The sequence below is a fragment of the Lithobates pipiens genome, unplaced genomic scaffold (genome assembly GCF_037356315.1).
Source record: "Lithobates pipiens isolate NorthernLeopardFrog02 unplaced genomic scaffold, aLitPip1_a1.2 Scaffold_1, whole genome shotgun sequence".
Classification (NCBI taxonomy): domain Eukaryota; kingdom Metazoa; phylum Chordata; class Amphibia; order Anura; family Ranidae; genus Lithobates; species Lithobates pipiens.
Window position 1 is genome coordinate 19,958,525 of NW_027507685.1, and position 59,194 is coordinate 20,017,718.

Here is a 59,194-nt window from a genome sequence, read left to right on the forward strand (position 1 = left end):
AGGAAAGTGCTCAGGTCTGACGAGACCAAAATTGAACTTTTTGGTCATCAAAGAAAACGCCATAGGGTGCAAACCCAATAAATCACCCAGAGAACACCATCCACAGTGAAACATGGTGGCAGCATTATACTGTGGGGATGTTTTTCCCAGCAGACAAGACTGGGAAACTGGTCAGAGTTGAGGGAAAGATGGATGGTGCTAAATACAGGGATATTCTTGAGCAAAACCTATACCACTCTGTGTGTGATTTGAGGCTAGGACAGAGGTTCACCTTCCAGCAGGACACCAAACACACTGCTAAAGAAACATTTGAGTGGTTTAAGGGAAAACATGTAAAGGTGTTGGAATGGCCTAGTCAAAGCCCAGACCTCAATCCAATAGAAAATCTGTGGTCAGACTTAAAGATTTTTGTTCACAAGCGCAAACCAGCCAACTTGAAAAAGGAGCTGGAGCAGTCTTGCAAGGAGGAATGGGCAAAAGCCCCAGTGGTAAGATGTGGCAAGCTCATAGAGACGTATCCAGAGCTGCGATAGCCACAAAAAAATTTGGCTCTACAAAAGTATTGGACTTTAGGGGGGGGTGAATAGTTATCCACATTGACTGTTATTTTGTCCCATTTGTTTGCTTCACAATATATATATATATATATATATATATATATATATATATATATATATATATATAAAAAAAATAACCCACACCCCCTTCAAAGTTGTGGGCATTTTCTGTAAATTAAACGATGCAAAGCCTCAAACAATCCATGTTAATTCCAGGTTGTGAGGCAACAAAACACAAAAAATGCCAAGGGGGGTGAATACTTTTGCAAGGCACTGTAACTGTTGAAGCAATTATTCGCAAATTGAAGAAATACAAGATCATCACCTTTGGTCTGGAGCTCCATGGAAAAGGTCACCTCATGGGGTAAGGATGATGAGAAAAGTGAGGGATCAGACCAGAAGTACACGGGAGGCACTTCTGAATGATCTCAAGGCAGTTGGGACCAGTCCCCAAACAAACCGTTGGCAACACAATACGCTGCCATTGATTGAAATCCAGCAATGACCGGAAGGCGTCTCTCTCTCCCCCCCAAGAAGGCACACATACAGGCCCATCTAAAGTTTTCCAATGAACATCTAAAATGATTCAGAGAAGGATTGTAAGAAAGTGCTGTGGTCAGATGGGACCATAATGGACCTCTTTGGCATTAACTCAACTCGCTGCAATTGAAGAAAAATGCTGACTATGATCCATAGAACCCTTTGTCGCATTAAGGGCCAATGGACGGGGGCCATGTAGTGTAAAACTTGCTGGGAGAAGAAGGTTCTCATCCAAGAACACTGAAGATGGGTCTTCCAGCATTACAATGACCCAAAACATACCAACGCAACAAAGGAGTGGCTCAAGAAGCACATGAAGGTCATGGAGTGGCCTAGCCAGTCTCCAGACCTTAAGTTGCCAAGCGACAGCCAAGAAACCTTAAGGATTTAGAGAAGATCTGTAAAGAGTGGACCAAAAGCCCTCCTGAGATGTGTGCAAACCTGGTAACCAAATACAAGAAACCACTTACCTCTGAACAAAATACGACTTGGTACCTGAAGGAAAAACCTTTGTAGGCAAGCACAGAGATCAAATACTTATTTTACTCACTGAACTGCAACTCAATTTCTGAAGCCTTGTACACACGGTCGGAGAATCCGTCGGAATGTGTCCTATCGGACCGTGTCGTCGGATAATCCGACTGTGTGTGGTATGCATCGGACCGATTCTGTACAAATCTCCGTCTGACCCAATTTTCCAACATGTTGGAAATATTTCCCGACCAACTGGGCCGGTCGGACCTAATCCGATCATGTGTAGAGCATTTTGATCGGACCAAGTGCCACGCATGCCCAGATCAAATTCCTACATCAAAGCTATTGGCTACTAGCCTGAATGTAGTCCCATCGTAACGAAATTACGTCATCGCGTTCTGAAAGATCGGATTTTTCGCCAACTTTGTCCGGCCGTGTGTATGCAACAGTTTCGGACAAAATCCAACGGGCAGAATCCGACGGATTTGGTTGTGGAAATCTCCGACCGTGTGTACAGGGGCTAACATTTGTATCATTGGCTTTTCAGGATTTCTGGTTGATGCTCTGTCTCATTTAAAATATACCTATAATTGGGAAAAAATAAATAAAAAATTTGGACCCTTCATTTCAAGTGGGCAAACTTAAACAATCTGCAGGGAATCAAATAATTTCCCCCCACTGTATAGGAAGAGCATTGTTGACCCACAATACATGCCCATGACATTTTACATGGGAAAAGCACTGGCCATTCCAACTGATGCATCAATTTACCGTAATAGGTGATCACAACCACACATCAATCAATGAAATTAAAAAACAGACAGACTTTTGTAAGATTTTTTTATAATTTGTATTTTATTTTAGCAGATATATATTTCTGGGGTGCCCATGTAGTTTTCCTGTAAACATTTACCATTTGGTGAGGACCTAACACAGATTCACAGACATAGCTACAGGGCAATATATACATCTAAGAGCAAAAACACAAAGCCTACAACATACTCTGTCCAGACAAGCTACCAGCTGGGCAATGGGAAATGAGCGTGCTTATTAACCGTTGTTATTACTCATCAATACGGTGCAGGAGCTGCTGAGTAGTTAACCTGACCAACACTGTAAATCCTTTAGAGAACTGCGAGTTTAAGCCGAAAGTAAAGTGCTTGTGGTTGTATCAGGTTCTGGATTCATTCCCCAGGATTGTGACCCAAAACATTCCCTCTCATGATCAATCGCTTTATCCAGTGAACGAAATTAGACGCTGCTCAGAGCATCAACACCAGGAAGGACTTTACCTGTAACGAGTTGAAAAAACATTGATAAAGAATATTGTGCGTTCCAACAAATGTGCATACCAACTGCACTATTTGATATACAAAAGGGATCCAAGAGAACTCAGACTGTTAGATCAACACAACAGGAGGTGATATTTTAGACATGGGCAAACACAACCATTTAGTCTGAACATAGTAGACCTGTACAAGTAGCTGAAAAGTTAAAACTGTTCCAAGTCTGAAGACGTTTTCAAACCAACTCCTGGTATTTATGTAAAAGTGATCTGGGTAATTTACAGTACTCATGGGTGCCTCTTCCCCTTAGACGGGGGGGGGGAGGAGGAATGCTGGGTACACCAGAATGAGAATAATTTTAGGTCATTCATTTAGACCCCCTTTCACACCACCCTTTGCGTCGGCGGTAAAAAATGCCGCTATTTTTTAGCGGCGTTTTACCGCCGGATTTGTGGCGCATTTCGGCCGCTAGCAGGGTGCTTTTACCCCCGCTAGCGGCCGCGAAAGGGTTAAAACCGCCGGCAATATGCCTCAATAGCGGCGTTTTGCCAGCGGCATTACAGCGCTGCCCCATTGATTTCAATAGGGAGCAGCGGTGGAGGAGCAGTAAACACACCGCTCCTTCACCGCTCCAAAGAAGCTGCAGGGAGGACTTTTTTCTGACGTCCTGCCAGCGCACCGCTGTAGTGTGAAAGCCCTCGGGGCTTTTACACTACACACAAAATAGTGCAGCTTCTTTAGGGCGGATTGCAGGCACTATTTCTAATGCTATAGCGCCTGCAAAATGCCCTGGTGTGAAAGGGTTGTTAAAGCCTCACCCTTTGAGATTTGAAAAAAAAAATAAAAACACAAACACAATGCAGTTTTAAGCCATTTTGCTGGCGCAAGCAGCTTTGCGGCCTAACACATCTGGTATCCATTTACAAAATTGTACAAAGCAATTGGAGATTAAATTGGTCTTTATATACAATTTTAGTGGTTTTTGTCTATAAAAAAAAAAAGAAAAAAAAAAAAATGTAGATTTGATAAAATATTGTGCGACAAAAAAACTGCCAGCTTTTTGTTCCACAGGGCCTTTCAGAGATTCTGTGGGTTTAAAAGTAAAGAAATGCCAATTTCAACATGTGAAACCATACGCCTTTAATGCTTAAAGAACTACTTAACCCAAGCATAAAAATGCAACATATTGCAGCTTACAGTCCTGGGATATGGTGGCTACATACGTTTTTCTCTCAAGTTGAAAGTCCCCCCCCCCATTAAAATAGTTTTATTACCTTGGTGACTAGCTGTCCTTTGTGCCCAAGAGTTTCTTCCACTTCTCTACTTATCTACCCAGCCCTTTAGCTTTTCCTTTCTCACTTGAATTAAAGCAGCAGCTTGTTTTATATACTATGTGCGGCTGATTGAAAGCTGTACCGTTATCCAGTGTTTGTTATGCATAACATATGATATGCATATCTGTTGTATCATGTACTTGTGCCATCTTCGGTCCACTATAAAAAAAGTAACCTTTTAGTAGAGAATACCAACTTAATGGCTTGTCATGCCAAAGCCAGAGACTCAAGTACAAACAACAACTCCAAAGTATTCAGTGTCGGAGCACCAACTTCATTCTTATTCGGTTCTGTTTATTCCAAATTATTAAAGCCATTGTCAGCCAGGGGAATCTAGATTTTTCAGATCAGCAATGGCAGCTCTGCATTAAAGTGTACGTTACTCCAACATTTCATATTCCTGATAGCCTTATGTATTAGTTGACCTGTACGAATAGCTTGGAGCACTGCTCCAAGTACTGGGTATATCCGCTCTGGTGATCCACTTGTTAAATGGGTGCTGGCGTCTAATATGCTTATTTGAAAAGCATGGTATCTGTACCATGTACAGACGCCGCACTCCCCAACAGCCCTGAATGTGTTAGTAGTAAGAAGCAGCCTCAGCCTTGGCGCCTAGTGCAAGGTGAAGGTAGGACTTTAAAAGCTTATCTGAACCCAAACACAAAAATTGAATAAATTGCAGTTTAATAGTCCTTGGTGGTGTGCAAGTGCTGTATTCGTTTCAGGCTTCCCACCCTTAAAGTGGTTGTATACTCGATTTTTTAACTTTTACCTACAGGAAAGCCTATAAAAAGGCTTACCTGTAGGTAAAAAAAAAAATCTCCTAAACCTTTACGGTTTAGGAGATATTCCCTCTGTATGCGCCGCTGACTGCAGCGGCACATGCGCACAAGGGGATTCTCGGCCTGAAAATCCGGCAGTGGCCGGCATGAAATCTCCCGCGCGCATGTGCGGAAGTGACTATATCGCGGCTCCGGCCACTCACAGCGCCGGGGGCCGTGATACCCAGAAGAAACGCCGAGGGAGCATGTCAGCTCCCTCGGCGTGGATCGGGCCAGATGTCGGGGCCTCGTTCTAAGGTAAGTATTTCATAATGAGCTAGTATGCGGTGCATACTAGCTCATTATGCCTTTTGCTTTGCAGGTTTATAAAAAAAAAAAAAAAAAAAAAAAAAAAAAAAAAAAAAATGTGCGGGTTTACTACCACTTTAATTTTCACCTGCTGATCCAGTATACATCATCTCCTGCCCTAGGGCGACAAGGCTCATTCACCTTACTGTATTCATGGATTAACAGTTGTCAGCCCAGGCTGAATTGGGCTACAACAATCAATATAATCTTCATTATATAGGGGGCAATAGTTTTATAGTTCTCAGAGGATTGCAAAGAAGAATGCTTGTTAGCAGTGTTTGAGATTTAAGTTCACTATACTAAAAGCTACAACAATGTAATATTTACTAATGAAAAAGAATATATTAATGCAGCCACCACATCCAAGCAGTGGTATGCTGAAATACATTACTTTTCTGAAATTAGATAAAATGTCAAGCAAATTATCATTCAGTAGCTTTTGGCCATTACCTTCAAGCAGTTCCAGGCTAGCGCCTCCTCCAGTACTGACATGGCTGACTTTGTCTTCAGTGTCCCATTTTGCACAGCAGGTTGCAGTATCTCCACCACCTGTGGACAGATTTGATCAGATAATGATGGATGATAACATTTGCAAAATGTCCCATGGTGAATTTCTAACCCAGGGTGCGGTGTACGTTCCTCTATGGGCTACATAGGATTTCCTTTGTTCTCTCATTTTAGTCTACCAAATATCACATTGATAACTTGCTTTGCTTCACCCCAAACTTTCAAGAGTTTGGTTATATGACCGTTTTCTCCATTAGGCTATGGATTACCTAATGTGCCTAACTTGCCTTCACTTTTCTGGAAAGCCACCCTACCCCCTTTGATCAGTTACAGAAGCCCCCATTGGCAACAACCATGAAGTTTTAGTTTTCCCCAAGCTAAATAGATGGTGAATCTCTCATTGGCAATCAATGCTTTTTTTACTCTAACCAAATCTAAAAAGGAAAAAAAAAAAACTAATACATGACAGTTTATGCAGCAAAACTTGTGCAATTTACAGTACAAGTAGAATCCTAGTCCTGGCTGGTTCGCATTTATGCACTGCAGTTTAGTGTGAAAGGGAAAGTATACTGCTGGTCCATTGACAACTATGCATGCACGTTAGTAAGCATGCTGCAATAGAAGTGAATCCAACCTGAAGGATCTCTACCTTCAGTTCACACTGCTGTGACTTGCGACACAGAAATGTTGCCCGACAAGTCAAACTACATTCATTTTAATGGGTACAGTCTTAAAATCGCTGTAAGTCTCATCAATGCAGCTTTGGCTGCAACATGATCTGACTTGAGGATTTTTCTACTTTTAACCCTACACTCCACTCCCAGGCCATTGTTGGCTGTGTACAATCCCTGCAGCTCAACAATCTCCTCCCATAGCACATTGACCCCCTAGCAAGCCGTGTCCACAGTGCAAGAAAAATAGCTTCCAGGAGACTGAGGGATGTCCTTGATAAAGAACTGATCTGGCCTGTACACAAGTGTCCAGCAATATATCATACGATACAATACAAGGGACCCTACTTTAAAGGCCAAGTCAAAGTTGCAAAACGTCAAGTCTCAATGCAAGCCTTAGTCTTTAATCCTGGGACATCCAACAGCAGTTAACCACTTAAGGGCCGAGCCTATTTCTGGCACTCATTACATGTTAAAATCTTTTTTGCTAGAAAATTACTTTGAACCCCCCAAACATTTTATATAAAATATCATACAATATACAGCAATGTCTTATATTAAAATTATAAGTAAGTCGGTTAGTGAGAGTGTCGCAATACAAGCAATTTTTTAAATACTGACCTAGTTTGCGAGCGTTGTCTCGCAAAATGACAGGATTCAAACCTCTGCAGTGTACAGTACTACATTTGGCTGGGGAGCCTTTGAAAATGTATTTGCAATAACTCCATCAGTATCACCAGCAAAAGCAGCTTCATTATTATCCCATTAAATAGGAGAATTGTGCTCTGCATTTTGAAATTTCATAATTTGCCACGTCACGAATGGTAATTATCCATTGTGAACCCTAGTTTACAAGATCAATCACTTCTGGCTCATCCTTGCTTCCGAGCATGTGTGCATTTGTACTTGTGTATATGTATATATTACACACACACACACACACACACACACACACACACACACACACGGCTGCAAAAGAATATTTAAAAAACAGTTGCCTGCACCACAGTAGATCTTCAGTCCTTCAGGGACCAGGCCAAGCTGGCACCACCACAGCCCTGGGGACCTGTTGCAGGACCTTGCAGGCAACCAACAATGCAACGCTATGTGAGGTGAGAACTCGAGGGATCAAATGCCTGCATTCAGTGTAAGCATTAAAAGAAGTAGGGGTTTATTTTTTTATTTCAGTTTCATACTTACCTAGGTGGATGCAGCATTGGTACGATGCTGCATCTGTCCCCCGGCGCCTCTGCACTGAAAAAGAGTGATTGAACACCGCCGATTGCTTGGTTTTCAGAGCTCCGTGAGCAGAGAGCTGTAGACTGTCAGTCACAGCTCTCTGCTGATATCCCTCCACGGTCATTGGCTGGACTTCTCGCCTTTAAGCATTACAGCATAGTCTTGTCTTTAGTCAGGGTCTAGGTATGGCCCCCAGTCATACCAATCCAGAAGGCTGCAGAGGCTAAACAGCAGCCTTCTTGATTGAAGGCTTGATAGAAAAAAACATCCATCACCTAAAAATGGAGGCTAACCATGACTGGAAGGAAGGGGGTAACAGGCATGTTTCTGCAGCTCACCCTTTTGCCAGTACCCAGGCACCTGAAGGTAGCTGCATATAATCCATGGTTAAAGGGCTCATTTACACATCAATGGACAGCTGCTGCACAGTAAAATGCAGTGGTTTAGCGTTCCACAGCTGTCCGTTCTGGCTGCCGTGAGGTGTGGTGCACACTTCAGCCCATCACACAGCTCACTTTTTGGTCCAAACTTTTTTTGAAGTAGATAAAAGTAACACTTGATTCATATAACTGTACAGCAGTCCGTTGTGCTGCTGTACAGCGCCATGCGATCCTGGCTAGTGCGTTGCAATAATATGTAGCGCTGCATTTTATCACAGCTAGTCTCTGCGGTGCATTGCAGTGTGAATAGGACACATAAAATAATGTTTTTCTGTAGGTCCTAGCAGTAACCAATGTTCTTCCAGTGTGGTAAAATGCCGATCACAGCAAAAAAAACCAACACACACACACACACACACACTTGTGTCCTGTACAATAAATTATTTTTTTTGTTTCCGCTACATTTATTTTAACACCTTAAAAGCGGTCCTCCACCCTGAAGTGGAAGTTCCGCTCATCTGATCCCTCCCCCCCTCCGGTGCCACAATCGGCACCTTTCAGGGGGGAGGGGGGTGCAGTTACCTGGATAATCCAGGTATCTGCACCCACTTCCGGGACAAGACCCCCGCAGATGCCCCCCGTTGTGTTCTGGGAAACACACAGTTCCCAGGACACAGCGGGGACCAGCAGAGACGAGCAGTGCTACTCGCGCATGCGCAGTAGGGAACCGTGCAGTGAAGCCGCAATGCTTCACTTCCCGATTCCCTGACAGAGGATGGCGGCGGGGGCAGCAGCGAGACGAGCGATCGCTCATCTGCCGCCGACATCACTGGACCCTGGGACAGGCAAGTGTCAATTTATTTTAAAAAAAGTCAGCAGCTGCAATATTTGTAGCTGCTGGCTTTAAACAAATGATGTAAAGATAAAATATAGAAACAGTCAGCTCTTACCGATGATGGTGATGGTTCCTTTGCCTGTGACTTCCACCACTTTGTCCATTACTGCTTTAGTTCCTTTAGCAAACTTGTCCCACTCAAACACCCCAACTGGACCATTCCAAACGATCTGCTTGGCTCTTCCCACAGCTTCCACAAACAGCTTCATGCTTTCTGGCCCACAGTCAAGACCCTACATAAGGAAATAGTATAAAGTTTAAATATGAGAGAGTCTATTCTGCCATTGATCACTTTTCTGTATCATTCAGAGATCATCCCATCTAGTCTGGAGGAAGTAAAGGGTATATAGCTCAAGATAACCACATTTTTTATAGGAGAAAGGAAAGAAGGAATCAGTCTAAAAATTCCTACCCTTAACTGCTCGTATTTATGCAACTTGTGTTTTCTGTAAAACAATTCCGAGCTATGTAGAACCAGGCAACTGAAACTCAGGAAATTTACAGCAAAAACAAACAAAAAAACAAACAAAAAAACAAACAAAAAAAAAAAACCCCACACAGCTATTATGGAGGTCAATTACAAAACAAATCCACTTTGCACTGCAAATGTACTTGGAAGTGCAGTCGCTCTAAATCTAAGGGGTAGATCTGAAATGAGTGGAAGCTCTTTTAATTTTATCATCCAATCATGTGCAAGCTAAAATGCAGTTTATTTTCCTTGCATGTCCTCCTCGGATCTACAGAGACTTTACTTCCAAGTGCACTTTCAGTGCAAAGTGGATTTTCCTTTAGTAAATAACCCCCTTATATCTCTGACATAAAGCCACACTTTGAATATTTTATAAAATATTTATTTTTAAAATGAAAGCTGCTGAAATTGCTAAATACTTGGGGGTGTCCTAAAGACTTGGGGAGGAATTCTAAATTACTACAACTATTATGCAGCCGCAGTCATTTTCCTCACCGTTCTTGGTGGGTTTTTTTTTTTTTTTTTTAATTAAAGAATATGAACTGGGGCTGGATTGAGATGCAGTGGCCACAAACAACCCCCCCCCCCCTTTACAGATTTTGAGGGAGGACGTTCGTCCTCAGAGCCAAAGCGATGAATCATATCGCTTTGGCTCTGAGGATGAGGGTTCACCCTCAAAAAGGCACAAGCCACCCCGCAATACTGCCTAGTCCTCCGGTTCCAGTTGCAGACTTTAGAGATGCTGCTTGTCATTGCGTCAAGCCTGTATACCACATTTTGATGTCAGTATAATCATTGCTGTATATCTTTATTAAAATAATTTTTGGTAATGCACAAGGTCGGTGCACCCACTTTACTTTCTTATACTTTTTAATGCACCTCCGGATCAGACAGGCTAGATCTGGTCCTGATGTTAACCCTATGAACCCCAAAAGATTATACAGGACTTATACAATTAAAGTTGAGGAAAAAGGTGCTCTAATACTGTACCATTTTCTAACTAGCATATTGAGGTTCTCTAAGTCACGACTTCTCTCGTTTTTTTGGATAGGTTCTATAGTGATTTGATGCATCTAAAATGGGCCGAAGGACTGCATTACAAATACCACAGTGCAAGTGTCATAAATACCGTAAATAGTCCAATAGTGAAAGCAAAAGTAGCCATGCTTGTACAGAAACCACCACCAAGGTACAGATGCACATATTAAATAGAGACAAACCTTAGAGTTGGCAAATAGGGTAACTTTGCTTCCACTATTGATGGCAATCATTGTGTTCCCCTTTCAGTGGCAGCTAGTGTTTTTTTTTTGGGGCTTTTGGAGGGGGGCAAACAATACACCCATAGCCGCCCTCCCCCCCTTTATACTGGTACTCACCATCCATCCAGCTGGGATTCCACCAGCAACTGTGGCCTGCCCAGTACTGGCATTCTCATCAAACTTGTCAGCGGTTGTGAAGTCAACAGGCAGAGTAATCTTTACATTGTTTTTCTCAGCCTTAGCCATCAGGTCCTTTACGATCTTGGCTCCTTCATCATCATACAAGGAAGTACCAATCTATCAAAAAAATATTATTAATAATAGATAGATATCCATCTAGCCACAGCCAAAAGTAACAGGTACAGTTTTTGCTAGATGTTCTCAGCATGATGCCCAACATTCAACCCATTTAGCCCAGACCATTCTGGGCCTGGCCCTAGCTGGCACACCAGTTGGGGAATTTGAGTGGCGATTCTAAAATCCCTGCAAATGTATAGGACCGACCACACACACTTAAACAGAACGTCAGCACATACCTCCATGTTGTTCAGCACTTTCAAAAAGGTGAATGCCATTCCTCCACCAATGATCATTTCATTCACTTGGTCCAACATGTTATTGATCAGCTGGATCTTGTCCTTGACCTTGGCCCTGGAAATAACAGATCAGCTTAGTATGCCCACAGAGGACGCAGCTTCTTTGTCACTACAGATTTACATAAACAATGCATCTACTGTCTCATCACTGACCGCTGTAGGGAGCATTACTCAAGACACATGCCTGTCATTCATGTCCATGGGATAATGCCCATCATTCAAATTCAGTCACAGGCATTTCAAAAATGGAGGCAGAGGTTTGAAAAATTAAACAGGTCAGTAATGAATCCAAGTTCTAGAATAAGCAAGAGGATATTGTATCTTTTTTTTTTTGCACGTTTTTATACCAAAGTAAGGTCATCCATCATTTAAAGCAGTCTAGATGCACCCCTAACATTACAAGAGATGGCCAAGGCAGTATTGGTATCTCCCAATGGGAAGGCAACAGGTATTGACAATTTACCATCAGAAATATATAGCAATGTACTACCCGAGTGCATGACGATGCTCAACCAGGTGTTTACATAGTTTGAGCCTCTAGTAATACCCAACCTAGATAAAGACCACACATTACCCATTACTGGCCGATATCATTGCTGAACTCTGACGTCAAGATCCTGGCTGGGGTCTTGGCTGCCAGACTAGGCAGCGTTACACAAAAGATAATTCACCTGGACCAGTCACACTTTATCCCTGGAAGATCTACAGCAAAGAATTTGAGAAGGCTTTTTTTAATCTGTAAATACCATCAGATAAAGTGGGGGAATTGGGGGTACTGTCCAACAAGGCTGTCAAGGCATTTGACAGCGTCGAATGGATATTTGTGGGAGATTCTGGATATCTATGGATTTGTGCGATGGCTTCTGTATTCTGCCCGATGGGCAGGTTTACAAATGAATGGCTTTATCGCAGAATTTTTTTTTTTTTTTACTTTGTCTAGAGGTACTAGACAGGGGTGCCCACTTTCTCCATTCTCCAAACCACTAGCAATAGCCATCAGATAGTCAAATACTATTAAGAGGGGCTTAGACAAGGAGAAAAGGAGGACAGGCTTTGCCTATACGCAGATGTTGAGTTATTGTTTTTGGGAGATATGGATCAATCTTTGACCTCCATTATGACATTGATAGAAATCTTTGGCTCGGTCTCAGGCTTTGCCATAAACTGGGATAAGTCCATGCTACTCCCAATAGATGAACCCTCCCTAATCTTACCGCAGCATGCCTATCAGATAAAAGGTAGTGACCACTTTTAAAAACTTTTGGGCGAATCCCAAAATAGAGGAACAAGTAAATTGTGTCCCAACAAGTCAATTTAATAAAATGGGAGGGATGATTGTGGACTGCCTGTCAGTTTTCATCCGATCCAGACGGATGGAAAATAGGACATCCTTGCTTCTGGATTTTGCAGAGAGGATCGGATGTCAGTGGACATATCCCCACCGACCTGTCGCTCCATAACGATGCATGAAGCGACCGTTCATATCCACCTGAAAAAAACAAAAAAAAAAAAAATAAATTTGACAGGCAGATCTGAATGGTCCGCATGTGGGAAAGGGTCCCAACGCCAAATTGTACTTAGCTCAAATGCAACAAGTTGCAGGATGGAGATTGAACAGGATATTCCCAGTGTATCCATCTAGGATTTTGATTAGATCTTTTAGCTACAATTTAATAGACTTAAAAATGACTCAAATAGAATCTGGGTCCTCCGTATACGCTAGTGCTCATTCACAAAGTTTGGCAGGAAGTGAGGCATAAATATGCAATATGAGAACATAACATACACATCAATATGGGCAAATACAAACTATCCAGAATTATGTAAATTAGAGGGGGTTTGAGTCTTGGCATGCAATGGGAATCCATTATAAATCGCACAGTTAAATAGAATACCTTTAGAAGATTTCATCATCTCCAGATGTACCCACTACCCTCTCATGCTTTTTTCCCCCCCAGTATTACAGTTCGACACGCTGTACAGTCTCAGTTTAAAGATAAAAACAAAATAAGATACAGGATATGCCAAGTCACAGGCTAGAAAGGGCCTTATTTCTTTTATATATAAAGCCGCTTCATTGGACAATACCAGAGGAAAGCTGCCTTACCAAGTAGAAGGGGATGGCAAAAAGATCTATGTGCACTGTCAGATGAAATATGGGAGGCTAGATTAGAACAAATACGCATGGTGCCTGTATCACAGCTATTACAGTTTTAGAAATTGGCACCACGAAAGTGTGCATTTCTATGTATATGAAATTTAATGTATGTAAACATGCATCTATGTATTAAATATTTTATTTCCACCATTCTATTCATTTTTTTTACCATGAGTTTCATTTAAAGTCCCACCTCTTTCTGTTGCTTCTATGCTGTATTATTATTAATAATATTTATAGGCACATGACCATGGCTTCATTCAAAGTCCCAAATTGCCCAATCCCCCACCCCCTTTTTTTATGATCAGGTTACCTTAAAGTGGTTCTAAAGGCAGAAGTGCGCATGAAGGTTAAAACCACCACACACACACACACACACACACACACACACACACACACACACACACACACACACACACACACACACACACACTTCTGGATGCAGTTCCCCCCCTTATACTTACCCGAGACCCATCTCCAATCAGCGATATGCATGAGAGCAGCAGCTCTCCCGGGTCTATCTCCCCATTGGCTCCTTGTGCCATCAATCACAACCACTGAACCAAAGAGAATGGGTTGGGGGCGAGACACACTTGGTGTGTGAACGGAGGCCCTGCTCCTCTTTCCTACTGGCCCGGTGACAGGTAGAGAAGGGAGGATGAGGACGATGTCATGGGCCACAGCCCAGACTCCTGGAAGTGGGAACAGAATACCTGTCAAACGCATGTATCCTGTCCCCCCTGCCCCCGAAAGGTGCCAATTGTGGCACCGGAGGGGGAGAGGAGACAAATGAGTGGAAGTTCCGCTTTAAGGAATAGCTTGGAGAAATTAGTTTAAATCTCTGCCACATGATGACCCTGAGAAGAAGATCCCAGCAGTGCCCAAGCAAGACTGGGTAAATCTTACCATCTGTACACTATGAGAAATCTGCCACCCTGAGAACATGAAGTAAACAAAATGTTCCTCCTTGAGCAAAGCATGGGAGACCAAGCGTTGGTAAGTTTGTGTGTCTAGGGTTCATCGTTGTTCAAGGTCAAGCGCACAGAAACAGTTCAAACTTATCAGAACATTAACATTCCATACATAAAAACACACACCGTCTTTTATGATCTAAAAAGTTGTTTTTTCTAGCTGAACTCTCCCAGCTTATTCAGCATTATACAGTTCAGCTGGAGTACACGGCATGAAAGTGAGGCAAGAGGTCAAACTCCAGAGCCAGTCGCAGAGATGCAATCACTGGCTTAACACAATAGAGGCTGACACCGCATTATCATCAACGATCACCCACAGCTAATCTTGTCTGCAGAAGTGAAGACCGTGTTATTTGAGGGAATGACAGGAAGCATTACACTATCACTAGCCATCATACTAAAGAAGGTTTTTTAAAAAAAAAAAAAAAAAAAAGGGTATAATATATATAATTTTTTTAAGCACTATTAAATCCAAAAGTCAAAATTCTATTGCAGCTAACCAATTTAGATGTGATGTCAGGATTACGGTTTTCTTCTATTTGCACCTGGTGATCCAGCCAGCAAGTCTGTTTTTCAACAGATCAAGCTTTCTTGCAATATGAGCTTTAGTACAGCCAACACTACCCTCCCCCCAGACTAACAACACTGCCCCCTGAGCTCAGTCATCCAGAGTTGTGTCTCTCCAAGAGGTGCGTTACTGGTCAGATCACCAGGTGGAAACTGAAGGGGGAAGAGGAGAGAAAAAAAAAAAAAAAAAAAACAAACAACACACATACACACACACACACTGCAATATATTACATTTTTTGGTTCTGTGTTTAAAGCTGACCTTTCATAACAGGTTACACCCATATTCGGGGTGTAACAGGTAATGAATGCACCAGCCCCTGCAGCTCACTGATCCCTGCTGTGCTAGCGAGCAGGGGTGCTTCTCCACCCACCAGCTGGCAAACACACCACACAAGGCAAGGGTTAACACAGGAGTTAAGCAATACTTACCCTCCAAGAATGGCGAGGAAAGGTCTTTCTGGGTTTTCCAGTGCCTTAGCAAAATAATCAAGCTCTTTCTTCATTAAGAAACCAGCAGCTCTCTGGGGTAATTGGACACCAACCATAGAGCTGAAAAAGGAGGAAATGTAGTTATTAATGTAGCTGCTCTAGGTGCAATTTAATTACAACACTTGGAAACACAAAATGCTATCCCCATTTGATTATGGTATAATAGCCTATCCTGTAGTTTCCCTACTTATTTAAAATATCACTGACCATCCCACCAAGCTGTACATATGGCACAGTACTTTGCAGCAAAAATCATACCCCCATTCCTCAGTCTTAAGCCTGGTACACGAACAGTTTTTTTGATGGGTTGGGGAGAGATAGAGAGACCCCCAGAAAGCTCTATTTAGAGCCACTCCAACGTTCGTACGGCGATCTCCCCTGCTCTTGCGTTCTGACAGGGGGTGGCTGAAAGCACTGATCGGGAGCTTTGCGCATGCTGTAAAACCAGCAGACGCATTCATTAGGCCTGCGAGTACTAGACATTAGCAGGCAGCACCGCTGTTGAACACAACCCATTCCATTGAGGTACGGTTGTGCATACTTTTGGGTGTTAAAATAGGCACAGAGGAGGAGCCACGCTGCAACTTCCCTGCAACAGTGGTTGGGCAGACTTTAGGGTAAAACAGGTGCTGAAAAGGTAATAGATCGCCTTCAAGCTGCCTGTCAAACACCTCTGAAAAGCAATCCACCTCTGTACCGTCAACCAAGTCTAATAGTAGGAGAGAGAAATCTGCACTGACAGAAAAGCCAAGGGCTAAAGGTCATAAAAGCGAGGGGTATTTAAGCTTGCCACACTTTGATTTGTAGGCATTCCAAGGGCCAGAGACTGTTGCTGACCCCTGTCATCTTGGATAGGATGTCAGTAGATTCTATATATTAGTATCTTTGCTCCTTTCATGGCACCTACAGTGGAAAAAAAAAAATTGCCAACAAGGCTTTTACCACCGAGGTCAGACTTTTCTTGTAGTTTGCACACCATCTCAGGAGGGATTCTCCTTTGTTGCCTTGGCCAAGCGTTTTGGGTCATTGTCATGCTGGAATACCCATCTACAACCCATTTTCAATGCCCTGGCTGAGGGAAGTAGGTTCTCACCCAAGATGTGACGGTACATGGCCCCATCCATTGTTCCTTTGATGTGGCGACGTTGTCCTGTCCCCTTAACAGAACACCCCCAAAGCATAAGGTTTCCACCTCCGTGTTTGACAGTGGGGGATGGTGCTCTTGGGGTCATAGGCAGCATTCCTCTGTCTCCAAACACGACAAGTTGGGTTGATGTCAAAGAGTGCGATTTTGGTCTCATCTGACCACAACACTTTAATTCATTTCTCCTCAGAATCATTCTAATGTTAATTAGCAAACTTCAGAAGGGCCTGTACACGCGCTCTTGAGCAGGGGGACCTCCTGGGTGCTGCAGGATTTCAGTCCTTCACAGTGTAGGGTGTTACCAATTGTTTTCTATTGTTTTCTTGGCGACTATAGTCCCAGCTGCCTTGAGATCATGGACATGATTCTCCCATTTAGTTCTGAGCCAATTCCTCAGTATTCTCATGATCATTGAAACTCCACAAGGTGAAATCTTGCATGGAGCCCCAGACCAAAGGAGATGAACAATTTAGCATTTCTTCCATTTGCAAATAATGGCACCAACTGTTGTCACCCTCTCACCAAGCTGCTTGGTGATGGTCTTTTAGCCCATTCCTGCCTTGTGTAGGTCTACAATCCCCGACATTCTTGGACAGCTTTTTTGGTCTTGGCCATGGTGAAGAGAATGGAATCTGAATGACTGATTGCTTCTGTGGACAGGTGACTTATATAGGCAACAAGCCGAATGCTCCTAATCTCAGCTCGTTACCTGTATAGAAGACACCTGGGAGCCAGAAATATTGCCGATTGGTAGGGGATCAAATAATTATTTTACTCATTAAAATGTACATCAGTTTATAACCTTTGAAGTGTTTTTCTGGGTATTATATGTGCTGGGGAAGAGACACTTCGAGTAGTTAGGACTTTCTCCATTTATGGCAGGGAGAAAAACCACTACTAGTAGGCATTCAAAATATTAGATTTCTGTGCTTTTACCAACATATTTTTAGGTTTTGTGACATGGGCGTTATGGAAATTATGATTCACCAATATGGGGCTTGAGGTGACTGTAGCTGTATTCATGCAAATGCAACTAAAAAAGCAAATTGAGTACTGCCCATGAATTGGTTTTGTCTTGCCAAACATTCATTTTAAGCAACTGAATGCAAAGACAGAATAGTTAATAGATATGACAATCTGGGCTGAGAATTCCCTCATAGCAAAGAATTGTAAAGCATATGGCATTAATTGTTTTGAAGTCTGAGAACAACTGCATCTATTCTGGAATGGGTCCCTGGGAATGCCTGCTCCTCTCAGGTGGTTACTCTAAATAAAGAATTGTTGCTGAAAACACTGTTCTCATTTCAGTTGAAGTAATGCAAGTGCAGTATAGAGATTTATCCATCAAGTGCAAAATCTTATTACCTGTGAGCTCTATGTGCAGTTCCAAAAGCATCATTGATGTAGACATCACCAAGTTTAGATAGAGAGGCACGGAAAGCTTCCACCTTGGCAGGATCTGCCTTGGTCTAAAAGATGCACAAGATTTAATTAAAAAAAAGAAAAAAAAATATAAAATATAATATACACGCACACACACACACACCTGGGAGAGGGCTGTACAGGCAATCCCATTCATGTCAATTGGAATGCAGCAGCTGCACACACACAGCTGCTGCTCTTAAGGCCCCATTCACACCTGAGTGTTTTGTAGCTTCAGGCTTCAAGCTACAAAACGCTGGAGGGGAAAAAATAAATAAAATAAAATCTATTCTCAATGGAGATGGTTTACATCCCCACTCCAAGTCGCCTGAAGCTCAAACAAGTTCTGGACCCTTTTTTGTCGCTCGAAACAGGCAGATTCTGGAGTTTTTTTTTTGTTTTTTTTTTCATTGGTGACACTTTGCCCTGCACAAAATCGCTACAAAAAATGCTGTAAAATTGCACAATTTTCTGCCTGAAAATGCTATGCTCAGGTGTGAATGGGACCTAATATAACATCCATTTGGGGCCATGCCCAAGCACCCAAAAGCAGATGGTGTGCCTTCAGGGCCACGCACCCACATGGCTGTCATATTGGAAGCAGGGGCTGCGTCCATACAGCAACTTGTCCCAACTGACATGAATGGGACTGCCTGCACAGGGAGGAATGGACCACCAATGCATACATGTGCAGGTAAAATTTTTATATTATATAAATATAATTATCATATCTATATCTATATGTACACATACATAGGTGTACGGACAACAGCGCAGATATTCCATGAGACAACAATGGTAAGCAAGTCAGGTATCATTAGTTCAGTCTTGTAGATTGTATGCATGTTAAAAAGGAGTCTTGGAACTGTGACCGGGTCCATTTACAGTACACCGATATTTTTTAACTCTCAAATTACAGATAGAACAGATTACGCCAAAAAACAGACATCACTAACACAGCTGGATAACATTGGAGTAATGCGATCCTTCAGGTTTCCACATGCTGGTAGGTTAATTGGCTCTGGTCCAACTTTGCCTAGTGTGTGCATGTAGGCTTGTGAGGTATAGATGTTACAATGTAAGCTCCTTGAGGGCAGGGACTGAAGCAACTATACACTCACTAGCCCCTATTAGGTACACCTGTTCAATTACTTGGTAACACAAATTGCTAATCAGCCAATTACATAGCAGCAACAATGCATTTAGGCATCTAGATGTGGTGAAAACAACTTGCTGAAGACCAAACAGAGCATCAGAATGGGGATTTAAGTGGACTTTGAACATGGCATGGTTGTTGGTGCCACCAGATGGGCTGGTCTGAGTATTTCATAAACTGCTGATCTACTGGGATTTGCATGCACAACCATCTCTAGGGTTCTTGGCACACTTTTGGCCCCTTAGTACCAATTGAGCATCATTTAAACACCACAGCCTACCCAAGTATTGTTGCTGACCATGTCAATCCCTTTAGGACTACAGTGTACCCATCTTCTAATGGCTCCTTCCAGCAGGATAATGGCACCATGTCAAAAAGTTCAAATCATCTCACCACTGGTTTCTTCTACAAGAAAAAGGAGTTCATTGTACTCCAATGGCCTCCACAGTCACCAGATCTCAAACCAGCAAAGAACCTTTGGGATGTGGTGGAACTGGAAATTCGCATCATGGATACACAGGGGACAAATCTGCTCCACTGAGCGTACAATATGTGAGAGAACTGCATAAAATTGTCAGCGCTATATAAAAAGGTCTGCAATTAAAAACCCTGCAGCTATAGTTTTCTTCCCCACATACACTGCATTCCTGGATCCCAGATTCCTCCATTCTCAAATAATGAAAAAAACACCAAACTAAACTAAAGTTAAAAACGGACATCTTCAAGAAGCATTTCTGGAACGGCTCGTATTCACAAGTCACCCTTTGACAGTTCACATAGCAGCTCTCCCATTTCAGTCACTAAAGGTCACCCAATTATAGGACAGGCTTTCTCCGGCTGTACAGTAGTTTGAAAACTCAAGGACAGTATATTAAACCAGGTCAGGGAGACTAAAAATAACAGGCGTCCAAATGACTCTTTACTTGACCTTAAGTGAAATGTCAGAGGTCAAATGTTCCACAGGCCGCATCAGGCTGTACCCGCCCGGGGGGCACTTGTGCTGAATTTACAAGATAAAAAGCTTTTGGAACATTTGTGCTCGTTCTCTCACTAAAGTGGGGTACAAACACACTATAAGAAAAACGTTCGTCCGATTTTACTCGATGTTTCACAGCAAATCAGAACAGATGAAAGAAAACTGGTACGAATATTCTTGTACAACAAAGGCTTTTTTTGTCTGATCATGTGCAGTCTGATTTTTCTTGTACGAAAACGCAAGAAATTTTTTTTTTTTTTTTTTTAAACAGGATATATTTACTTGCAATGTGAAGCACACACAAAAATTTATATTTAAAAAAAAAAAAAATAATAAAATAATAATAATAATAAAATAATAATAATAAAATAATAATAAAATTATATATACATACATACACATATATACATATATATACACACACACACACACACACTTAAGCTGGCTGTGCATGGAGAAACTGTTGGCCACTTGCAGATTAACTACAAGCCTTTGGTGTAACCATCAGCACCACTCTGCCTGACATTGTTTCATAAAAAAAAAAAAAATTATTAACCTCCCTGGCGGTATGATTCAGTCTGGAATAAGGTGCTGAAAGCGGTACAATTATTTTGCATGGAAATCTGGCTTTTATTTTGTAGTCCTGTAATTCTTAGGAATAACGCTCTGGAATCTCTTCAAACCAGAGTCTAGCGGCCATCCCGGGTATGATAATGTTTATAATATAATAAAGAATAATAAAATTTAATAATGTAATCAAATCCAAAAAAAAAAAATAAAAATAAAAAAAATAAAACTTAAAAAAAGGGACACTTTCTGGTTGCTATGGACAATCTCCAAATTCCAGGCAGTAAAAAACAGTATTTATAATATAAAAGTGCATGCAGGGCACTGCACAGACCACTAGGGACAAAGGGGGTGTGTATTTTTTAATACAGCACTGTAATCTGTAAGATTACAGTACTGTGTGTGTTTTTACTTTTTTGAATTTGCCGCCGTTCTCCGCTCCCGTGTGTTGTAACGTGGCAGGGAACGGAGCTCGGCGGCATTCGGCACTGTGAATCGAGCGGAAGACAGCTCGATCACACAGCGCGGAGGACATCGCCGTATCCAGGGGACAAGGTGAGTAACTCTCCCTGTGTCCTCCCCTGCATCGAGCGATGCGATCCCGAGTCTGGCTCGGGGTTACCGCTTATGTAATTAAAATCCCAACCCGAGCCAGACTCGGGATTACCGCTAGGGGGGTTAAAAATAAAATATTCATAGGCGTGGAGTGGAAATTTGTCACCATTTGTTGCAGTTATTGTTTGGGTATTCAGGCTGTCAGAATACAATGGCTGGCAAGGGAGATTCTGCAAAGCTGTTTGGCATGGCTAGTGGAAAAATAAAAAAATCCCAGCGTAACCGACTTAGAACAAGGATGTTGGAAGTCCTGATCTGCATACTTATCCTGAATTAGTGACAGCAATGCTGACTAACATAAAAAAATAAATAAAATATAGAATCCAACCTTGTTCCCAGCTGCATCTTTGCCTTTACCCTCCTCTTCTACATGGAATCGCAGGTTCTCCAGGAGAAAAACAGTCCCAGTGGCTGGAGCAGCACATGATGCCTCCACTTCTGGTCCCACACAGTCCTTCAGAAACACAACATCCCTGCACACAAAATGAAAAAAACGCATAATATAAAAAGAGGGTCCCAACATAGGAAGTCACGAATACCTTCAGAATTGGAGTTTAGTCACGCTTTTCTTTTCGGTTGCAATTTTATTGAAATTCTTTTCAAAAATACGGAACATATCAAAACATTAAGAACAGGTATAAGAGAAAATGATACCACCAGTTATTTCCTAAAAAAAAAAAAAAAAAAAAAAAAGTTATCATAGCAAACAGCAATCCCACTCAGAAAACCCCCACATTGGAACCCGTACTTTGCCACCACGGGCCACGAGTATACATAATGTGCAACCACAAGCAACACAACTAAATGAAAAGGAAAATGCGAATCCAAGAAAGAAAAAAAAAAAAAAGGGGGGGGGGGGGTGGACGGAAGAGAAGAAAAAGAAAGGAACAAAAGAGATGGGAAGAAAAAAACAAAAAAAAAAAAAACAAAGCAAAAAAGACTTTCAAAACGCCCGCACCTCCATTCCTCAGTCAGCTGGAAGTTGGATACTTAATCCAAGGATCCCAAACTAAAGCCTCATACACACGATCAGACTTTGTACAGAAATCCACAGGAAAGTTTGTACAAAGGGCGTTGCCCATGAACTTGTTAAGCATACACACGATCTGAGTTTTTCAGCTAACTTTCACCAAATCACATGGTTTTTCTGCTCTTTACCGCCACCTTCAACTTCTGTATTGTTGTCGGATCTTTTGTTTTGGTTCTGAGCATGCGCGTTTGTAAAGTCCAATGGTTTTCTGCGCACACACACGCACGCACGCACGCGACTGGACTTTGCTCCATTGGACTTATGTTGTCGAAAAGTTTGTCCGTTTGCACAGCCAACATTTGTTCGATGAAAATCGAAAAAGTTTGTCTGATGGAGCGTACACACGGTCGGATGTTGCCTTAGAACAGCTAATTTGCATGTTTTTTTGTCAAAAAGTCAGATCATGTGTACAGGCCTTTAGTCTTATCCAGCAAGATACTGACCAGCTTTTCATTGAGTATGATCCATGTCAGCTTATTTTTCATATCAGTTAGATCTACCACTGGTTTCTTCCAAGCGGTCGCTATAGTGATTTTTGCCACAAGAAACATGAAGTGAATTAAAGTGAACATGCTTGGGAGCATCAACGACAGGCTTGTTGAGAAGAGCCATCTTAGGGTTTTTAAACTATATTCACCATTGTCACAGAACAGATCCAATCCAAAACTAGGGCACTTTGGAACAGGTCCACCATATTTGGATCATACCCGGTTGACCACATCCCCGAAAACACAGAGGAAACCCCCCGATCAAGAGGCGGTCTGCCACCAGGTACCATCTAGAAAGCACCTTATATCCTCCCTCCGCCAGGGCTGTGGACACGATACCCTTATGTGTAGGAGGAGACCACTTCCACCAGTCACTCAAATCAATATCCTTCCCTAAATTCCGCTCCCAAGCCTGCATAGAAGGCAACTTCACAGACTGAAACAATTTGTATAGCATTTTCTTTAATAAACATTGTATACCCAGTGCACAAAAGGTGTGCTCTTTTAAACACTATTAAGTGGTCCCTATAAATTGATCAGAAATGGAAGGAAGGTTGTGTGTATTCCAGGTAATTCACTTTGACTGACAGACAGACAGACAGACAGACAGACAGACAGACAGACAGACAGACAGACAGACAGACAGACAGACAGACAGACAGACAGACAGACAGACAGACAGACAGACAGACAGACAGACAGACAGACAGACAGACAGACAGACAGACAGACAGACAGACAGAGAATATATTTTTATGTGAATAAACTCAAGACAAAATGGGGTAAAATCAGTGTGGCATTCAAATGATAACACTAAAGCCTGGATAATTTTAGGATCCGATACTGAATTACCATACCAAAATCTTACACATAGGGCAATTTACACCTATAGGTTGCTGTAACAATATAGGTTTTACCACAACAATACACTAGAGTGTAGCTGTCAATGCAAATAAGTGACTTACAACATACATGTTGTGCTACCTCCCCAAAAATGGGTCATTTATATTTTGTTCATCTGCTGGGGTGTGTTGGCAACCCATTCATACCAAATAAGCTGCCTTACCGCAATGTGGGTCCTTGGCACGCCACAAAGCAGTCCAAAGAATTATAACACAAAAAAAATTAAATAAAAAGATAAGAATACCTTTTTAGAAGAGCCTTAAGTTCCACAGCGACTGGAGCCAGAGAGTACTTCTCAGGCATAGGAACACCATCCGGCCGCCCCAGGTGGCTCATTAGAACAACAGATTTAGCACCATTGTCCAGGCAATACTGGATACTGGGAACAGCAGCTTTAATCCTACAGACAGAACACACAGCGACATTAAAAGCGGACAGAATTCATTTTATCACAACACAAATATTTCATGTGTCGGTTTATAGAATCAGGGTTCCAGCCTGAACTACAAAGCAAGTCTATAGGTGGGCAGATGTATATGAACATACATCAGTTTACATCAGAGTCAGATTATGTCTGCAGAAGACAAACAAAACCGATACCCTTGCGTTGCGATTTGAGCCCACAGAAAATGAAAGGCCTCAAACTGCACTGCAAAGAAGAGCATGCAATTTGAACAGGAATGTGGTGCAATTGCTGTCTGAATCGCATGCAATTTCCTGCACTGCTCTTGTGTGAGCCTGTGATCGTCATAGTGATTTCGGCCTGGGTTCACACAGGAAACTGCTTGCGTCGCACGCGATTCTTTGCCGTGCGATTTAAGTTCATCAATTTTGTATGGGCTGGCTCAAATTGCACCACAAAAGGTACTCCATCGGTGGGTACTTGTAAAAGTATCAGTACATGTACTCACTCTGAGCGAAGAAACACACCCCCACCTTACACCCCCCCCCCCCCCCCTCCGGACTGAACTGATGATGCCCGAGTTAAAACACATACAGACCATTACAAATTGGAGTAAATTCCTCCTCCTGACTCTAAGGAATGTTCTGGCTAGACAGCCTGGGCTCACACTATTGCAAACACAGGCATGGCATGGGATTGGCACCACATTGCAATGCCAATCGTATGCAATGCGAATTCGGCTACACGTGTACAAGAATTAGGTAATTCCATTAGCAACCTACCTTTGGTTGTTTGTAATCTGGTTATTTTTCATAGGGACATTAAAGTCAACCCTAGGGAGAAAAATAAATAAAATAAATACTTTTGTTTATTATGTCAACAAGTTTATATTGCATCAAATGTTGTATGGCTCCCATTAACAAAGAAATACACACAAAATGTTGCTAAATCATTAGGATGGAAAAGAAAGGACACATTAAGTTTCATCTTTCATAAAACCAGAAAGTAAGATCCAGTCTTTTTGTAGCAATGGCAGCAGTCTCCTTGGAACAAGTCACATTTCGAACAAAACCCTACATTAGTCAAGCTTCCTCTGCTGTACAAATGCAACCAAGGTTACAACATTAAATTATTTACACACCAACAGTTAAATACTGCGGTCATATTGGACAATAGGTGGAGCCACGACTGATCCAAAAACTTAACTCCCAGTGAGCTGTACATGTACACAAGTATTCGCAGCCATACTGTACTTTGTTGGATCACCTTTGGCACCAATTACAGCCACAAGTCTTTTTTGGGCATGATGCTAAAAGCTTGGCACACCTATTTTTGGGCAGTTTCTCCCAATCTTTCTTGCAGGACCTCATGTTCCATCAGGTTGGATGGGAAGTGTCGGTGCACAGCCATTTTCATCTCTCCAGAGATGTTCAATTCTGGGCCACTCAAGGACAGTTGTCCCGTAGCCACTTTGTTAACTTGGCTGTGTGCTTAGTGTCCTTGTCCTGTTGGAGGATGAACAGTTGCCCCAGAGCATGCTTTCATCAATAAGGTCTCTGTACATTGCTCCATTCATCTTTCCCTCGATCCTGACTAGTCACCCAGTTCCTGCTGCTGAAAAACAGTCGCAGCATTATGTTGCCACCAACATGCTTCACTGCAAGGATGGTATTTGCCAGGTGATGAGCAGTGCTCCAGTTTCCACCAGACATGATGCTGGGCATTCAGGCCAAAGAGTTAAATTTTTGTTTCATCAGACCAGGGAATTTTGTTTATGGTTCCAGAGTCCTTCAGGTGCCTTTTGGCAAACTCCAGATAGACTGTCATGACAGCCTTTTACTGAGGAGTGGCTTCCATATGCCCACTCTAGCAAATAGGCCTGATTGGTGGAGTGCTGCAGAGATGGTTGTTCTGGAAGGTGCTCCTCTCGCCACAGAGAAATGCTGGAGCTCTGTCAGTGACCATCAGGTTTTTCATCACCTCCCTGACGAAGGCCCTTCTCCCCCAATCACTCCGTTTGGCCGAGCGGCCCGCTCCAGGAAGAGTCCTGGTAATGCATTTAGTTTATGGATGGAGGAGGCCACTGTGCTCATTGGGACCTTTAACAATTGCAATTGTACTTTTATGGTAATAAGGGGCGTAACATAGGCAGGCTAATTCTAATCAGGACTTGAAATAAATCAAAACATGTAATGAAAATATATTAGTGCCGTGTGCACAGTGAGGGCAGTGTGCAATATATATATAAAATAGAACGCAAGTATACAGAACTTACAAATTTCCTTTACAATCTACAATCCAGCCACCAATTGCTCAGGAGCCTGGTACAACCAGTCATATTGCACTGGGCAAACTTGGGCACCTGCGCTGCGACCACCTCATTCCAAAGACTTGACAGTAGAGGTCTTTACCATCCAGAGGAGGGCCAACAGAAAAACTTTTTTTTAGTAGTGGTAGCAAACTGTTTGAGAACTTGTACCTATTAGGTACAGTGAATATCTCCTAAGCGGCAACAGCCAATGATGTCATCCATGAATGCACAGTAATGCTCTGCATTCAAAACATACAGGAGTGTGCCATGGAATGCGGAGTACTGTGCCATGATCATGACACATCCACACACAGGACCGATATCACGGCCTGGCCATTCAAACAGCGGTAGGCCACAAACCCAAAAAGACCAGGTGAAGATGGACGGCAGCAGTGACCGTACGCCATTGAAGGGCTTAGCATATGTAAAGGTGAAGTTTGTACTAATGTAGTATTATGTGGTGCATAGTAGCACATTAGAGAATAAACTTGCAGGGGCCCAGTTTTTTTCATCCGTTTACTACCGGTTCAAACACAGTTGCACAAAACACAAGTACTTCTATTTCTGCATTTGGCACTGTGACTAACTTCTTAGAAAATGCAAGTCATGCTACTGGCAGAATTACAGTAAAAGCAAGTAGCCGCATGCACAGGATTAAAATACATAAAAACACACACACACACACACTGAGCCAGGTGTTCACAGGACAGGCAGCGTGCCCCTTCTGCAATTACCTGCAGATGATGGCAACTATCAAATTTCATGAAACTATGGTTTGATCAAGTCGGTGGTCAGACTCAATGGTGGGGGTCATCTTTTGCATATCTAACATATGGGTCAAATTACAATTATACTTTGTAAAACAACATTGCTAGTGGTGTATTGGATCAAGGGCTATATATGGTCTATGAATCATTGCAAGTAAATTACCAGTTAAAAATATAAAATATATTGTTTTCCCATCATTTTTCAGTGTTTTAATGTAAAAAATAAAATAAAAATTGGGTACCTTTAAAAATGCTTATAAAACAAAAATGTGGCTACATGCCGGTACCGCATTTAGTGTCTGAACTCATTTTTTTGCCTTCAAAGAAAGCTGCTTAAAAAGGACTGTAAACTAAACTGTGTGCATGGTCACATAAGATAACATTGAATGAGTTCAGAGGCAGTTGGAAAAAAAAAAAAGCAAAAAAAAAAAATCCAACTGCCTCTGAACGTGCGTTTAGCAGCAGCAGTGTACATGGGGGCCTAACGCATTGTGCATTTAGGCATACCCTGCTTTACGGGCACTCGCGAGTACGGACATACCTGAGAGTGTACGTAAAGTGCCTCACAAGTACAAACATTCCCGCACCATGCAGCTACAGTACAAGGAACTGAAGCTCTGAGCATGTAGCCCTGTTCCAGTGCGCTCTTCCAGTATCTTGGCCGCCTCCCCACCTCCGGTGACATCACATCCGCTCGGTGGTTCTTCCGGCTTCCCTGTCAACCACAGAATGCAATCCAGCCTCTCCACGGCACCAGTGTCTTCTGTACACAGCGCCATGTCTGGGGGATGGATGGGAGCGGACCCACTTGCAAAAGATGAGCCTATTTACATGTGTGTTCCCCTAATGCGCAGCCCAGAAATAAAATAAATAAATAAATAAATAAATAAATAAAAGTATTGCTTCACTTAAAAGTGGTTGTAAACCCTTACACCACACTTTGACCTACAGGTAAGCCTAGATTAAGGCTTACCTGTAGGTCCAAGAAATATCTCCTAAACCTACACGGTTTAGGAGATATTTGCCAAAAGACCGTCACAGCTGTCTACGGCGCACTGAGCGCGGCATCGTCAATGGCGAATATGCCGCACGTGGCGGCTCCCGTGCGCATGTTGGAGTGACGTCATCGCGGCTTCGCCGAATGGCAGCGGCAGAGCAGCGAAGACCCACCGAGAAGATGGATGCGCCGGACTACAGGGGACAGCGGCGACATCGCTGGCTCCTGTGTCATGTAAGTGACACATAATGGACTACTATGCGATGCATAGTAGTCCATTATGCTTTACCTTTGCAGGGAATCAAAGAGGAAGTAAACCCATCAGGGTTTACTTCCTCTTTAAGTACATTTATGTTTTACATACATGCTCCGGTCCCATTGTGTACTTAAAAGTGAACCATGCCTGTACGCAGACGAGAGAAAAAATAAATAAAGAAAAATAACCCCCCCCATGTAGGATTCTATTTTCCTTCAGAGCAAATGGTCAAAGATCAGCAATGACCTAGATTGGTTTATGGTCACAGGATAAAACTAGGACAGATCAAAGCAACATGGAAGGCGGGCACTTCCTATAGTAAACTATTCTAGGATTACTAACATAATCATAGTTTCAAAATGTAAAACCACCATTGTAAAAACAAAAAAAAAAAAAATGTATGCATGTATATCCCTAGAAAAACAATCTCTAATACCGCAGGCGTGATAATTCTCACTGCTCTGTCACCAGACGCCCCACCCGGAGAGCGTATCCAACAAAATGAGACATGTCCCAAAACCCTGCAGGCACCAGACGTGCTCATTCAGAACGTCTATGTACAGGGTCATCACTAATCCGGAAACTGCTACAACTATCAGAATCTCTATTCAGAATTTTGGTGCAGTGATAAAAATCAAATCGCTGCACATAACGTGTGAAGAGCCTGCTTAGGCTGTCTGAAATTTTAGCGTCCTTGGCTAGAATCACACAGACAAACCAAAAAACACAAGTTTGTCACAGAAGCACAAGTGCACAGTCTAAGGAGAAAAAAAAAGGGGGAAGTCACTGCACAAAACAGCAGCAGTGTACAAGTTGGGCCAGCCATCCTGTCCATACCTCCTCCCTCCGTCCCCCGCATGCTATTTTAGCCATCATGAAGGTGCCAAGTAGAATTATCTTTGCCTTCTTGACATGCATCTGCTGGATATAACCGGCAAAAGAGGCCGAGGACAAGCAACGGCCAGGTCACCTCACAATCCTAGCAGTGCAGATTTCAGTGTCATAACCAGAAACCGTCGGGTGTGATTAAATGCTTGTTCACAGCAGACTACACATCTATAAAATTCATCATAGAAGACGTAATCTGCAGATAAATGTGCTCTGTGCCATTTCAGAGAGGACAGAGAAAGCACCCAGGATCAGTAGGCCCGATGCAGACATGGCCTCCACCACATGCAGATGACTCATTGCCATGTGGCCTTCATGTATGATGAATTCACTGCTCTGTTCTCAGGAGGATACCGTTATACACACACACACACACACACACACACACACACACACACACACACACACACACACACCTCCAAGGTGACCTTCATGTCAGGAAGCATCACAGCACCACAACCTCTGCTACAAGGAGATTAAACATCCTTCCTCCATAGTTTTATGTATACAGGCCAAGGCTGTTTTATGGGTTATATGCACTGTGCTGGCTGCAAATATATTTCGATACACTGCTGGAGGAAAAATAAAAAAAATATATAGAGTATAGGGAGATTAATCTACATGCCATCCCTTTTTTACCAATACTGAATCTGTGCTTTTTGTAATCACTTTATTCAAAGAATCATGCAGACACCATTATAGGCTGTCTGAAGTGACTAGTTCTCCAGAAGTCATACTGATCCAAAGTCTTCAATGCCTGGGAGACACTTACTCCCAGAACAGCTCTTCTGCCTGTTACTTGCTCCATACTTCTTCAAAGTACTGAAGCCAGAAGCCAGGCAATCAGTATTTAAAGCAGCTGCCAGTCCCTTATAAAAAGGGGACAGATGAAAATCTCCCACTATAGAAGAGATCTTCTATTTACCGCTCCATCACCCCCTACCTTCGCTATATTCCAGTTCTACATCCCAAGGAGGACACAACCCCCCCCCCCCCCCCTTTTTAAAGTCTGCTTTTGGGGACATCTGTTATTTATTCCTGCCTCCAAACACCCCCCCATGTTAGCGTACATATCATACACACAGGCATTTACAGGAGTTTACAAGCGCAAAAACACACACTTGATGTATGTAAACACTAGGTCCATCAAGCACTTGAGCGTTAATTCGTTTTGATAGCCAGAATTCTGGACAATTAAATCAACTAAAAGCCCCAAGCGCTTGAGGCACCAAACGCTTCTTTTGCAAAAACACAGTTGACAAGAAAAAAGGCATTTAGACTCCATTCACAGCAGGGTATTCCAGAATTGCAGCAAAAACATAGGAATGCAGTCACAATGCCCTTACCTCTACTGGCACCCCAATTACGTTGCAATTTTTCATACAATAAGTCACACTGCAATTGTGGCAAACTCATAGCATGCAAAGCTTATTGCTCCCAAAAGGAGCAGGAGTTTTTGGGTGACAACGTCATGCTTTGTGATTTGCCGTACTCACGCAACAACTGCAGCAAAAAAAATAAAAATAAATAAATAAATAAATAAATAAAAAAAAATATCGCACAATGCGATTGTGTAGCCATTAGAAGTATTGTCATCGCAAACGCATCCCATGTTTTGCCACGATTCCAGAACACCCAGATGTGAATGGAGCTGTAGGAAAGGTTAGCAAATGCCCTGCATGCATGGAACTCAAAGTTGGCCATAGATTAGGGATATGCAATTAGTGGACCTCCAGCTGTTGCAAGACTACAAGTCCCATCATGCCTCTGCCTCTGGCTGTCAGTCTTGCTATGCCTCGTGGGACTTGTAGTTCTGTAACAGCTGGAGGTCCGCTAATTGCATATCCCTGCCATAGATGATCACATTTCAGCTGGTTAAGCAGTAACTGGAAAAATTTTGTGGCCATCCCACCGAACAGAAGTTGACCATTTAGACGAGTTATGTCAAAAGGAACATGCTGGAAAACATTTGTCGATAAGCAACTTCAGAGAAGTGTATTCTGATAGCAGTGGCTGTCACAACACAATGTTCTGCCCAGGGGACCTCGTTTATGTGGATGGAAGAATCTTCTTCATTTTTAGTTCAGCCCACCACTGGCTGGATGGGGAGGAAAAAAAAAAAAAAAAAAAAGAAAAAAACTCCTCTTGTATAGTCAGCTTTAGAAAGCTTCTTCTGCGTGACACTTCCAGAGATGCCAGATGCCCATGCCACCCATTATTGCAGAGTTCAGTGGTGATGGAGGACATCAAGATGGAACCACAATGGAGGACACCGCATCCATTACTACCAGAAGTGTCAGCAGTGCTGGAAGGGACAGGCAGGTATTATGCCGCGTAAACACAACCGGACTTTGAGGGACTAGGTCCGACAGACTGTTGGCGGAGTTCCCAAATGAACAGACTTGGCCACACACAATCACACCAAAGTCCGACGGATTCGAACGCGATGGCGTTTGACCGGACTAGAATAAGGAAGTTCATAGCCAGTAGCCAATAGCTGCCCTCGCGTCGGTTTTTGTCCAGACTAGCACACACACACACACACACAAACACACACACACACACACACACACACACACACACACACACGAGCGGATTTCTCGGTAGGAACTGGGTCCGGCAGAAAAATGTAAAACATGTTCTATTGCTAAAGTCCGCCAGATTTTTGGCAAGCAAAAGGCCTGATGGAGCCCACACAAGATCGAATTGTCCGACGGACTCGTTCCGTCAGACCTTTGCTGTCAAAAAGTCTGGTCGTGTGTACGTGGCATTAATGTTCTTCTATATCAGAAGGCTTTTCAGCTCTAACAGAGGACAGCAATGACAGCCTGGATGTCACTTCCTTTAAATACCATAACCTGTGATGAGCATTAAGCAAAAGAGCCCCGTCATCAGACATGTGCGATGCAGGTGGATTCGGTCCTATCCAGTCAACGGAGCTCTTCATTTATAAATTATTTTTCCCCATCCAGGCCCGAGGTCACCTTCTAACACTTTTGCCAGGCTTCTTGGTCAGAATTGGTTGTATTTATGCTCTATCCAACGCTCAGGATAAATATTTCATGATACATTGGGATAGATGCATTGGAGCAGCTGTGTATGGTGGCCAACCAGCTTCTAACTTCAGCTTTTTCAATAAAACCTGAAAGCGGATTGGTTTTTGTGGAGAGCTGCACCAGATTTTGCACATCAACCCCAATTCAGCCGACGCTGTGGGGGGTGACACATGAGGAGGTAATGGTAAGCACTTGTGAAAACTGCAAGCCACAACTATCAATTTACTGGTTAGCATTTTTTTTTTCTATGCAAAGTCTAAATATTTAACCCCATTATGTGCAAAAAAAATAAAAACACACACACACACACACACAAAACAAAAGCTGATGGGCTCAGTGATTAGCACACCTGTCTTGCAGCACTGGGGTCTTCGGTTCAAATCCTAGTCGTGACATTATCTGCATGGAGTGTGCATGTTCTCCCTCAGCTTGCATGGGTTTCATGTCACACGCAAAAAGACATGCTGGTAGGTTAATTAGTGTGTGTAAATCGATTGTGAACTCCTGTAGTGTAGGGGCTGTTGTGAATGTACAGTATTATAAATGTGTTGGGATATAAAAATGTAACTAATGACTGAAAAAGGATTGACAGATGAGGCAATGGCCAGCAAGGTGGTCATAGGAAAGGACTGCAAATAATATGAAGGGATACAGCAGTCATACCCACATAGGAAGGGTGGATGGACTAAAGACTCATGCAGCAGTCACACCCACATAGAATGGATGGGTGGCAGATGTAAGACTCATGCAGCCCATGTGCTCCATACAGTCACCACTGTAACCAGATCGCCCCCCCCCCCCCCAATACAGTCACCACTGTAACCAGATCCCCCCCCCATACAGTCACCACTGTAACCAGATCCCCCCCCCCATACAGTCACCACTGTAACCAGATCCCCCCCCCCCATACAGTCACCACTGTAACCAGATCCCCCCCCCCATACAGTCACCACTGTAACCAGATCCCCCCCCCCCATACAGTCACCACTGTAACCAGATCCCCCCCCCCATACAGTCACCACTGTAACCAGATCCCCCCCCCCCATACAGTCACCACTGTAACCAGATCCCCCCCCCATACAGTCACCACTGTAACCGGATTCCCCCCCCCCCCATACAGTCACCACTGTAACCAGATCCCCCCCCCCCATACAGTCACCACTGTAACCAGATCCCCCCCCCATACAGTCACCACTGTAACCAGATCCCCCCCCCCATACAGTCACCACTGTAACCAGATCCCCCCCCCCCATACAGTCACCACTGTAACCAGATCCCCCCCCCATACAGTCACCACTGTAACCAGATCCCCCCCCCATACAGTCACCACTGTAACCAGATCCCCCCCCCATACAGTCACCACTGTAACCAGATCCCCCCCCCATACAGTCACCACTGTAACCAGATCCCCCCCCCATACAGTCACCACTGTAACCAGATCCCCCCCCCATACAGTCACCACTGTAACCAGATCCCCCCCCCATACAGTCACCACTGTAACCAGATCCCCCCCCCCATACAGTCACCACTGTAACCAGATCCCCCCCCCCATACAGTCACCACTGTAACCAGATCCCCCCCCCATACAGTCACCACTGTAACCAGATCCCCCCCCCCATACAGTCACCACTGTAACCAGATCCCCCCCCCATACAGTCACCACTGTAACCAGATCCCCCCCCCCCCATACAGTCACCACTGTAACCAGATCCCCCCCCCCCATACAGTCACCACTGTAACCAGATCCCCCCCCCCATACAGTCACCACTGTAACCAGATCCCCCCCCCCCATACAGTCACCACTGTAACCAGATCCCCCCCCCATACAGTCACCACTGTAACCAGATCCCCCCCCCCATACAGTCACCACTGTAACCAGATCCCCCCCCCCCCCATACAGTCACCACTGTAACCAGATCCCCCCCCCCCCATACAGTCACCACTGTAACCAGATCCCCCCCCCCCCATACAGTCACCACTGTAACCAGATCCCCCCCCCCATACAGTCACCACTGTAACCAGATCCCCCCCCCCCCATACAGTCACCACTGTAACCAGATCCCCCCCCCCCATACAGTCACCACTGTAACCAGATCCCCCCCCCCCATACAGTCACCACTGTAACCAGATCCCCCCCCCCCCCCATACAATCACCACTGTAACCAGATCCCCCCCCCCCATACAGTCACCACTGTAACCAGATCCCCCCCCCCCCCCATACAGTCACCACTGTAACCAGATTCCCCCCCCCATACAGTCACCAATGTAACCAGATTCCTATGGCGCCCCCATCCCACTCTGATTAGGAAGCGGTATGAATGTGATCAGCCCCCGGATTATGAAGCCAGCCTCCCGCACACAGATCCGTGCCCCCTCTCTCACCTCATCACCACCCTCTTCCCCTTCACGTCCACCTTGTCCAGGGTCAGCTTGTTGGACAGAGACATGTTTGCAATAGGTCCTCTTCACTCGCAATGGCAACAAGACAGCCTTGCTACAGGTCACCTTAACACGGCAGAGGCTCCGTCTCTACAATTCTGTGATTGGTCCTCGGTGGGGGGGCCGGGATAACTTGGTTGCATTCAATTGGCTGTCAGCGCTATCCGATCTGGCAGAAGCTACGCCCCATAAGAGAAAAGCCATGTGGGAGGGACTAAAGGAAATTGACAGGCAGCCAGTGAGTCAATGGACGTGTGACGCCATCGTACAGAGATCACGTCGGTCACGTCGGTTACCAGAAAAGGGGCGTTCCCTGTATGTAAATTATCACCGAGCAGAGAGAGAGACATAGAATGATGTGAGGGAGAGCACATACTGAGCTATGCAGGAGGTGTGTGCGCCAGTCCAGGTGTATGTAACATAGCTGCCAATATTGTAAAAAAAATTCAGGACACTTTTTTAGCTTCATGGCATGGCACGCTGCAGTGAATAATGGGCGTGGTTTACGAGGAATGGTGGGTGTGGCTTAAATGGGTGTGGCTCAAAGGGGTGTGGTTAGGGTCTGAGATGAATGAGGGGAAAGGGATGGAGGGACAGCAGTCCCAGAGCCTACACAACAATAAAATTATATGTATTCTAGAAAGTTTAACAATCAGTAGATAAAGATAATCAATGGTGTCAGGATGATTGAAGTGCATTCAACTCACTATAATGCCAAATCAGTGGGATCCCTGAGCATGTCACCTGCCCCCAGCAGAGTCCGTCCTTGCATCAGGTGCCCCCAGCAGAGTCAGTCCTTACACCAGTGTTCACAGCCTCAGTCCTTACATCAGTGTCCCAGGCAGAGCCATAGTTACCCCCCTGTACATAGTTACCCCCTGTACATAGTTACCCCCCCTGTGCATAGCAACCCCCGTGCATTGTTACTCCCCATACATAGTATCCCCCTGTACATAGTTTCCCCCCATGCATAGTTACCCCCCTGTACATAGTAACCCCCCATTACATAGTTAGACCCCCTCCTGTACATAGTTAACCCCTATCCTGTACATAATTAGCTCCCCCTCCTGTACATAGTTAACCCCTATCCTGTACATAGTTAGCTCCCCCTCCTGTACATAGTTAACCCCCCTCCTGTACATAATTAACTCCCCCCGTACATAGTTAACCCCCCCTCCTGTACAATACAGTTACATAGTAGCCTGGGCACCTTTACACTGAGAGGGACAAGAGAGTAGAAGAAACTCCACGAGCGGCTGGTACCGTGTGTTCAGTGGAGAGGGGAGGGGCCGATCTGCACAGCTAACTCCGGCTTCAGTATTGTGCCGATTCATTGACTGCACGGATCGAGCCCCCTCTCCTCTCCACTGAACACAAGGGGAATGATCTAGCGATGGCACCAGTGGCCATTTTGTTGGAGCCAGCTGCTGCAAAAGCAAACATTCCACATTTCCCTGGACAAAAAAGGCAAAATCCTGAATCGGCACAGCCTCCGATCGGGACGAGAGTCCCAAAATCGTGATTGTCCCAGGAAAATCTGAACTGTTGGCAACTATGATGTAATAATCCCAGTCACTGAAAAAACCTTTAGAATCTGCAAACTCTCATTTCAATTGTAAATCATTAGGAAATCATTTAGATTTTTTTCCCTATATTGATGGTACAATGTATTATAGATCAGTGACATTACATACAGTGTTGCCAACCCCCGAAGTGAAATTTACTGGCAGGATGCCAAAATTTACAAACAGAACCAATCATGAAATACACGAAGGACAGGTTACTGTAACCCAGCCAGCAGATTTCACCCATATATCAGAGTCTGCAGCAGCGGCGGCCTGTCCATTAGGGGCACCCGGGCACTGCCCCCTCTCTCCCGGCCACCACCTATATGCATAATGGATAGATTCATGGCACCTACTCTCATGACTCCCATCCCAGCAGTGCTCCCACTCTTGACTGATCTCCAGACTCCCCCTCAGAGACTGCAGACATAATAAAAGAGAGATGGTCAGAGATTGCGGACATGATACAAGAGATGTTTAGAGGCTGTGAACATGATACAGGATATGGTCCGACGGCCAAGATTTTAATGGGCGCCGCTGCCCGTAATGGATATTTACGGGCAGCCTGAAAATGGGATGAAATTTAAGGGCTGTAGTGTAGTGTCCTCCTCTGCCCACTTCACCCCTCCCCCACAGTAGTGTAGTATTCTCCTCTGTCAACTTTTAACCCCCCACAGTACTAATGTAGTGTCCTCCTCTGCCCACTTTTCACCCCTCACAGTAGTGTAGTGTCCTCCTGTGCCCCCTTTTATTACCCCCCCCCCCGAGTGTCCTGACCTCCTCTGCTGTGGCGAGGTGCTCAGGTGTCTCAAGCACCGCTGAGACCATGTCAGGGCTGGCTTAGCCCTTCATTCTCTGGGCTGGCTGCTCAGCTGTCGGCTAATTGCCAGATCTCATCTCTCTTCACAGTTACCAGCTGTTCCTGATCATGCTCATCTGATCTGTCTACTTAAAGCTGTCCAGCTCACTTCACCTCTGCCTTTGCCTTGGTCACATCACAAGAAACCATCTCCTGCGGTTCTGTTTAAAGACTGGCTTCCTGACATCCCTTCTGGCTCCTTATCCTGCTTGCTGTTGCTCTACTTGGATCCCTGACTTCTGGCCTGGCTGACTACTCGATCCGGTTACTGGACTCTGGGTATGCTTTGACTATGCTTTTTCTATTTACCTTTTTATTTTTATTTAATAAACAAGTGTGATTTAATTGTACTTCTGTCTCGGTCTGATTCATGGTTTCTGACAGACCATCACTCCAGTGCCTTGCCTTTCTTTTAAAAAATGGTGCCAGGTGTTGTCATTACATCGCTGCGCGTGCCAAAAATGGGCAAGCGTGTACGAGCTTTCCCGAACCCGGAACAGCTCACATGCAATTGCGCTGTGGGCCCGCAGCCATGTTTTTTACGGGGCGCGGCTCCCTCTAACGGGCATTTATGGGCAGCCTGAAAATAGGCTGAAATTTACGGGCTGCCCATAAATTAACAGGCGGTTGGCAACACTAGTGACATACAATTCCAGTTGGAGCCATTTCACTCCAGGTTGTAACTCTGCAAAATGTAAAAACTCTATTGTAAAGGTTCAAATAATAAATAAATAACAAATATGTCATATTTACCTGCTCTGTGAAGTGGTTTTGCACAAAGCAGCCCAGATCCTCCTCTTCTAATGCCCCTCTGTCGGTTCTCTTGGCCCCTCCCCCCTGCTAAGTGCCCCCTGTTGTGGAAATTTGATTGTATAACATTTATGTGAACCTTTTATTCTAGGATGTGTGTTTTCTAGATTGTCATCTGTCTCCCTGTGTCTGGTTTAATCGAGGAGCGCTCTAGCAGAGCGAACTTTGGTTAAATCGAGACCAGTGGTAAAAATGGTCAGTATGAAAGCCTTCTCATGGGATTTAAGACATGTTCTCTATGTCTGTGGATGTTTGTTGGTTTATAGGTACCAAGCGCAATGCGCTGGGCTTCTTGCCTTCAAATGACTATGCGCATTATGCCGCGTACACACGATTGAATTGTCCGGCGTACTTAGTCCGGCAAACAATCTGGCGGATAGTCCGGCGGACTTTCTACCGAACGGACTTGGCCACACACGGACACACAGAAAGTCCGGCTCCACATGTGTCATAGTGATGCTTTCTTTCTGCCTTCCATGTGCCATAGTGATCCTTCATTCTTGCCTTCCATGTACCATAGTGATCCTTCCTTCCTGCCTTCCATGTACTATAGTGATCCTTCCTGCCTTCCATGCGCCATAGCAATATATACTTCCTGCTTTCCATGTGCCAAAGTGCTCCTTCCTTTCTACCTTCCATGTGCCATAGTTATCCTTTCTGCCTTCCATATACAATAGTGATCCTTCCCTCCTGTCTTCCATGCTCCATAGTAATCTTTCCTGCCTTCCATGTGCCATAGTGATCGTTCCTGCCTTCCATGTGCCATAGTGATCCTTCCTGCCTTCCATGTGCCATAGCGATCCTTCTTGCCTTCCATGTACCATAGTGATCCTTTCTTCCTGCCTTCCAGGTACCATAGTGATAATTCCTTTCTTCCATTTACCATATTGATCCTTCCTGGCTTCCATATACCATAGTAATCCTTCCTGCTTTCCACGTACCATATGTACTATAGTGATCCTTTCTTCCTGCCTTCCCTGTACTATAGTGATCCTTCCTTCCTTTTTTCCATATACCATAGTGAGCCTTCCTGCCTTCCATGTGCCATAGTGTTCTTTTCTTCCTGCCTTCCATGTACCATAGTTGTCCTTCCTTCCTTCCTCCCTTTCTTCCATATACTGTACCATATTGATCCCTCCCTCTCTTAATCTCTCTCCGTAAGGGTTGGTTCACACTGCAACACAGTGCATAAAAGGCATGTTCTATGTGCATTTCCCACACTCCATGCAACCATGCTGGCCTTGTGAGATGCACGCAGATCCCATTCCTTGTTAATGTCAATGTGTTTGCAGCCATCAAACCACATGGTACTGCAGTACTATGCAGTTTGGTGTAATACGATTTTAAAAAGTAGTGCTTTGTAGACTGTCCCCATTCACTTGAATTGGTCATGGTCAGTGGGCAGTAGTGCCCACCAATGCATCAGGGGAAAAATTAGTGCTGCAGCCACAAAGCCAAGCATCTGTGATTGAGCCAGTTTAACCACCCCTACAACCACCAGTGTGAATAATCTCTAAGCCCTTGTACACACGGTCGGACATTCCGACAACAAATACAATTGAAAAGAAAACACTGCGCTGTGATTTGTTATAAGTGAAGAATGGCCTCAACAGCCAGAAGAGCAGCCAACACCAAAAACAAACAAAGTTCGGCAAATAGGATAATAAAAACAGTGTAGCGCTTCAATGATAATAAGCGTGATCAACATAAAAAATAATAATATGTCAAAAATCGCATAAATATAAGTGCCTAGAGATGAAAGTCCAACATTGGGCGCTCATTCCACTATATAGCTGGCATGGGGGTGACCGAACCGTCACAGAGAAGGCAAGTAATACACTAGGCGAATGTGTTCATATGGGTCTGCTTGACTGTAAACATCAGTAAAGAGTGGATAAATACTTCTTACCGGAACAGTTGGACTCACACAGTCATATGACGGTTGAGTCTAGAAGGCTTGAGGTCACAATCTGGGACCAAGGAGTATAAGGAGGGAGATCTGTTGAGCTGATGGTGGAGCTCCGGGCGGTTGTAGGCCCAATGGTGGATCCTTTCAGATGGAACGTCAAGATAGTCAAACTCAGACGCAGCCTGTTGTACCAATACTCCAATCTCCCCCGAATGGGGAGGGAAATGATGTGAAGGTTTAAACCAAAGAAACGGAAAAAAGAAAAAAGAAAAAAGAAAAAAAGGCTCCACATGGTGCGGGTCAAACGGTATAAAAAATGTTGATTTATTGAAGTCAAAAGATAATTAATGACTTGGTGATCACATAAAAAATAAAATGAAAAGCAATGTGGGGTGCCAACAGCTCGCCCGACGCGTTTCGACATATGTGTCTTCAACTGGGGCATGCCCCAGTTGAAGACACATATGTCGAAACGCGTCGGGCGAGCTGTTGGCACCCCACATTGCTTTTAATTTCATTTTATTTTTTATGTGATCACCAAGTCATTAATTATCTTTTGACTTCAATAAATCAACATTTTTTATACCGTTTGACCCGCACCATGTGGAGCCTTTTTTTCTTTTTTCTTTTTTCCGTTTCTTTGGTTTAAACCTTCACATCATTTCCCTCCCCATTCGGGGGAGATTGGAGTATTGGTACAACAGGCTGCGTCTGAGTTTGACTATCTTGACGTTCCATCTGAAAGGATCCACCATTGGGCCTACAACCGCCCGGAGCTCCACCATCAGCTCAACAGATCTCCCTCCTTATACTCCTTGGTCCCAGATTGTGACCTCAAGCCTTCTAGACTCAACCGTCATATGACTGTGTGAGTCCAACTGTTCCGGTAAGAAGTATTTATCCACTCTTTACTGATGTTTACAGTCAAGCAGACCCATATGAACACATTCGCCTAGTGTATTACTTGCCTTCTCTGTGACGGTTCGGTCACCCCCATGCCAGCTATATAGTGGAATGAGCGCCCAATGTTGGACTTTCATCTCTAGGCACTTATATTTATGCGATTTTTGACATATTATTATTTTTTATGTTGATCACGCTTATTATCATTGAAGCGCTACACTGTTTTTATTATCCTATATTCCGACAACAAAATCCGTCGGATGGATTTTGTCCGAAAGTTGTGTTGCATACACCTGGTCGGACAAAGTTGTTGGAAAATCCGATCATTCAGAACGTGATGACGTTATTTCGTTACGACGGGACTACTTTCACGCTAGTAGCCAATAGCTTTGGTCTACGAATTTGATCTGAGCATGCGTGGCACTTTTCCGATCGGAATTCTCTACACATGATCAGACAAAATAGAAGGAGGATTTTTGGGACTTTGAATGAGGCTGGCACTAAAGGAATGCCTGCCTCCATCCCTATCAATCTTATATGAGAGGAGAGAACAGAATTGGGACTTTAAATGAAGCCCACATCAGTAAGAGAATAAGTCAAGTGACTGCAATGAATATTTATTTTGTATAGTCCATGATAAGTCATACAAACATTTTGGGCATCAACCTCTAGAATGCTCTGGGCATACAGCAGCCTCCATACAATGAGTCATGGACTAATATTTCACAATAATTTACAATCCAAAAAGCATTCTCATAAAACACAAAAAACAGTATGCATGTATGTACATTATTTTGCTGTGGTTGAACCCAAAATGGCCAAGATAACCATGGTAACTGAATAATAAATAAATCAGTTAAAAATGCCTGAATAATAATTAATGAATCAAAAAAGATCATATGAATCTTGATTTTCCATGATTGGGGTAGATGATAATGGCTAAAAGCTCATGGCATAATTCTACAAAATGTATGAAAAGAAAAAAATGTATTTAATATATAAATTAGGTAAAAATTAGCAAAATAATTTAATAATTATAATTAATTTGAAGGCTAGGCGTCCAACTCACGTCTGCATCAGCGGGCCAGTAAAACGGCATCAGGGTCCGCAGAAAGAGCCGCAGTGCATAGCTGCCAAGCACCGGGGCAGCCTGCAGAACAGGTAACCACCAAAATGGGCACTGCCAGGGTGGGTAGAGGGTGCAGGGTCTGTGGAATGAATGAAGATATCTATGTGAAAGATCTATGAGAAACAGACCACATATGGATCTGTATATGTGTTGTGTATAAGATATATGTGTTGGAAATAAATGTGGTGAAGTGACAAAGGGGCAAAAAGGAAAACCGTGATAAAACTATCAAACTAACAAAGAACAAAGACCACCATAACAAAAAAAAAAAAAAGGGGGGAAAACGGAATGGGGAGTGAGAGCTTAGGGGGAACCTAATGTGATTGGGTAAGGGAAGTTAGTGTGAAAATTATATGTGAATGTGCTGGGAAGGGGAAGGAAAGGTGTATAGCCCAACCTGTGAAGTGCCTACAATGGAGAACCATCCTGGTTCCAGACACGGACGTCAAGCTGGCGACCATACTACCGGAGAGTAGGACCGCCTTCACCTGGGCGGCTCAGCCATCTGGCGATTAGCGCCGGTCCATCTCCCCAGTGTGTTCGCTAAGGGATGGCAATCCGACGGCACCAGCGCGCCACGAGGACGCCTAGTGCCCGGCACATATAGCATGACGTCCATGAAAAGAGACCAAGTATCCGCCCCCTCCACGTGACCAACAGGCGGGGAGAGGGGAGGAAATCCACAAAGCATACCTCCGCACATAGAGGCCGGCAATGACGGACAGGTGTGCGAGACCCGAGTCACCGCCAAGGGCCCGCGGATGCAGTCCAAGCGGGACGCATTTGCCTAGTTAAAACTAAATAAATAGTAACAATAGGACCATTTATAATAACAGCCCATACATACTAGTAAAAATAATGTGCAAACTACTGATGTGTGCTTCCATCCCGGGTATTTGATGAAAATAGAATAGAATAAATAATTTATATATTAAATACATTTTTTTCTTTTCATACATTTTGTAGAATTATGCCATGATGTATGCTCCTGATGAGCGGTTGGAATACCGCGAAACGCGTAGAGCTTTTAGCCATTATCATCTACCCCAATCATGGAAAATCAAGATTCATATGATCTTTTTTGATTCATTAATTATTATTCAGGCATTTTTAACTGATTTATTTATTATTCAGTTACCATGGTTATCTTGGCCATTTTGGGTTCAACCACAGCAAAATAATGTACATACATGCATACTGTTTTTTGTGTTTTATGAGAATGCTTTTTGGATTGTAAATTATTGTGAAATATTAGTCCATGACTCATTGTATGGAGGCTGTATGCCCAGAGCATTCTAGAGGTTGATGCCCAAAATGTTTGTATGACTTATCATGGACTATACAAAATAAATATTCATTGCAGTCACTTGACTTATTCTCTTACTGATGTGTGCTTCATTTAAAGTCCCAATTCTGTTCTCTCCTCTCATATAACATTGATAGGGATGGAGGCAGGCATTCCTTTAGTGCCAGCCTCATTCAAAGTCCCAAAAATCCTCCTTCTATTTTCATCAAATACCCGGGATGGAAGCACACATCAGTAGTTTGCACATTATTTTTACTAGTATGTATGGGCTGTTGTTAGAAATGGTCCTATTGTTACTATTTATTTAGTTTTAACTAGGCAAATGCGTCCCGCTTGGACTGCATCCGCAGGCCCTTGGCGGTGACTCGGGTCTCGCAGACCTGTCCGTCATTGCCGGCCTCTATGTGCGGAGGTATGCTTTGTGGATTTCCTCCCCTCTCCCCGCCTGTTGGTCACGTGGAGGGGGCGGATACTTGGTCTCTTTTCATGGACGTCATGCTATATGTGCCGGGCACTAGGCGTCCTCGTGGCGCGCTGGTGCCGTCGGATTGCCATCCCTTAGCGAACACACTGGGGAGATGGACCGGCGCTAATCGCCAGATGGCTGAGCCGCCCAGGTGAAGGCGGTCCTACTCTCCGGTAGTGTGGTCGCCAGCTTGACGTCCGTGTCTGGAACCAGGATGGTTCTCCATTGTGGGCACTTCACAGGTTGGGCTATACACCTTTCCTTCCCCTTCCCAGCACATTCACATATAATTTTCACACTAACTTCCCTTACCCAATCACATTAGGTTCCCCCTAAGCTCTCACTCCCCATTCCGTTTTCCCCCCTTTTTTTTTTTTTTTGTTATGGTGGTCTTTGTTCTTTGTTAGTTTGATAGTTTTATCACGGTTTTCCTTTTTGCCCCTTTGTCACTTCACCACATTTATTTCCAACACATATATCTTATACACAACACATATACAGATCCATATGTGGTCTGTTTCTCATAGATCTTTCACATAGATATCTTCATTCATTCCACAGACCCTGCACCCTCTACCCACCCTGGGAGTGCCCATTTTGGTGGTTACCTGTTCTGCAGGCTGCCCCGGTGCTTGGCAGCTATGCACTGCGGCTCTTTCTGCGGACCCTGATGCCGTTTTACTGGCCCGCTGATGCAGACGTGAGTTGGACGCCTAGCCTTCAAATTAATTATAATTATTAAATTATTTTGCTAATTTTTACCTAATTTATATATTAAATACATTTTTTTCTTTTCATACATTTTGTAGAATTATGCCATGATGTATGCTCCTGATGAGCGGTTGGAATACCGCGAAACGCGTAGAGCTTTTAGCCATTATCATCTACCCCAATCATGGAAAATCAAGATTCATATGATCTTTTTTGATTCATTAATTATTATTCAGGCATTTTTAACTGATTTATTTATTATTCAGTTACCATGGTTATCTTGGCCATTTTGGGTTCAACCACAGCAAAATAATGTACATACATGCATACTGTTTTTTGTGTTTTATGAGAATGCTTTTTGGATTGTAAATTATTGTGAAATATTAGTCCATGACTCATTGTATGGAGGCTGTATGCCCAGAGCATTCTAGAGGTTGATGCCCAAAATGTTTGTATGACTTATCATGGACTATACAAAATAAATATTCATTGCAGTCACTTGACTTATTCTCTTACTGATGTGTGCTTCATTTAAAGTCCCAATTCTGTTCTCTCCTCTCATGATCAGACAAAGTCCGATCGGATCATGTTGTCGGAAAGTTTTATAGCCAAGCTCTCAAACTTGGTCCGCCGGATATTCCGACGGAAACAGTCCGATGGAGCCCACACACTGTCGGATTATCCGACAACGCGGTCCGATCGGACATTTTCCATCGGAATGTCCGACCGTGTGTACAAGGGCTAAGTGTTATGCTGCATATTTATGACATTTGAGATAATATTTCCTTCTGATGTTCATTTGTTCAAGCAATGCTGCACTGTATACAGCAACTAGGCCCAGCTTCTGTTTAATCATCCCTCTTTAAACCACTCCCACTGTTAGACTATTATTTGCTACGGTGTGCTACAGGCACTGCAGTACTTATTTTTTGGCTCCATCTCAGGGATCCTCAGGTCATTCATAATCCTCTATGTATTGGAAGTATTTTTTAAATTATTGTGTTTCTTCTTGTCACTGTCTTCCTGAAAGGTCCCTCATTCTCAAGTTCAAAAGTTGGGAGGTATGGCTTCATGCATTCTTTGCAAGAAGATAGAAGATCTTCTGTGTGCATCAGCCCCTCAGCCACCCTAATACATGACCCCCATCTCGATCCAGCGATGTGACTAGAGCCTCAGCTCTCCAGGCATTCTAACTCCTCAATGGCTCAGGCAGCAGCGGAAGCCACTAGTCAATCACAGCCAGTAAGCCAATCAGGAGAGGGAGAGGGCACGGGGTGAGCAGCGGCTCTGTCAGGGAGTCACGTACCTGAGGTGAGACCGAAGTAGTGGGGAGGTCTCCCTTGCACCTCGGGTCCTTGAAGCCTCTGGAGATGGAGACAGAGACTTGGTGGACACTGAGTGGCACTGGTGGCAGGGGTGCAGAGCACCATGCAAGCCTTAGTCCGAGATCCAGTCCAGTTTGGCAATGAAGTACAAAAGGGTTAATCAGAAGAAGAATGGGGTCGATTCCAATCTGACAGCTAAGTACAAAAGGGGCAAAGAAGTAGAATGGTCAAGGTACAAATCCAAGGTCAAGGCAAGCAAGCAGCAAACAAGTTCAGACAGATCACACACTAGCACAGGAACAAAGGGGGACTGAATATAATCCAGCAATTTGGCAGTGTCTGGGCTGGGCTTATATAGGGAAGTTTGAGGTAATTTCCAGTGCGCCTCCTGGGCATTTTCCCACCTTTTTCCATCAGGTCTTCTGCGCAGGTGTGGGTTGGCGCAGTGAGGCGTCTGTGGCGCATGCTCAGTTGGCATAGATTTCCTATTGCGGCAACGCGCCATTGGTGCATGCGTAGTACGCCCTGAACTCTTAAGCCACATACACACTATCAGTTTTTCTGCTGAGTTTTTCCTTCAGGTTTACCAAAACCATTTAGTGCAAGGGCCTGCCTGATTGCATACAGATTGAAACTCCTAAGGTTTGTCCTCATATTATATGGTTTTGATAAATCTGAAGGAAATATTCAGCAGAAAAACTGATAGTGTGTATGGGGGTTTTCAGGCTCTGTGAGTGAATGGACAAGTATAGCCATGGCTCGGAATCAAGCTTGCTTGTGTGCCCCCAAAGCTAGCTGCTTGCTCTGGGGGCACGTGGCAGGAGTGAGGGGCCAGGAGAATTGTCAGGGGACTCGAGAAGAGGATTCAGGCTGCTCTGTGCAAAACCATTGCACAAAGCAGGTAAGGATAACATGTTTGTTATTTTAAAAAAAAAATTATAATAATAATCACTTTAACTCTCTGTATTTTTTATTAGTTTAACACATTGAGTACAATAAAATAAATATTCCCCAGTAGACTGTTAAAATTCTTACCCAAACACTTGCAGTTCACAATTTGTGGTGCTGGTGGCTCCTGATCTCTCAGTGCTCCATATTCCTTAGTCCATTTTTCTTCCTCGGTTATCCTTCTTTTTGGTGTGATGTAAGGATCTCAATAAAATGTATTAACTATTAAACATGTTTTACTGCACTAGACTTTTTCATCTCACCTTTCAATTATTCTAATTATTTTTTTGAAAGCCAAAATAAATGAAAAGTTATGATGGACATTTGTGGTGAACCGCTTCAGCCCTGGAAGTTTTTACCCCCTTCCTGACCAGAGCACTTTTTACAATTTGGCACTGCGTCGTTTTAACTGACAATTATGCGGTCATGCGACGTTGTACCCAAACAAAATTTGCATATTTTTTCCCCCACAAATAGTGCTTTCTTTTGGTGGTATTTGATCACCTCTGCAGTGTTTATTTTGTGCACTATAAACAAAAAAAAGAGCAACAAGTTTGTTTCAAATCCTCTCTTTATTATTTTTGTAATAAACATTAACCATACATATCCATTTACAACAACGTCATACAACATTATACACAAAATACAAACACTTTACTCATCATTTAACCCAAAAAAAAAAAAAAAAAATAATAATCCTCCCTTTCTCCCTCCCCTCCCCCTTCCTCTCCCTCCCTCCCCTTTTCTTTAAATTATAAATATTCTACCATTCCTTTTGAGGACCGAAATTCTTCCCATTTCTTCCACACCATTGGTATCTGGCTTTTTACATAGCCTTCTTCTCTTGTTTGTTTTTCCATAAAACATATCTCGTTCATTTCGCATATCCATTCTGATATTGTTGGACTAGTTGTTTCTTTCCATTTACGTGCTATTATTGTTCTAGCTGCTGTTGTCATATGTTGAATTATCCCATTTTTCATACTATCCAATGTATCTGTCATAAGAGAAAATAATGCTACCTTTACGTCTGGGATTAATTCTTTTCCCGTCACTTTTTGGTATATCTCAAAAATTTTTAACCAAAAATTTCTCACTTTTGTACATCTATACCAAATATGTTCCAGTGTTCCTTTTTCTATCCCGCACCTCCAACACTTGTCTGTATTTCCTTTATTTACTATTTTTAGTGCAACTGGGCTCCAATACCATCTCAGTGCCACTTTATAATTTCTTTCTTGATGTTTTAATGCCGTTGAGGTTTTATGTATTGTCCCTAAAACTTTTTTCCATTCTTTTTCTGTAATTGTCTCTCCTAATTCTTCCTCCCATTTTCTAATTTCTATTAGGTCTTTAACCACTTCCCACCCGGCCAATGTATATATACGGCCGGGTGGGAGCCGCCTGCTCCTGATAGGACGTTCAGGAACGTCATTCAGGAGCAGCGGGATCGCGCGCGCGCGCGCCCGCGCAGCGGCGCGATCCCGATGTGCTCGTGTCACCCGGACACGGCACATCTCAGATCGGCAGGAGGGCTCTGTGATTGGCCCTCCTGATAACATGACGGCCGTGTCCAATCACGGCCGTCATGTGATGTAAACAAACAGCCGGTTGCTAGGCAATCGGCTCTCCTCTCCTCACACGGAAGTCACCGCTGAGAAGAGGAGAGCAGAACGCTGCAGCCGGCTGATGATCAGTGAGTATGGGCTGCTTTTCACAGCTTTTTACTCACTGATCATCAGTGTAGTGTAAACACACAACACACCACACAGTGAAAACACAGTCCCCACATATGTCCCCAAAACACACATGTCCCTAAAACACACATGTCCCCAAATAATAAAAACACATGTCCCTAATAATAAAAACATGTCCCCCACATATGTCCCACTAAAATCACATGTCCCAATGATTATCTGCACACATATGTACGTGATCACCTGCACACATATGTACATGATCATTTGCGTACATATGTCCGTGATCACACAAACCAATTATTATACACTTAACGGAATTTTTTTTACCAAAAACATGTAGCAGAATACATTTTGGCTTAAATTTATGACAAAATTTGATTTTATTGGATTTCTTTTCAAATAGAAAAAAGAAAATATTGTTTTTTTCCCAAATTTCCGCTTTTTTTGCGCTTATATCGCAAAAAAAAAAAAACGGAGTCGTGAATAAATAACACCAAAATAAAGCTCTATTTGTGCGAACAAAATGATAACAATTTCATTTGGGTACAGTGTAGCATGACCGCGCAATTGTCACTGAAAGCGCTAGAGCGCTGAAAGCTGAAAATTGGGCTGGGAAGGAAGGGGGTGAAAGTGCCCTGTATTGAAGTGGTTAATGTCCCCCGTGGGTAGCAATAATTCATATATTTTAGATAGCTTATTCTTATGGTTTTGATCCTTTAATATTATTTGTTCAAATTTAGTTAATGGTCTAATTATTAAATTTTTATTTAACTCAATAAATTTTTCTAATTGATAATGTTGCAACCAGTCATTTTTAACTTCCAATCCAAGATCAATTAAACTTGGCATTTTTCCATCCACCAGAATCTGTACTAATCTTACATTCTCCATCTTGTTCCATTTTAAATATCTTACCCCTTCCAAAGCTGGCTTAAATTCTGGGTTGGACAACAATGGAGTCAATGGTCCAGTTCTGGAGGATAGCTTTCCCTTTTTCAGCATTGCGTCCCAAATTTTTAGAGTAGCTCTCACGAAAATTGGCATTTCCTTTTTATTTGTTCTTAATTCAGGTTTTATCCAAGGTAAAAATCTAAGTTGTATTCCCGTAATTATCTCTTCCAGCATTACCCATTGTTTTTTTTCTTTATCATGTTGCCAATTTATAATTCTAACCAATGATGCAGCTTGCATATATTTTACAAAATCGGGCAATGCCAGCCCTCCATCTTCTTTTGTTCTGGTTAATGTTTCTCTTTTTATTCGGCAGTTTTTTTTTGCCCATACAAAGCTACTTATAGCTTTCCTTAAATCTATCATTATCTTCCTAGTTGGAACAATAGGTAATGTTTGGAATACATATAATATCTTTGGCAGTATCTCCATTTTTACTATATTTATTCTACCCAGCCATGAATATGTTATTTTTTCGTATTTTTGCATTTGTTTTATTATTTTACGTATAATCGTATTATGATTTAATTCTTGTATTTGTTTCAAATCCTTCGGAATCATAACTCCCAAGTACTTGATTGCCTCTTTTTGCCATCTAAACGGAAAATCCTCCTGCAAGAGTATCTGTATTTCTTCTTTTATTGTGATGTTCATCATTTCTGATTTCTCATAATTTACCTTAAAATTGCTTAATTCCCCGAATCGATCTAGTTCTTTTATTATATTAGGAATTGTTATGATTGGGTTTGTTATATATAATAATAAATCGTCCGCATATACGGCCAATTTATAGTCTTTATCCTTAATTTTGATCCCTTGTATATCTTTATTTTTCCGAATTGCATTAATTAGATGTTCCATCACTATTATATATAATAAAGGGGATAGGGGGCAGCCTTGACGGGTGCCATTCGATATCTTTATGTATTCTGATAGTATTCCGTTTATTCTTACCTTGGCTCTTGAATTGGCATATAATGCCATAATCCAACCTAGCATTTTTGGGCCTAATCCTAACTGTATTAGTGCCTCCTCTAAGAACCGCCATCCCACCCTATCAAAAGCTTTCTCAGCGTCTATAGTTAATAAGCAGGCTGGGATGGCGGCCCTCTGGGCATATTCCAACAGAGTACAGGTCTTCATTATATTATCCCTAGTTTCCCGCCCCTTTGTAAAACCCGTTTGATCCAGCTTTATATATTCTGGCAAAATAGGGGTTAATCTGTTAGAAATAATTTTTGAATATAATCTAATATCTATGTTTGTTAGTGAAATAGGGCAGAAATTTTTACTTAATGTATGATCTTTTTCTGGTTTGGGGATTAATATAATGTGAGCTTCTGTACTCTGTGGTACAAAGGTCTGTGTTTTCCTTATAGAGTTATATGTTTTTTTAAGTATAGGTATGATTAGATCTTGAAACCGTTTATAGAACCTTGTTGTATAACCGTCTGGTCCTGGGCTCTTTCCCAGGGCCAGTTCGGCAATTGCCTGTTGGATCTCTTCTGTTGTAATTTCTTCTTCCATTTTCTCAATTATTTCTCTAGGAAATCTTGGTAACGCTGTTTCGTTAATATATTTTCTAATTTTTTCTGCCCTTTCCTCTTTTTTATTTTCCTGTTGTAGTTCTATATTATATAATTTATCATAATATTCTTGAAATGTTTTTACAATTTCGGTTGGATCATATGTTATTTCCCCGTTTATTTTTAAGATCTTTACTATAGATGTCGTGGATTGTTGTCCTCTTAATGTTCTTGCAAGTAGTTTTCCCGTTTTATTACCATAATAGTACCATTGTGTTCTATTCTTATCTCTTGAACGAAGGGACTCCTCGTCAAGCACGGCCTGCAGTTCAATTCTTTTGTCTTTTAAAAGTATGTTATCTTCTGACTTTAAACTCTGTTTATGTTTTCCTTCCAATATCCCGATTTCCCCCAATAATTGGTCTTTTTTTTGTTCTTTTTCCCTTTTTATCCTACATCCGTGCTTGATGAACAATCCCCTCAGTACACATTTTAGAGTTTCCCATTGTATAGGAGATGAGGTGTTATCTCTATCATGAATTAACTGGAATTCCTTTATCGCTCGCTGTATGTCTTCCTCACATTTTCTATCTTTAAGTAAATTATCGTTAAGGCTCCATCTCCCCCTTGTTTTTTTATTTTCCATTATTTTTAATTCCAGATATATTGGTGCATGATATGACCATAAAAATCCTCCTATATCTGTTGTTGGAGACATCAATAATCCAGATTGACTCAGGAAAAAATAATCTATTCTATGATAGGAATCATGAATATTAGAATGATATGTGAAGTTCTTTTCTTTTAGGTGTTGTACTCTCCATATATCAATCAGTTGGTATTCATCTAGTAATTCTTTAAATTCTTTTAGATGTTTATTTCTCCTCTGGGGATGGGTATTAGTAGTATCTATTTTCATATCCATTATGAAATTTAAGTCTCCGCCAATTATTGTTATTCCTTCTACACTATCCATTACGTTTCTTAAAATTTTTATCCCTGACTCAATTTGTTCATAATTTGGTAAATAGAGATTAACGATTGTAAACATCTTGCCAAATAATTTTAACTTTACAACCAGAGATCTTCCGTCTTTCCCTTTATGCTCCTGAATTATTTGATATAACGTATCTCTATGGAACGCTATTGATACCCCTCTTGACTTGGAATATGGAAATGTATCATGGATCCAATTAACATAATACTTATTAGTTAATTTCGGAATATGCTCTGAACGAAAATGCGTTTCCTGGAAAAGGATTATATTTACTTTTTGTTTATGGAAGAAGTTTAAAATTTGACTTCTTTTTGAGGGAGAGTTAAGGCCTCTTGCGTTAAAAGAACAGATTTTTAACCCCTGCATATTAAAATTTCTGGAGGGGATGAGTTATCCCTTAATATACAAGGGATCTCACAAGGTAGTGGAAGAAGAGGGAAGAAAAAGCCAAAAAAAGAGGGAGAAGGAAGAAAAAAAAAAAAAAAAAGAATTTAAGTTACACGTTACTTTCACTCAGTCCTAACACTTCTACTAATCAACTCGCCACTTACTCCACTCTTTCCTACACTTGCACTACCCTATAATGACTTAAAAAAAAGTCTATCTTACTTAACCAGTAAGGTCCCTATTAAGAGGGGGGCAATCGGAACCGCTGGTTTAGATTGGCTATTCGTCAGTTTTTCCATTGCTGCCTATCTTTTCTTATCTTCATCTACTATTATTACTTCTAGTGTTGAAAGCTCATATCATACTACATGTCATTAGGCTTCTTCGTTTTTTCCCTTCTTATCCGTGACCCCAGAAAGGGAAGAAAAGAAAAAAAAAAAAATTCCCTTTCCCTTTTCCTTCCCCTTCTCCATCCCTCCCCAGAGCCTCCGTCATAGTCGGGAAAAATAGGATACAAGGAGGGCATACGGATGGGTCATGGGGAGGGAGGGAAAAAAAAAAAACCCCAAACACCCCACCTTTTTGCAGCCCCCTATGATCATTTGGTCCAAAAAAAAATAAAAAATAATAATTTCCCCTATTTTCACATAATCACTCATTATATCTTTACTGTATTTATTTACCCAATTACGTGAAGAGAAAAAAAAAAAAAAACCCCAGTTTTCCCATATTCACTCATTACATCTTTACTGTATTTATTTACCATATTACGTGAGAAAAAAAAAATAAAAAACCAGGCCCCGTTTTCCCATATTCACACGTTATATCTTTACTGTGTTTGTTTACCATATTACGTGACAAAAAAAAAAAAAAAAAAAAACAGGCCCCGTTTTCCCATATTCACTCGTTATATCTTTACTGTGTTTGTTTACCATATTACGTGACAACCAAAAAAAAAAATAAAAGATTTGACTTATATACATACATCTATATATGTACTTGTACGTGTGAGTACCTTCTCCCTCCCCTCCCCCAATATCATTACCCTTTTAGTTTCGTGTATATAATTCCACACAAAAAAAAAAAAAAAACACGCGTACATATATCTATATATGTATATTTATATGTGTGAATTCCTTCTCCCTCCCCTCTCCCCATATCATTACCCTTTTAGCTTCGTGTATGATTCCAAAAAAAAAAAACTAAAAAAACCAAACCCCGTTTTCCCGTATTCACTCGTTATATCTTTACTGTGTTTGTTTACCATATTACGTGACAAACAAAAAAAAAAAAAGAAGAAATTCCCCCGTTTTCCCATATTAACTCATTAGATCTTAACTGTATTTGTTTACCATATTTCGTGGAAAAAATAAAAAAAATAAATAAAAATAAAAAATAAATAATTTGACTTATATACATACATCTATATATGTACTTATACGTGTGAGTACCTTCTCCCTCCCCTCCCCCAATATCATTGCCCTTTTAGTTTTGTGTATATAATTCCACACAAAAAAAAACAAAAAAAAACATAGATTTTTACATCCTAATCGGTCTCCCCGCCCCCACCCCCCCTTCCCCTCCCTTCCCCTACCCACCTCCACAAGTTCTTATATTCTTGTTGCTAATTTTCTATTTAATTTTGGCCAGTCTGGTAAGTCTATTAGGGGGAGACCAAGAATTTTTACAAATTCGGATAGATCTTCTGGGTTCCTGTAGGTAGCTATCAACCCTTCATATTGAACCTGCAGTTGAAATGGGTATTTCCATCTATATTGCAAGTTCCTTTTTCTAAGTTGTTCCAGCAGGGGTTTTAATGCTCTTCTTCTGTCCAAGGTGTATTTGGAGATATCCTGAAAAAATATCAGTTGTTTTCCCTCATATTCTATATTTTTTTTTTTGTCTTACTGCCATCATTATTTTGTCTTTTGTTCGTGCATAATGCATCCTACAGATAACGTCTCTAGCCTCTCCAGGCTCTGTCCTTCTTGCTCCAGCTACTCTATGCGCTCTATCAATTGTCAGCTCTTCCAAAGACAGGTCCCCACCCAGACCTTGGAAGACCCCTTGTATCATCGAAATCAAGTCTTTTGGAATCACATTTTCACTCAAACCTCTAATCCTTATATTGCTTCTTCTGCTTCTGTTTTCCTGTTCATCTATAGCAATTCTAGCTTGTATTAAATCTTTTCCTTGTTCCTGTATTCTTTCTTTTAATTGAGCCACCTCTTGCTCCATATTAGACATTCTTTCATCCATTTTCCCTATTGTTTCCTGTGTTCTTTGAGTGGAAGCTTTAATCTCCTGGATCTCAGTTTTATAGGAGTCCTCCAACCTGTGTATATATTGATCCATATCCGATCGGGTAGGAAGGGAGCGAATATATGTTCTTATGTCCCAACTTTCATTATCGCCCTCTTTTTGTTCTGTTAATAAGCCTGTTATCTCAATTGGTGAACTATTCCTAGGCTGATTTGTAGTTTCCTCTCCTGATATTCCCAAAGATGTTGATGTTTCTGCCATTTCTAATAATTCCTGCGATATTTGTAGTGATCTTATTGTATGCGATGTATGCGATGTTTTTAATAATTGTTGGGGGGATTGAGATTGATCCTGTACCTCTGTCTGTGGATGCATTTGCTGAAAGAATTCCTTAATATCCGTTGTTTGGGTAGTTTGAGCCCCTGTGGATCCTTTATTTCCACCTTCTTTTTTATCCCTTTTATTTTTTTGGCTTTGGGGTGTTCTATTTCCCTTCTTTGGTGCCATAACTTTAACTTTCCTGGGCTTTTCTATCTTTTGCTAAGAACCGTTATGATCCCTTTAAGGAGATTATAGTATGTTTCAGCAATAGCTTTATCTTAATCTTTGGTAATCTTTCAAAGAGCGACTATATCTCAACCGTATCTAGATAGTATCTTTATATATATATTCATAGTAAAACAGTCCATGAAATTCCATAGGTATGTCAATCAAACCTTTTTCCTTGTTTGTTTGTTTGGGCCTTATATTCGTTAATTAGGCCGCAATACCTTAAAACCTTAACCATATCCTTGAACCAGCAGATCTAGATTAAGTTTGCTTCAGTTTTTAAATGTACATGCAGTTCACAGTTCACACAGTCCTTAATTTACTTTACTTCTTGTTTAATATTTAATACTGTTATTACATCTTACATCCATCTCTGGTTCCTCGCTGCAGGTTTTGCTTTTGCTTCTGTTGTCACTCAAGCATAGGGAAAAGAAACAGTTTACCTTCACGTTTCACTGGCGCTCTAATCAAACCTGGGGTTCCCCGAGGCTCTTCAGTGTCTCTAGCTCCCTGTCTCTCAAACGTGGCTCTCCGCAGTTCTCCACAGCCCCCCTCGAGACCCTTCTCGATCTCCGCCTGGAACCTCCGGGACCGCCACCGTGTGGACGGTCAAACGGCCGATAGCGTCGGCGGTTGGCTTCCACCCACACACCGCTGCTCACGCCGGACCTCCTCCACCTACTCGGCTGCGTCTCGCTCCACGGCGCTCCACGGGTTGTCTCTGGTTGACTCGGGCTAACTCGGACCCCCTCGGGCCGACTCGGATTTCCTCGGGCTTCCCTCGCTCCTCCTCCCACCGAAACCTCGATGATATGGCTCCGGATGGTACGAGCGTCCACTGCAAGTTTCACAATCGGTCGGATGTAACAGGTATAGAAGCGTGTGAAACGACTCCCTCGCCTTCCTGGTAAATGACTGATATGAGCTTTTTCCAAGCCTTCAAACCATTGGTATCAGCTATAGCAGCGGCAGCATTGGATCCGCTCTACGAGACAGCAACCATCTCTCCCAGCAGCTCCGCCCCTCCCCCCCAATTACTGATCTCAGCTGAATTCAGAGCAACAAGTTTGAAAAAAAACAATAATTTTTACTTTTTGCTATAATAAATATCCCAATTTAAAAAAAAAAAAAAACTGTCTTCATTAGTTTAGGGCATTATCTTCTACATAGAAATCTCTATTTGTGAGGGAAAACATTATCAAAATTTCATATGGGTACAGTGTTGCATGACTGCGCAATAGTCATTCAAAATGTTACAGCACTGAAAGCTTAAAATTGGTCTGGGCAGGAAGGGAGTGAAGATGCCCTGTATTGAAATGGTTAAAAGGGTATTTGTTGTTCCTGAATGCTCCGCTTCTGCTGCCATGAGCCTCGTGCCGATTATGCCATTGAATTCCGTACTCTGGCAACAGAGGTTGCTTGGAACAATGAGGCCCTCGTGGCTGCTTTTTCTCATGGTCTCTCGGATACTATCAAAGATGAGACAGCGGCCCAAAATATAAATAAAAAGCAGTGCAGTGCAAAACAATTAAACATAAAAAGACATAATGTATAGTGATTGCAGGAAAACAGAGTCCAAAGATGCACCATTAAGTGTCCATACAGGGTGATCCTATTAATGAACAAGCACGGTGTAAGACATTCTCTTCAACCAAGTGATCTCCTCCACCAATCGAGAGTGCTAGCAGCTCACCTCATCTGTGGACCCTTCAGCATGGATAGGGTCAAACAAGCAGTCCCTTAATACAGGGTAAATATGGTATTCCACTTTCACCTCTATAGCGCTAGGAATATATTACTAGGCAGTGTAGATCACATGTATCCAAAAGTAGGCTCCACCGATTTCCAAACGAGCGGACATGCAATGGCAATAAAGGTACACAATAGTGCTCTCCGTATAGTAAAATGGATACAAATTTATTAAACGACTATTGCACTTACATGTTATTGCACTATTCCCCAGTGCGAAGGATCAATAGTAAAAAACGATCGTAATAGCCACGAGTATGAACAGAAGACACGGGTGACGTCACGTGGTCATGTAATTCCGTATGCGTTACGTCCCAGGGGGTGGGACTTCATCAGCGGTGATAGAGTCACGTAAAACACCCGCTATATATACACTGCTATGACGCCATAAATCAAGGGCGTCCAAAGCCATAGCAACCTAGTAAACAAAACGACCAGAACTTCCGGCTTGTCACTGGCAACCTAGTTAACAAAACTACCGGAACTTCCAGCTTACCATTAAACCGTTCAGAACCCGGAAGGACTGGTACTCTGCGTGACAACATACCCATGATATGTAAACAGTGACATTGCCGCAACACCTATGTGATGTCCACATAGATATTACTTTTTCTAACTCATTGACCAGCAAACTTACCAGCATATATAAGTGGCCATTACAATATGGCTCTGTATTAGAAATATACTTATAAAATTCATTATAAAATTATAAAAAAGGCAACATGCCTAATTACTACAAAATCCTAAAATATAAGAAGGATCAAAAGAAAAAAGATTTTATGTGACCACCCACGTCTCCGTTCATCCTCAAGTTAAGTACATATTCATTTAATACATATAGGAAAAGTTATATATCAAAATATATATATATATATAAATAAATAAACATACAAAGCAATATAATCAAAAACAATTTTAACAATCTGAAATAGAACAATTAACATCAAACTCAACATTCAAGCCTGTTGTAGGCCACACTCGCATTCGAGCATGTAAACAACACCAATCGTAGCACATGTGATCAATTGCTGAATCTTGTATTCTTTATTTGTTGCTGAAGATACTAAGTTTTTACGTTTTTTAATGTTGCACTTTGAATGCTTACACGCGGTACATTTACCGCAGGCATAGAACCCAGAGAGGAAGGAGAACAAACAATTATCTGATTGTGTAGGGGGATCAACAACACCAGGGGCCAGCCGATCCCGTAGGGACGGTGCCTTTTTATATATAAATGATGGCCATTGTGGTAAATGGGGACCAAGTACCTTATCTTGTTTCAAGATAGACCAGTTTTTCCGAACAATACTTTCAAATGTTTTGTGTTGGACATTATAGTTCAATATCATTTTAAAATGAGCAACATTGCTATTATCCTCCTTGATCTTATAAGCAACAAGAGCATCTCTCCGTATGTCTCTCACCCGCTCTACTTCACCATCAAGGGTAGATTTCTCAAACCCCTTTTGTTGGAACCTGGTCACCAGAACCTGGGATTAGTTGACAAACGAAAGACCGAGGTGACGTCAGTGCGTCGCTCCGCCCTACGCGTTTCGTAATAACTTACGTCGTCCAGGGACAGACTTGTCCCCAGTTATCCAAAATAAGCCCCTGGTCCTGGTTACTGTTTCTTGGTGTGAGTCGTCCGTCTACAGGCTCTAATTTATTCTGGGGCTACAGGCCTGTTCATTGATGCTGCCTTTCTATCTAAGCACTCTATTCCGCTGAAGCTTCATGCCACTCCTTTTGCCATTGAGGCTCTTGATGGGAGACCTCTACCATCTGCCCGTGTGACTTATGAGACTGCTCCGCTGTCCATGGCCGTAGGGGCTCTTCACCATGAGATAATCCAATTCCAAGTCATTTCCTCACCTAAGTTTCCAGTGGTTATTGGTTATCCTTGGTTACAGAGGCACAACACCTCTTTTGATTGGCTTTGTGCTGAGGTTCTTTCTTGGTCCCCACAATGCAGCAAGACATGTTTTCAGAAAGTGGCTAAGGTCCTGTGTACCTCTTCACTCTTCTCCCTGCTGGAGGAGTACCGCGATTTTAGCGATGTCATTGACAAAGGTTAAGCTGGTAGTTTGCCTCCACACCAGTCATATGATTGCACAATTGACCTTCAACCTGGTGCCATACCCCCTCATGGCCGGGTTTACCCTTTGTCTGTCTCGGAGGACAAGGCCATGGAGAAGTATG

At 42.6% G+C, this 59,194-nt stretch overlaps 1 protein-coding gene across 1 annotated transcript; it reads right to left on the minus strand.

Moving 5' to 3' along the window:
* Positions 1-2,407: 2,407 nt before the first annotated feature.
* Positions 2,408-35,050, minus strand: LOC143982601 (phosphoglycerate kinase). Its single transcript, XM_077481518.1, has 11 exons — positions 34,887-35,050; positions 25,012-25,062; positions 24,071-24,226; positions 21,734-21,878; positions 18,035-18,138; positions 15,466-15,585; positions 11,278-11,392; positions 10,859-11,038; positions 9,069-9,246; positions 5,772-5,870; positions 2,408-2,863 (listed from the first exon to the last, which is right to left on the minus strand). The coding sequence occupies exons 1-11, from the start codon at positions 34,949-34,951 to the stop codon at positions 2,823-2,825; spliced, it is 1,254 nt and encodes a 417-aa protein (XP_077337644.1). The 5' UTR covers positions 34,952-35,050; the 3' UTR covers positions 2,408-2,822.
* Between the last annotated feature and the right edge of the window lie 24,144 nt (positions 35,051-59,194).

What these genes read in the sequence shown, in the direction of transcription:
- LOC143982601 (XM_077481518.1), bottom strand. Translation starts at nt 34,951, where the DNA reads ATGTCTCTGTCCAACAAGCTGACCCTGGACAAGGTGGACGTGAAGGGG. An exon ending in CAGATTACAAACAACCAAAG is followed by an intron (nt 24,227 to 25,011) that starts GTAGGTTGCTAA and finishes TTCTGTCTGTAG; the next exon opens with GATTAAAGCTGCTGTTCCCA. An exon ending in TTCCTCGCCATTCTTGGAGG is followed by an intron (nt 11,393 to 15,465) that starts GTAAGTATTGCT and finishes TGTTATTTCCAG; the next exon opens with GGCCAAGGTCAAGGACAAGA.